The sequence below is a fragment of the Calonectris borealis genome, chromosome 6 (assembly GCF_964195595.1).
Source record: "Calonectris borealis chromosome 6, bCalBor7.hap1.2, whole genome shotgun sequence".
Taxonomy (NCBI): Eukaryota; Metazoa; Chordata; class Aves; order Procellariiformes; family Procellariidae; genus Calonectris; species Calonectris borealis.
The window spans coordinates 17051804-17122946 of record NC_134317.1 but is presented as its reverse complement, the minus strand read 5'-3'; the positions used below and the strand labels follow the sequence as shown (position 1 = coordinate 17122946).

The 71143-nt window shown below is 44.7% G+C and overlaps 3 protein-coding genes across 7 annotated transcripts in view; 1 reads left to right on the top strand and 2 right to left on the bottom strand.

The window, feature by feature from the left end:
- RPL37A (ribosomal protein L37a) overlaps positions 1 to 7295 on the bottom strand; it is a 10599-nt gene extending 3304 nt beyond the window's left edge. Inside the window, exons 1-4 of one of the 2 annotated variants that reach the window (XR_012674067.1) lie at positions 5744 to 7295; positions 4945 to 5073; positions 3633 to 3715; positions 2259 to 2396 (exon numbers count right to left, since the gene is read on the bottom strand). Coding sequence is in view for 1 of the 2 variants with exons in the window: in XM_075152944.1 (XP_075009045.1) it covers positions 2333 to 2396; positions 3633 to 3715; positions 4945 to 5073; positions 5744 to 5746 (279 nt within the window). In the remaining variant the exon portion in view is untranslated. Of the gene's footprint in view, positions 1 to 2103; positions 2397 to 3632; positions 3716 to 4944; positions 5074 to 5743 lie in introns of those variants that run through there. The other variant, XM_075152944.1, reaches the window with a different exon arrangement.
- A 3173-nt stretch (positions 7296 to 10468) lies between these two features.
- SMARCAL1 (SNF2 related chromatin remodeling annealing helicase 1) lies at positions 10469 to 49683 on the bottom strand. 4 transcript variants are annotated; one of them, XM_075152939.1, is made up of 17 exons: positions 49577 to 49683; positions 47649 to 48609; positions 46925 to 46975; positions 44020 to 44280; positions 42751 to 42801; positions 38700 to 38880; positions 37600 to 37750; positions 34631 to 34789; positions 32795 to 32860; positions 24720 to 24860; positions 18904 to 19122; positions 18035 to 18105; positions 15730 to 15832; positions 14336 to 14518; positions 13731 to 13831; positions 11180 to 11276; positions 10469 to 10794 (listed from the first exon to the last, which is right to left on the bottom strand). In XM_075152939.1, exons 2-17 carry the CDS (start codon positions 48517 to 48519, stop codon positions 10588 to 10590), a joined length of 2913 nt encoding a protein of 970 aa, XP_075009040.1. In that variant the 5' UTR covers positions 48520 to 48609; positions 49577 to 49683; the 3' UTR covers positions 10469 to 10587. The 4 variants fall into 4 exon arrangements, with proteins under 4 accessions (XP_075009040.1, XP_075009041.1, XP_075009043.1 ...); XM_075152940.1 differs by lacking the exon at positions 24720 to 24860; XM_075152942.1 differs by lacking the exon at positions 44020 to 44280.
- A 19386-nt stretch (positions 49684 to 69069) lies between these two features.
- The window catches only part of MARCHF4 (membrane associated ring-CH-type finger 4), a 107723-nt gene continuing 105649 nt past the window's right edge, over positions 69070 to 71143 (top strand). Inside the window, exon 1 of the mRNA XM_075152938.1 lies at positions 69070 to 69549. Within this exon, the coding sequence (XP_075009039.1) occupies positions 69070 to 69549 (480 nt within the window). The remainder of the gene's footprint in view (positions 69550 to 71143) is intronic.

Below are 71143 nucleotides of genomic sequence, written 5' to 3'. Positions count from 1 at the left end.
AAGTTGTCTTTATTATGATGCAGTTTTTAACAAGTGTCATTGCTCAGAAGCCTTCTCGGAAACACTCTCCCGACGTGATGCACAGATGCGTGGCCAGTATCTCCTAAGCTCACTCATCTCCATGGGAGCTGGCAACTGGAGCGGTTTCCCTCATCTGCTTCACCCCTTTTCCTGGAGGTCCAAGCAGGACATAAAGCTGTTTCTGGACACCCAGTCTGTACCAGCTCCCCAACCCTTCCTTCTCACTGAGGTTTCCCTAAAGGATGGCTCAGTTACCTGCAAAGCAGCTCCTGAACCACAGCACTTCATAAACCTACGTAGGGAGGTAAGCCAAAGTCAGTGCCCCTTAATAAACTCACCGAGGCAGGTCAGCAGCTATTTTTTAGGCAGCAAAGATATCCTCACAGTAGCACAAGCTATCCTCACGCACCATTCGCCTATCTTCAGTGGGAGCAGCAGCCAGCAGGAGAAGAGCTGGCTCCTTGAGCTGTTCCAGCTACCCACACACCAGTACGTAAGGGTGGTGCTCCCAAGGGAGCAGAAACGTCTTAACTGAAAAGCTAGTTCAGGGCAGCTTGGAGATGGCATCCCAAGAAAGCTGGTTAGCACGAGCCAGGACCAGCAAGAGCAGCGCCCAGGACTAAGCTGGGAGTTCTGCCAAGTACCTAGAGAAAGCTGCTGTGAGCGTATCATGTAAGAAAAGCAACAGCAAAAATGAGACAGAGTTGAGCTAAGAGTTTCTTGAACCCACAGGTTTCCTTCACAGCCGTGTTGTAACAAAAGACACATGTGCAGGCCATGATGGTGTTCATCTACACACACAAAAATGAGCCACTACTTCTAAGGAGAGTCACTCACTGCCACCTCCACTTCAAGCCTGTCACACAACTCTTTCACCCTGCACTACAGGCAGAACAAGGTGTGTCAACAGAGAACTGTGCAGTGATCTCTCTCGCAGAAAGCAGGTTGTCCGAGTCCCAGGGAATGACCCTCATCACTGTTGGGAGGTGACATGAAGGACATGCAGGTTGCTATGAATGACACTGAATACATGAATTTACTTTAGTAAGGGAATTTTAGAGCACTGAATTAAAAAAAAAAAGTTTAGGAAACAAGTTCAGGGACACTGCAGTCAAACTTCTGAGCCACAGGCTATTTGCAGCTTGGGAAAAGGTTCCTACTTAGGTCCACTTCTGAATCTAGTTTTCAAAGACGTCAGACGCGTTAACGACATTATTGACATAGCTCATGACCGCCCAAATCCATTCAGAGCTTAAATTGGAACAAGAGCAAGCAATCACTATGCTACCTGCTTACTATTTTTCCTCCAGCAGCTATCAAGGTTATTACCAAGACTTGTCTTTTCTGACCTGTACTCCTAAGGACAGGAAAGGTGCTGCAGTCACCAAAAAGCCCAGACAAAAACAAAACTCAAACCAAATCGAAACTCACCTGACAAACAGACCATAAAAACATGTTCTGGCATCTTAAGCTCGGTAGTCTAAAGAGATGGTTTGGAGGCAATTATTAACTCAAACAGCAGCTTTTCCTCCAAGACTGAATGTCCCAGTTGGCTCAACATGAAAATTTATTGTTGCAACAAGGTATGGATTAGGGCACTTGAACATACAGACACGGGAGCCTGCTATCGGACCAAGGAAGAGCGAGCCACGGAGCACGTTCAGGCAGACTAACCTCGAGATCTGCACACAACACCACGCTACAGGCTGTAGGAAGCAATCGTCTGTAGCTGGCGCTGGAAAATAAAGCAGCACCAGCCAGCAACAGAGGATGATAGCTGTTCTTTTACCATTCCAATCTCTGCCCCCAAGCCAGGCGTGATGCTTTTTTTCTCTCCATCTCGCAGCACACACCCTACTCCCCTGAGCCCTCCTCAAAGGCAAATGGGAAGAGGCGGAGTGATGTTTTGCCTGTTCTCTCCTCCCCCCTTACATCTGTCCATTCCTCCACTCATGGAGCTCTATGCTATTCCTCAAGGCACTGACATGAAGGACATATCAAGATGTGCCAGGCTTCTTCAAGCTATTTAAGCTTTCCTCAGATTCACCTCAGCGCATTCAAGCAACAAAGAATGCAATTAACTGGAAAGGAAAAGTGGTTTTTAATGGTTTTACCAGTAACAAGAGCCACTCAACTGCTGGATAGAACTACTAATGCCTCCATAGTTATAAATACAGTACAGCAAGACGGACAGGACTTTTTCCGGAAAGACGAACATGATTCCACTCCATTATCACCTTTTTATTGCTAAAAGGACAGATCTTGACAGTGGAAAAAAAGGATGTTTCACAAGGAGAACAGGATGTAGCTTCTACTGGTCCTTCAATTCCTTCAGTCTTCTGATAGCAGATTTGACTGTCACTGCAGAGGTGGTACTGGAAGAAGAAGCAGAGTCATCTGCACGTGGCAGTAGAACAACCCGCGCCAATGTTATTTTTTGGAGAAAGCACTAATCATTTCAAATAGTTATCACCTGATTGCATTGTCAACAAGGGTCCAATTCCTATTTGATTTTCATGCCAACAACACATAGGCCTTTGTCTACAGAAGCACACACAACTTCACAAGCTACATCTCAACCCAAATTATCCAGTCATGCATCGACTACATGCACAAGCGCGTGGGCTCAAATCCCTAGTGACTGTTATGCGTGGGACAACAGTGTCTTCTACCAGAATTGGGGGGAAGGAGAGTAAAGAAAGGGAGTAAGCAAGGGCACCATCACAATAAGGATTATAACGATTCAACGCTTTTCAAACAAAAACAAAACATGGAAATAATTTTCCTTGGAGTAAACTTGGTTTTGCCTATTTTATCTGTGTCTCTGAACTGAAAAGGCTAGGGCAGTAATCACAAAAAAATGCTGCTTAGGCTTTTAAAGAAGAGGTAAGAGTTCCCTTACACAATTAAAATTTGTATACAGTCAAAAGAATCAAAACCAGCAAAATCCCCAGCTCAGAGGCATAATTTATTAGAAGCTGTTGAAGCTCTTTATAGATTAGGTCAGAGGGACATCTGTCAGGTGTCATCCATACAGTTGACTCCACCCTGACGGCTGGATGAACTAGCCATCCTCTCTGCTCCTTTTCTTCCAAAATCACCAAAAACTGGCCCAAGTCCCTCATACAGGCAACAACTGTAGTTCACATCTCCAGTAAGAAATGCTACTACAGCCAAGGCACAAAAGAGACTACTTAAATAAAAATATTTGTTTCAGCATTTGCAGATGTTTCAATTCTTTATTTGAAGTTTGGGAAAAGATGCAGAGCTTGCATTTTTGAAGAATAAAACAACTGCTTTGATAAAGGCCAAAGAGATAAAGAAATTGTGGAGGAACCCACCAAAACCAGCAGCAGTAAAATGATGGATAAAATGTGATATTCTCAGAAGCTGCACAACTGATACTGGAAAAAATAGCAATCAAATCCAATTTGATCCATTCTAATAAAATTTTAACAATGCAGGCAAAAAAAACCCCACCTATCACTAACTGGAGACAGATCTACTTAATAGTTAGTACATTTAAAAAACCAAACCAAAACTAAAAAGCTGTATTTTATGCCCCAGTTATGTGAGCATAAATGCTGATAGGAGCTTCTTCATTTCCTTACTTGTAAGTCCAGGCACCACCAGCAACTGTCTTCATGCAGGAGCCACAGTGCCAGATACCCACAGCCTTCCTCTTCATTTTGGTCTGTAATAAAAGAAAAAGGGGAAAAAAAAAAAATGCATTCTCCATCAGCTGAAAAAGCCAAACAACAAACTTCAGGCGAGGACTTCAGCATCACACCACAGCACTACCCATAAGCCTAGTTAAGACAGGCAAGGATCAGGGAATGTTTATATTCAGATTCTTCAGAACAGGGAAAGTCCTTCTGAAATACTTTTTCATTCAGATATGAAGTGGGCCATTTCTAAGCGCATCATCAAAAATTCAGCTCTTTTCGAAAGAGAAAAATAGTAAGGAGCTACATTGGTCATAGTAACTGATATTCTCACCTGGTTTGATGACCAACGTAACACCGCTATTATTAGTGCTCCCTGGACATCCCAAGATTGCTCTAAACCGGACCCCCTCTGAATCGCATCTAAAGAGTGAGTGGTGGAGGCTGAGCTCCTTTCACCTGGGCAAGCCTCCATCACCTTGCAAAGCTGCCAATGGGTTTGTCTAGACCTATATTGGATTTAGGCAGCTTTGCAAATAGGGTTATCAACGTTCTCACCTCACATGAGAAAGACACTAAATATAAAAAAAACAGATGGAAATCTTTTAAAATTTCCAGCCACTTAAAGATACCTACTTTACAAATATCAATAAAAATTATCTGGGCAAAGCACAAGATGATGGGCCTCTCAAACTGTCAAAAACCAGATTTAAGAATGAATTTTGATTATGTACATGAGCAGATAAGATTACTTCTTATCAGAAATTCCTCCCCATCCAGAGTCACACAAATGTAAGTAAGCAACTGCAATCAAAAGTTTTTAGTGGGAAAAGCAAGCTCTCTTCCTCCTCGAGGTAAGTTGTGAAGTTACTGAAGGGGGAAAAAAAAAAAAGCCCAAGTCATGCCTTAATTAACAGGATAACAAGTGTGTTGTTTCAATTCTATCAGGTCTTTAATAATTTATTAGATACCTAAAACATATAGTATTGCAACATATCTCACTATTTTGTGTAATGAAACGTAATTTATGTTTGTCTTCATTTAACTACCACTAAACATGCACGTAAAATGTCTACTTACTCTTTTTATTTTAGAAGGGATTCTGACAGCAGCCTAAAGCTCACAATAAACTAATCACTGTCTTAAAACTAGTCGAGTTATCTCTTCAGCAGAAAAATTACCGAAGCATCAAATTGCATTTCTAGCATCAATAACAAAGTTATTTTTAAAGGCTTTTTAAGGGAAGGAGGTCTCTTACCTTGCCACAGAAGGAGCAGGTATACTTGGCATGCTGGCTAATTTCAATCTTCTTCACCATTTTCCTAAGGGACGCACCGTAACGGGTGCCATATTTACCCACAATCCCAACTTTCTTGGTGCGCTTAGCCTGTTGGGAGGCAAACCGGAATAACTTTACTGAGATCGCCACCTCCTCGGCAGCTCCCCTCTCCTGACAGGGCAGCAAAGCGCTCAGACTCAAAGGCGGCGCTGCAGCCGACCAGGGCCTCTCCCTGACGTAAACAGAGCATTAGGCATGGAACGGCGAGAGGCTCACGCCGCCGCAGCCTCCCAGCTTCTGCCGGGGCACTTCGGGCAGAGGATCGCAGTCGGGCAGCCACGCACGACCAAAGCCACGTCCTTCCTCAGGGCAGCCCGCTCTCACATGAAACGCTGCCGCCAGCAGAGCCGCCCACCAGGCACCGCCACCCCCTTACCCCGCAGGCCGCTGTGAACCCGGGCCCGGCCTCTTCCTGGGACGCCTATTCGGTCTTCCAGCGTCTCCCCACCACCCCGCCTCGGCCTGCCGTTCCCCGCCCTCGGGCCATCTCCCACGGCCCACCCCGGCGGCAGCGAGCCCCTCTCGCAGCCCAGCGCGGGGACGGGGCCCGCTCGGGGGCAGAGCCCACACAGGGCCCCGGCCAAGCCCACAGGCCCTACCGGTCCGTGCCCCGCCAGCAGCGGGCTCCGCACTGCCCCCCGCCGTGCCCCGCGGCCTCAGCGCGGCGGCCCCGGGGCGGATGGCGGCGGATGGGCCGCGGCGCCCCAGCCCCACTCACCATCTTGCCGCCCGGCGCCGACGCTGAGAGAGAAATCCCCGCTACGCAGGCGCACTATGAGCCGTGGCCGCCGGAAGTGAGGGGGAGAGACGACCGAGCGTGGGGCGGATGGGACTCGGAGCGGGTCTGTCTGCACCGTGGCGGTGCGTGGCTCTGTGATCGCGCTGTATATTCTGTACCTTCATCCCATGACAATAGGGTTATCTAAAGCCTAAAGCACACAAACCGGGACGCAGTTGCAGCTTGATGTTGGAAGATGCATCGCTGAGAAAATACCGTGTATCAGTGTGAAACCCAAGCGGTACATCAGCCCCAGCAGTGCCGGACGAGAGGTGTGGTGCGAGAGCTCAGATTCCTGGATTTCCACCCAAGGAGGTCACACCAGGAAAGGAGATTCACTCACCTCATTTTTACAGAGAACAAGTAGTAGGTAGATGTCAGAATTAAAAAAAGGAACAGCAAACCACACTGGAGATGCAGAAGGGGTAAAAAAACCAAACCAAACCAAACAAAAATTATATATATAAATCAATGGGGATGAATTCTAATCTTAAAACATACCAGCCCTAAACCCAGAGGTTTCAAGATAACTCGATCAGGTGCAACCATGGCATCTACCCGATTTCCTTGGGGTCATCCAGTGTTAAGACAGCCATCCATAAAAGCCGTGGAGGGGGACCACCAGCACCTAGGTGGCCGCCACCAGCACCAAAGGGAGGGAGGCCGGGACCCGGGAGGGCTCCTGCTCCACTCAGACCCGTGTGGGCGAGCGAAATGTGTACCAACGCCGCTGAGCTGCAACGCTCATAACAGGATTAACAACCCATTAACCTCCATTAAGAAATGTAATCCGGTTAGCCCAAGAGCTTTTTAATGCGCAGAGCCGGCTGCAGCTCATCCCCCCCGCGCCACAAGGGAGCCGGGGCTGCCCAGCCCACCTGGAGAAACTATCCCTGGGTTCTTTTTGCAGGTGCTTTTCCTCTCGAGACAGCCCCATACCCACCCCAGCTGCCTTGACCCTCCTCTTCATTTGCAGTCTATTTAATTAATAGGGAATTAACGACTAGAGCATACCCTGCCACCATGTTAGCCTTTCCCTGGCTGAGGTCTGTACTTTCAGAGATACTCATGGACAGACGTCACATCCCCCCTTAGCTCTTGCTTTGAGGGTTTGAACACTCACATTTTTAATTCCCTCTGTCGTGCCACGCTCCCTGTTCCCCGATCATCCCTGCAAGCTCTCCTCCCGTCCGAGCGGGTCCTCCTGGGAGCTGGCGGGCCAGAGCCCTGTTCCAGGTGAGGGGTCAGCAGGGCTTTAGGCAACGGTATTTGTATCCCCTCTGTTGAGTCAAAATCTCATTTGATACATCCTAGGAATATATCTGCCCTTTTCAGGTCCTCATCATAATGATGACTCACAGGATACATCTTTGATACCAACATATTAAAAGGAAAAAAAAGAAAAAAAAAAGAAAAAAAAAAAGAAAATCCAGTCTGTATCTGGACAGTTAAAGTTCGCTGTGACAGTACAGGCATGGTCATATCCTTCATCTACCAGTATTACAGACAGCTCTGCCAACAACCAAACCCAACCCCCCCAGATGACAGCCATTCCCAGCGCTGCCAAATAAGCGTACGTTTCCAAGTGACTGAGAAGATGAATGGATGCAGATAGGCCAGCACACTTCCTTGCCTTGACAGTCCACCACCTTGAACTCTTCTGCATGCCACAGGCTGGCCAGCTTCATGTACTGAAGACGCAGTTCAAACTGCTCCATTTTATAGTTCAGGTATTTTTATCTCTTGTTCTGGTTTGGCATCCTTCCTGAAAACGTGTTTTTCTCTAACATGGGTGAGAGCGGACACAGGTGTACAAGCAGGTAACCAGTCACAGAAGATGCTCCAAGGTCCAGTAAGATGGCTCCTTCCCTTTACTCTATAGAGCTTTAGATAATGCCAAAAAGTTAGTTATACGATCTTGGATGGGCAGGTGTAAGAGTCACCAAGAGCACTGCATGTTCCTGAGCCTGCCTGTGGGTCTGATTGGCAACCTGCACACTACCTTGTACAAATTCTCATCAGCAAGCCTTGGAGATCCTGTCTGAGCCTGCTGGCAGCTTCCCAACCACCTCCTCATCATATTAGTGACAGACTAATAGTGTAATTGGGCTAAGGCCTGCACAGTCTGTCCAATCCCTTGATGTAATGGCTAAAGGCTCTTTCCTGCAAGATTCTTCTCCCCTTTTTCATCTAGTAAGGATAAAGTGAATCTCAAGTGTACTTGAAGAGCCTTTGTAACCAGCTGAGACTTTATGGGCCCTAGCAAAGAAAGAGTACACCTAGTATTCCTCTAACAGAGCTGAGATTTATCAATATATGGGTAAGATAAACTGAGTTTATGAGAAGCAAAATTCTCCAAGGGTACTTTCAGCACATTTCAGAAAAATACTATTTTGAAGTAGCTGTAGCTTTCCAAGGAGGAAGAGAATTACTCCTATAGGAGATGACAATATGGGTATACAAGTAATGTCTTCCATATTTTTTTTCAGTAGGCAGACAGCAACATTTCCCACCCCTTACTCAGAACAACCCTCTCTGCAAGTAGAAAGATCACGTGTCCTAGAAACAGATTAAATACTCTGTGTTCAAGAAGACAGACATTTAAAGATGTCAAAAAGTGTGTATTTATCTCCTGGCCAGCTGTTGGAGCAAGAGAAATGATGTTTAGCTCTCTGTCTCAAATCCAGAGATAAAGCATTTCCTCCAGCTGGCCAGTCACACGATCCTCGGTCCTACTCCTCTTCACTTGCACGCACACCAAAGCGCCTTCTGCAGTCATGAATGAAAAGCAAGTCTCTACCCAGCACAATTGCATATACACAGCCTGTAGGGCATTTCCATGACGACACTTGCTGAAAATGGGATAATCAAACCCTTCAATGCAGGAAAAAACACGCCAGTTATTATCAGGTTGATCTTCTAGCACAAACTTTTTTGTCCTCGACCATGGAAGAGCAGGCTTTTTGTCAGTGTTTGGTATCTGCACAGAGCTGCGCAGTATGTTAGCTCCTGGCCTCCAGAAGCTAAACGTCAGCCTTGAGTTTTCTTTTCCCCCACCCTTCTCTACAGATTATGGCTGTAAAACAGCTAACTGGTACCTCTGTGAAATTATATCTTCTCCTATACTCCCTGGTCACACTTCCTTAACACTACCCCATTTCCAAGTACCTTCTAGTACTAAGACCAGAAACATGAAAGACATTCATTTGGGATCACGCTACACCACACTGGCAATAATACATAAAAATATGAAAACCAGCCAGAGATGCCTGAAAAGATCGGTTGTGGTAAACAGACCCATTTGCTTTTACATCAAGCCCACATCAAAAGTGGCCTCGAGAGTTTTTGCAGAGGCATCACCACCATGAAATGGAATCAGGCCATGCCTAAGGCACAGCAAATGCATCACAAGCTCCTGAAAGGAAACAAAGAGCAGTTTTGCTCAGGCGGCACGGAGGCTGGGAGTTCAGGTCTCCCAGTTCACAGGGCTGAGAGGATGATAAGAGACTCTCACAAATTGAAAACAGGCATTTTAATCACTGCATCAAGCAACAGTGCTGCTTTTGGCATTCTCAGTGTAACCTGCACAGAGTTGTAAGGGGAGCAAATAACAGGTCCTAGGGTACCAGCCTAAACGTGTTATGGAAGTAGTTGTTGATTCATCTATAAGCAAAGTATTATGGGAGTTTCCCTTTTGAAAGTTGATGCATTTTAGAAAGTGCAAAAGGAAGTGTCCCCAAAAAGACCTATCTTTCAGCCATTGTAAATATTTTAAAAAAACGCTAATATTTCCACTGCATCATGTATTTCTCAAGCTTAAGGTCCAAATGGGAGATTAAATTCTAAAATAGAAAAAGTACCAAAAGCTTGGGAACCACAACTTAAAACAACTTTTTATTTAAACAGCTCAGTCCAGAATCAGTTTCTTACAAAAAGAGAATAAAAGTCCACACATGTCCCCCTCTCCTCACTCATCTCAAGTCTTGAAGAAAATACACACACCCCCTTCCTGAGCAGCCAGACTTAATCCCTGGCAGTCAGCACAAGCTTCACCTTCTGCTGAGACAAGAAGCGTGTGCCATGGAGCAAGTCCTAAGATTTAGTAGATGAGGCCAGAGATCAGTGCTCAGGCAGTCACATGCCTAACAGGCAATACACATCTCTTTGCAGACAGTTACACTACTTAGTTTCAAGGTACTGACTGCTCTGCACAGACAACAATCTGGGGCTGTCCCTCTTCTCCCCCACCTCCACAAAACATCAAGACCTGTCTGGATCTTTTCTCCTCACTGCCAAACTGAATACCAGAAAGCCAGTTTGTGAGTGACCCAAGTAAGGGCCAAATTTTGCCAGTGAACTGACTCCTATAAATACAAACTAAAATTCTTGGAGATGGAAGACTGATTGTTAAAAGCACTCCGCAGCTGCTGAGAAGTTAGTTTTCACAACAGTTCTGCCTTGTGGACAGACAACCATTATCTGCTTTTTTAAACAAAAAACTGTGGAAGCTGATGTGCTGAAACAAAGCAGCATGCTACTTGCCCATGGCCACTCAGTCATCAGCCAAACCAGGACTGCAAAACCTGCAGGCTGCCAGGTGTGCGCTGCTCATCTGTCACGCTGTCCCATTGCCTTCTCATCCTTTGAGATGAAACACACTAGAGATACAGAAAACTTAGTCTTTTATTTTTGAAAACTCAAAAAATAATACTTGATTGCTTTTGTTTTCTCTTTTTTAATTAAAAAAAAAAATCTCTTAGCCACCTTCTCTTTTGCTGTCACCATTACACTTTTAAAATCTCCTCAACACGCCGCTTTTTGGGGGGACTCACTGAACATGTCTCTCCTCCTGTATCTTGCAAGGCACTGCCAGAGTCAAACTCACAGCATGCATCAGCTGCCTCCAAAAGCAAAACTTCATCAGTGACATCTTTGCTTTCAGAGAAGGTCCTCTGGAAAAGGTCGTAGATGGTCTTCTGCTTTGGATCTGGCTGAGAAATTAGAACAGACAGAATCTGCATACACACTGCCATATAAAAGCGAGCAACAGAGGGCACTCCCCCTGAGACAGTGCACGTGTGTATATCTTATATGATATATATAACATACATACATATATATACACATATATCTCAGAGACATATATAAGCTATGGAGACTATCATGTCTCCCTGCATGCAGCAGGTTTGGGAATTCTCTGTGGAGAGTCCAAGTCAAGGCTTGGATCCTGGGAGCAGTTGGAGAATCTGGTGTGTGGCATTAAAGGCAGAACAGGTGTAAGGTCAGCCTGCCAATCACCTGCCAATCTACATGTACACAAGCCAAAGCCCATTCAGCCTCTCCCAGGAACCATCAATATTCTTTCAGGTCAATTACCTTAGGGCAGTAATTAGTGGATTCAGCTGTTTTGGAGAAATTAGTTTCTGAAAGACCAGCTTCCCCCAGCACTTTGATTTTCTCTTGAATCATTGGCCTAGGAGAGATAAATAGATATGACTGAAAGGAAGAAAATATCATGCAAGGACACTGTGTCATTTACTACGTGTAGATGAAAAAAAGATACAACAGGGGTGTAAAGATGGCTTTTCTACCAAAGCTTCTTAGTTCCTTAACCTGTCCTGCTCGTGTTTATGACGACTGTGTGCTGTCTTGGGATATCAATCAATCCAATTTAAATAAGTATCAATCCAATTTAAGTAAGTAACAAGAAGAAGATTTCAGGCTATAAATATTTGAAGAATACACATATCCAATAGGGAAACTAGTTGACTGAGCAACACCAATAGTATGACGTCAGAACAAGAAGATGCAGCTAAAGGGCGTCCCAATAGCCCGTGTGTTCAGTCTCCAAGGCAAGCAATGGTAGTGCCCACCAACAGACACACTGGCATTTCTCGGGTATCTCCCAATGTACTGCAGGTGGAAAAATTCATCACTAGCCCAAGAGGCTGAGAGGTCCCAACCACACCTGCAGACCAGACGCTTTGAAAGAAGCAAAGGCCACAGCACAATTAATGCATTTGCCAAATAGCCTTGTCTTCTTGTTCTTTTTCTCGCCTTTAAAAAGGATAGCACTGTCCTTCTTTGAAGAGCCATATTTCCTTCCCATTAAGCATTAATGACTGCATGGACAGCATTTCACAAATAAGGGCAGAATTACTGTCATTAAGTTTCCATGAAACGTGGGCGATGCATCAGTTTCCAGATCCCTGCATTGTAGGGTTATAATTATTTGCCATCATGATATTCTAGGAACTGCACAAGTTCACTTAGTTCATTCATTCCTTTAAACAAGGTAATAAAGATGTCATTTTGGACTTTAAATGAACCAGCTGGTGGATAATTTCTTTTCATCATTTGCAGGTCACTTCCCTTGCAGCACTAAGGATTCCTCAGATCCTCCCTTTCCCCAGAATGTCAGATTCCCCAGCCCTAAGGACCAGTGTCCACTGATAGCTCTCACTGCAGCCAAAAATGCTCAGACCACAACTCTCTAGAGATGGGTCAGTAGAATTTCTTTAATCCATCTGAAGGGCTCACAGAAGAGCAAGAGGAAAGCAACAGTGCAGTCGTCCTCCACAGCTCCCTGTCCAAGCAGTCAGCAGCCAGTTTGCTCCTCAGACCTGATCCACAATACATTGAACCATCTCCAGTGTCTGTTGACTTTGCTTGAAAGTACTCAGCACTTTACAGTACTCCAGCACACAAATCATAGAATCGTAGAATCATTAAGGTTGGAAAAGACCTCTAAGATCATCGTGTCCAACCGTCAACCCAACACCACCATGCCCACTAAACCATGTCCCTAAGGGCCTCATCTACACGTCTTTGAAATACTTCCAGGGATGGTGACTCCACCACTTCCCTGGGCAGCCTGTTCCAAGGCCTGACCACTCTTTCAGGAAAGAAATTTCTCCTAATATCCAGCCTAAACCTCCCTTGGCGCAACTTGAGGCCATTTCCTCTCGTCCTATTGCTAGTTACTTGGCAGAAGAGACCAGCACCCACCTCGCTACAACCTCCTTTCAGGTAGTTGTAGAGCGCGATGAGGTCTCCCCTAAGCCTCCTCTTCTCCAGACTAAACAACCCCAGTTCCCTCAGCCGCTCCTCATAAGACTTGTGCTCCAGGCCCTTCACCAGCTTCGTTGCCCTCCTCTGGACACGCTCCAGCACCTCCATGTCCCTCTTGTAGTGAGGGGCCCAAAACTGAACACAGTATTCGAGGTGCTGCCTCACCAGTGCCGAGGACAGGGGCACGATCACCTCCCTGCTCCTGCTGGCCACACTATTTCTGATACAGGCCAGGATGCCATTGGCCTTCTTGGCCACCTGGGCACACTGCCGGCTCATGTTCAGCCGGCTGTCAACCTGCACCCCCAGGTCCTTTTCCTCTGGGCAGCTTTCCAGCCACTCTTCCCCAAGCCTGTAGCATTGCCTGGGGTTGTTGTGGCCGAAGTGCAGGACCTGGCACTTGGCCTTGTTGAACCTTACACAGTTGGCCTCGGCCCATCGATCCAGCCTGTCCAGGTCCCTCTGCAGAGCCTTCCTACCCCCCAGCAGATCAACACTCCCGGCCAACTTGGTGTCATCTGCAAACTTACTGAGGGAGAATGCTGTAGGCTGTATCTAATACAATTCCTCCTCCTTATACAGAGGCTGTATAGATGCATCAGCTCTCCCAGAATTTCTCTCAACAGCCTCTTCTTTGTCAGATAACTACTTTTATTCCTTCTGCTTGTCATCCACTTAGTTGTGTCCACTGTGGCCAGGCCATTTCACCAGCTCACAGCAGCCCTGATTTGCAGTTACTGCTCCTCCCCTCACAGGCTGTGGAAATCGGCACTAACATTAAGCACCTTACATCACATATGTGACAAACAGTGAAAACAGGTGGCAGGAAAACCAAAGTGTCTTTCTCACTTCCTACCATAAGTAGTCATCTGCTGTGCCTTCAGCCACCAGGTAGTGAACATTAACAGAGCTGGTCTGTCCAATTCGATGTGCCCGATCTTCTGCTTGGATCAAAACCTTTATGTAAAAACATGACAAAGAAAATAAAGTGAAAGCAGCAACATTTAAGAAATAGCATAAGCACCAGAGAACAGGGAGATCTCCTTTTTTGTGCTTAGTGACTATTTCTCATCTGGATCCTGTTAACACCTGCATTCTCAAACACAGACTAAGCCCAGAAGTAATCTGGTGCACTGCGTTCCCAAAAGGCACTGAGCATTTCTCAAAAGTAGAGGGTCAGCACTGATGATGGACCCTTTCAGGTCTTGGCTGGACAAGTTTTTGAGAGCTCTGTCAAGTTAAGGAACAGGAGCATGTTACCCTTTCATGCCATCTTCTCCAGCCAGCAAGCTGTGTAACCAGCCTCACTGGTTCAAGCCCAGGCTACCAGACAAGTAGCCATCAGAGAAAGAAAGAGAAAAAACCCTAGAGAAAGTCCCCTGCCCATTACATCTCCTCCCAAGCGCCAATGTTTCTGCTCTCCAGGGAGCATCCAACCCCTGTCCCCTCCAGCACGCATACCCCTGGATTCCAGAAGAGCTCTGCAAACACCACCAGGTCTGCAGCAGACAATGTCAGGCCCATGTTTGCAGCAGTGAGGGACAGGACGGCCACAACCTGCTTCTCTGAGGACTGGAACTTCTGACACAGAGACTGCCGCTCAGCTGAAGGTGTGGAGCCGTCAATGCGAATGTATTCAACATGCTGCGAAAAGGCAGAAGATACTTTTTAGAGGCCTTGTGTCCCCTTTCCCATATCCTCCTTCCATGTTTTAGTGGATTTTGTTTCCCTTCCCCATGGCAGAACCAGGAAAGTAAAGAGGCAACAGTTGCATTTTTAAGACCTTTCCTCATCTTTAATGCAGAGGCACTGTAGCTCAGCATACAATGTACCTCCCCTCTGTTCACAATGCATGACTTGCTCCTACGTCCATTGCTCTCCCACCAGTCCTGAGCAACAGGAAGAACAGCAACAAGCTGGCAACTCAGGTACAGTGGAAAGGCAACTCGCTTAATATGAAGCTGAACGCTGTCTGTGTGCTGATGTTACACCTGCTACAACCTCCCCAAGCCTTCCTCTGTTTGCAATGGGAGTTTGCAAAAACTCGCTTAGTATGAAGCTGAACGCTGTCTGTGTGCTGATGTTACACCTGCTACAACCTCCCCAAGCCTTCCTCTGTTTGCAATGGGAGGAGATGGGACCCTACACATCTCAGTTGCCCTGTGGTAGGCTCAGGAGAGGCATGACAAACTTGGGTAATGCAGGGCCATAACTCTTCAGCGTCCAACCTCCTTGCTCTACTGGAGGATACCACCACAGAGGCAGCAAAGTCACCACTGCCACTGTGGTTTATAGTTTGCAATATTAACTTAAACCATCCTTCACACTGCCCCAGCATGAACCAGAACTCTTTCAGGGCATCCATGGAAGTCTCTCACGAATAATTAGCCAAACACTTTTGAAGTCAGAGAGACGACTGGCAGGTCTATCAAGTCTCCCTACAGTATCCCAGTTCAAAAACATAAGAGCTCCACAGAGATAAAGGAAGGCAGCCATAGCTGGACTTGGGTTGTTACATTCTCTGTCCCTGAGGAAAGCCTGGAGGACAAAGCAGAGATGGCCACACAGGGTAACACTCTTCCAAGAACTCACAAGGCTCCAGGGCAGACGATGGAGATCAAAGAACATTAAATACAACAAAAGCCATTCAGCTAATACAAAGTGCATCCTGTGAGGCATTCACCCCAACAGCTCAGCTCCCTCGGTGAAGGGCACATTCAGAAGCACTGCAAGTAGAAATTATCTCTGCCACCAACTTTCATAAAGTATCTGACTGGCCATAACTCTGGGGAGCTCTTAAACAGCTTTGAAGCTCGAACAGTGATAAAGTTAAGACGACTCAGTCAATTACTTACTTTCTTCTCCAGCTCTGCAACTATTGCATCCAGCACTATCTTGTGATGAGCAAACACCAGGAATTTATCATTCCCACTTTCCAGTAGCTCCAGGATGTATTCTCTACATAGAAGAGGAAAAAAAAACAAAACTCTATAAATTATGTGCTAAGAAAATACAGGCTTTGCTCACAACAAATTTTAAAGATACAGCTCATCTATACACAGAAACTAGGAAATAGGCTAGCATAAAAAAGTTGCAGTAAAATGCATATAGCAAGTCAAGCCTCCTACAGATTAAAAAAGACATTGCAGGAAAATCCACTCATTTTTCTTCACCACAGCGGGACAGCTGCCTACATTTATACTTGTGTATCAATCAATTTATTGTATCCTACTTGAAACATGATATCCCAGACCAATCAACTGGAGGCCATCTATACTTATTTGACAATCTCGTTCACCCTTCGTATTTCTAACTTTTGCACAATCACAATACACTGAACTAATCTGTATACAATTATCCTTTCTATGTATACTCAGGATTGTTTTTATTTTAGAAGAAAAGGTCTCTAAAGGCATGCATCAAAGTATCCTAAAAGTAGCTTTTCTTGCAAGGGTTCACGCTGCCAATTTACTACAGCCTAACAATCTAAATACATCAGCTATCTCTAGGAATTATCCATATGCACATAGGCTAATGACCAATGAAAGGTAACAAGACTCCTTTTAAATGCAGTTAAACAGTGTTAATTAAATGAAAACATCTGGCTTTTGCCATGGACTAATAGCTGAACTACAGAACCCATTTCTGTGTAGTAACTTGTGATACAATCAGGTCAATTGGAGCCTGAAAAACACCTAAAAGCCTAAAATTTGTAACTAAGTATAGCAACAGCTATCAGAATAGATGATACAAATGTCATCTTTTCTTTGGAATAACAAAGTTGTTGCACAGATCAGGAATACCAAGTTCTTTGCTAAATACAACACAGCTTAGGTCAGCAGCAACTGTCAGAAAATACCAAGCGGGATTTCCAGTGCTACATTAAGATGTATCAGTGCTTTGCAGACAGCTCCCAGGGTTCTGTGATGTTCAGATCCCACTTTTGTGACAATATCATTTAACAAAGAAATCTGGGAGAGAAGTGGGATTGCTGGATTTTAAAGCAAAACAAATATCGAAGTGAACATTCAGTGTAGCAAGCAGATGCATATTGCATTTAACAAGTGGCTAGTCATTTCAATGGAAGCAATGGAAGACACTGTCATCAAGGGTAAGACATGGGAGGTGCTGATGATCATAGGACAGTACCATTAGCTAGACAGTACTGTACATTAGCAGCTTATAATAAGTGGTATTTTAAATGGTACTAAACCCCAGAAAAAAAATGGACTAGTTCCTACCACAGAGTCAAGTAAACAGCACTTGCATGGTTTTATATTCAGTTCACACTTGCAACTGAATATAAAAGGAAGAAAGTCTTCTAACTGTTCACTAACATAAAAGGAAGAAACTCTTCTGCAGAAATGAGCGCTGGGACTCTGAAGTGCAGTTCTGTGCCAAACAGGCAGATTCTGCAGCAAGGTCCGAGACTGTGAAATCACACAGTGCACATCGGCTGGTCCTTTCATTCAGAGGGCTGTGGAAAAGTAAACTGTTTTCATGTTATTAGCATACTACTTATGAAAAAGTCATGCTATATGACCTAAAGCAAGTCCTTTGCAGTCCCAGCAAAAGGCTAAGGATGAAAGGGCACGGAAAGTCACAGAAGGAAATTATTCCTAGGGAAGACAGAGTTAAAAGCACACCTATGAAAGAAAACTTTTGCAACTGAGGTCCCATGTGAGCTCTGTGGAAGAGCCAAGAACTTCAGCAGGGGCTGTGACATCCTTAGAGCATGCTACAACTAAAGCTCAGTCCATCTCATAAGCTTTTTGGCTCAGGGTTCCTCGGGCAGCAGGACTGCAGCATTTGTTTTCTCAAATTGTGTTGATACTTTTAGTTTCATTACTCCCCCCCTCCTTAAATTGAAAGGGAGTCCAGACCAGGGAACTGGATCCAAGTCCCAAACACCAAGTAATTTTAGATGGTTCAAATGACAGTTTAGATCCACATCTGGAATGAAATCAGAATACTTATTCAGCCTAGGAACTCTGAGAGAAGAAAATGTTTAATGCATTGTAATTAAAATAATTTTTTTCTAAGCTGGCTTGAGGCTATGCTTCATGTCCCTGCACTGTTATCTCTAAGGCACCATTTTCCTGTTCTCAGCGGAAAAACACATTTCACTAGGCAAGAATGAAGCGATGACGTGCAGCTTACATGACTGAATGGATTTTAGCTTCTGCCGTTCTGTTATAGAAGAGGAGAAGGGCTTCCTTCTCCTGTTGTTTCTGCAGAGAGAAAGATAAATAAATGTGAGTCTCAGAAATGCCTTTTCTCCGTCTTGCTTACAGATCTGGGATGTCTGAGGCTGCCAATAAACACTTTGGCAGGAAAAAATCAGCCTAAAAATATACAACAAAAGGGGAAGTCTCCTACTCGCCACTGGGCATGGCAGATACTCACACACTCCTATTTCTGACACCTCCCTTCCTACCTCCTACTCAACTCCTACAAGTTGGATGACAAGCATATCACAAAAACGTAGTTTTAGTTGAGAAAGCATTTCCCAACTAAAATGGCATGGAAAACCTCCTAAGTTCTTACAGAACTGTGTTAGCAACCTAGGAGCCTAGAACATGCATTTGCCATCCATACAAGAAAAACAAACAAAAAAGGCAAAAATACACCCTTCACATTTTTCTGCTGTGTTTATGACGCAGCTTCAACAAGGCTGTGTTTGTAGGGTGAATGGGATTACAAGGCAAGACAGAAGAGTAAGTATAGAGGCAGGAGGTACAAAAGACAATTAGAAAGGACTAACGAGAGAGGGAAAAAGAGAGAGGAAATGGTATTTCCCACAAAGGGACAAAGTAGACCACATAAATCAAACGGAAAAAAAGCTGAGCTGTTTTGATTGTGTTGTACATTCATTTAAAACTGTGCCTTCAACAGCCTTCCACTGCGCCTTCACATGAGGTGTGGCTCTGACCTTCCTTGGAACTTAGGGTACTGTTTTTCCACTGATGTTTTTAAATAAAGGTACCTGAAATACCAGTGGTTCATCATGAAAATAGTTTCTGACTTACACTTTTATATCCTTTGGCCATCATCTTTGCTTCAGCTGCCAAGACAGCTTTGGTCTTCGCACTAATGCCTTCAGGAGCCACCACAACCATTTTGCGTTGCTTTGCTGGAAGCTGGGAAAGCACATCTGACTTCAGACGTCGGATCATGATGGACTCTTCCAGCAAAATTTTCAGTTCAGTTAAGTTGGATGATCCAGAGTAATCCCAACCCCATGGCATCTGGGAAAGATCAAAGCAGTTATCAGCGTCAAACTTACAAGAGACTGACTCTTCTGGTCTGCAGGCAATCCAAGAGTAGAATAAACTTCCAGGGAAACTGGACAAAGCAAGAACTTAATGGTCAGTAGGAAGAGAGATTTGACAAAAATGGCAATAAGATAGAAGTGTACAAACTAATCCACCCAACACAAGAAGGTTACTGATAAACTTCCCTTCTTGCTATCTACAAGTGCTCCAGGAGGTGTAGGGAAGCGGACTACACAGAACAGTAGGGATCCCTACCACAGCACTGTGCTCTGGTATTCATTTTCACACAGCAGGATATTTCTGCTCTCCACTTGCAGCTTTGGGCAGGCAGACAGAACTCACTGCAGTTCTGTGCACAAAAATGTACCTCAGCTTTAAGCAGAGAGAGACACAAAAATCTTTTCCAACAGCATGAGGACAAATATGCTTAACCCAAATGCCTTCACAGATATATTACACTTGTCTGACATGCCTAGTAAATGCTAGGTCAAAATTGCCTGCCTTCCACTGTGACCTGTCTCTTGATCTGCTTCCTGACATACTCTCTTTCTGCCATTACCATGTTTGGCTTAGACTCAAGCAAACCATAAATAAATTGTGGCCCAAAATACATCACTCCAAGCATTCTCTCTTCAAAGCACTATCACTTCAAAGCCCCTCTGAACAAACCCTTCATTTACTCCTCCTTGAAGCACTTGCCTCTGAACCTGCCCTATCTTCCAAGATCCTGTGTGCACACAATATATATCTGTTCAATTAACCTCAGCTCATCACTTCTCCTAGTAGTAACCCACAGCCTATCATTTGTTCTCTGGGAAAGAACAACTAAGCTGACAAACAGTGGCATCAAAATTGGTACATTCCCCAAAAGAAACATCTTTAAACAACTTTCTTTTGGACAGGAGACCAATAAGGTTTTTATGCTGACTTAAAGGATAAAGAGAGACCTTTATTCTGAAGTTTCACAAATAAGTATATGAAATACAGCTACAGTTATACTGAAAACCAAGGTGTGTGGAGGAAGATCTTCCTCACAGCTCTAATTCCAAGTCTTACTGGCAGTGTCACCAAAAAAAGGCAAAAATACAGCCTCTGGTCTTGGAACAACAACGCAAAGTAACTCTCTACATATGTATACGTACACCCTCCTGAACTGCACATAACAGAGATGTGAGGAGCCTCAGCACCAACCCCTTTGATCTGCTGCTCCACTCTCATTGTGCCACATTAATTGCTAAAATAGATTTAACTTTTAAAATCTGTATTTCTTTTATTTTCCTTCCCCAAGAGAAACCTGCTGCAACACAGAACTGGAAGTAAAATACAAAAAAGCTCCAAAGTATTCACTGCACCCTCCATCCTCCTGTAGAATGCATGAGACAACATAAATCATACCAGCCATGAGGTTAGTCACATTACTGACTGTGTTAAGGGATGGTGCTTTGACAGAACAGGGATGACAGCATGCTATGAGACAGAAAGAGGAGGAATCAAACAGCTCATAGGCAATTAAGACCTCTCTGATGTCTGGAAGTGAGCATTCCTACTTTGTGTTGAGGCATAACAGGACAATCTGCAATTCTATTACTATGTTATACTGATATGAACAATTAACTGACTTCAGATTCTGGCACCTAAGTCCACCATTAAAACTCATTTGACTTAATCTACTCCTACACAATTATGGTACCATCTGATTATCTATAGCTGGTTCATTAAAGCAGGAAACAATTCAAAACCTAGACACAAAGCCAGTTTGGATTCTGTAGAGTTAAAACTTTGGCTCTGTCAACAGCACACTGGTATACAGCTAGAGGTAATAAGCCCACCTGGATCTAAGCCAAGCCCTCAAAAAGCCAACATGGGTATTACTGCTCTGCTTCCCTGAAACCAGGAGTGCAATGCAGATACATCCCTCAGGTCCATGAAAAGCCGGCTCAAGTCTAGCTGGGTTTATTAGCTTTAGGCATGCTGCATGAAAGCTGATAGTGCTGAGCCCCAGTCTTTGTGCCTCCCTTCTGCATTTCTTCAGGCTCTGTGGACCCAGCAGAGCAGATGTACAGAACCAAGAAGGACCCACCTGGTGCTGCACCCAGCCTCATAAGCCCTCTGCCCACACTGCTCAGTGCGCTGGTAGCTAAGTAGCAGGGATCCACACCGACCAGGCTGCTGAGCAAGACCTGGCTACGGGGCCTGGACACTCTCGTCAGGCTACCTCATTCTACTCATGCAGCCCATGTTTTTCCACTTTCCACTTCCATAACAAGCAAGTGATACATATGTTTTGTGTCCACATAGCACAACTCATTTCAGAAGAGTAACACCATCATAACTGAAAGAACAAGACACAAACAGAGCCAATATACTATCTACTGTCATATCAAAAAGCACATACAGCAGCATCCCTACAGTATGTTCAGATTACTATACTACTTTTATGGTGACTGTTGCTGGAACAATTTGCAAACAAGGAAACATGCTAGTTCTGAGCTGCACCTCACTAGTGATAAAAAAGATTATTATTTTTGGAATTATTAAAATATAGTTTAGTATATCCTATTGTGGAAAAGAAGAGAGAGAAAAAAAGAGGGACATTTATTTTGCCAAAATACACATCTGGCTTTGATCCATAACGTTCCAGAACAAATGCCTCCAACTGTGATTTTCTTACCAAAGTGTTACAGCAACTTACATGAGTCAGTAAACTTATTACAGTGTTTGTAGAAGCTGCCAAACTCTTACAAATTCAGAGCATGTGCTCAGATAGAAATTATTTAATATTTGCCAACATCACCCAGTTTGAAAAATGAATTCGCAGCATGTATTTTGGGAAACAGACTTGAGATATTTTGTAAATAAGCAGGTGACATTTCACTTGCTGCATTTTTAAGAGTACAGATGCTTTTAAGAGGAGGGAGGTTGAATTACAAAATGATAAACTTTTATTTTATATCTTTTCTAATCACATCTGTCAGATATTTGCAACTTTGTCATAAAATCTATGATCTTCAAACAGAAACTAGTCAGGTTTTAGTTTTAAATTGAACGGTTCAGGTTTGTCAATTTTTCTTTAATCTAATGCAATCAGATTTATTACTGATACCAAAACATTTTTAAATAGCACCTTTCATCCTGACAGATCTCCAAAAGCCTTGCAAAACCTCTCTGGTTCTGTGCAATTCCATCCCCACTCATAATGCTGCCACTTTCAGGACAGAAAGAAGAACCTATTTAAGTAATGACAGCAAAAGTACCACAACAGTTCTTCAGAGAGGATGTAACTCCTAACACAATCTCAGGTTAGAGCTGCAAAAAGGAACATGAGGGACATACTACAGTCATGAGGGAACAACCACAATCATCAAAACACCTTTTAATTTACTCATTGCTGAGTGGATCTATGGCAACCCAATATTCAGCAGTCCCATTTTTATCTCTAATACTATCCACATCTCTTCATTTCCAGCAGCCCCACTTCTTCTCTAAATAACCAAATTCTTTCTAGGTTCACTCTATCATTTCCTGACATTAACTGTAGCAAAATATCCCAGGCGAGCACTGAGAAGACCAGTAATGTTCAACTGTCTAGTAGAGGCGGGTCAAACAGAGAAACAAAATTGTACTAGAAACCCTGCAGAGGTTTTGAAGGGAAGCTGATACAGACTGTGACCTCCATGCTGAGTTTCATTGTAGGCTGAAAACTCATTTACACAGAATACACTGTTACAACCTTGATCGTCCAGAACAATTTTATTTCTTTTATCCAATTCAACATCTTACCTAAGGTCCATATGCCTCATAATTGAAGCAACAGCCAGTCATGCAGAACTTTACCCTCAAAGGGTTTATGAAACTCCAAACGTATTTAGACTCACACGTTGCAATTCAGCTTTCCTTTTTACTGCAGAAAACCAATGAGATTAAACTGCATCTCTTAATTTCCCTCTAGGAAGCATTCGGGACACTGCTCAGACAGGAATCTTTCAACAAAGATAATGAAGCTCAGCAGAAGATGTGTCCCTCTCCCTCCATATGATTCCTACTATGGATGGAGAAACAATAAGTTTATCCTCTGCCGGGAAAGCAGTGCTTTGCTAACATGAATGCTGTCATCTTCCAGAACTCAAGCTCTGTATCTGTGATTCTGCATGCTAAATGGCCTTACTTTAATCAATGACATCAGCATATGAGTACCAAAGCCAACGAATTGCTCATCTGTCTTGCACATTTGGACATACATAGAACAGCGCTGCACTAGCTATGAAAGTAAAAGCAGGCATTCAGATCTAGGAGAAAGGGGACTTGAGAACTTTATATGAACATACGGCATATGTTAGCTACCCCAAACAAAGAAAAGAAAACAAACCAAACACAAAAGCCCTACAAATAGCTATAACTATTTTTATGGCATACACTGTTGATTGTCAGTTCTTCCGTAAATATTTTTGAGTATTAAAATGGTCATTTGGTGTTTCCAACCACTCTGCTGAAAGTTATTGCCCAATCTTACAGAACATGAGGCACAAGAAGTGAAATGGATTACTTGAGAACAAAGCAGAGCAAGCAAGTTCACACGCTACAGGTCCACGCTCACACTGCCAAGCCATTCTGTGCCACATGCTAATTACTACATGCTTGTCCTGGAGGAACTGGAGGGCAAGCCAGATAGAGGGCTCTTGTCCCAAATTAGAACTCAGGGGAACTTTGGTTCCCCTTTTTGTGTCTATGCAACCAACACAGAAGATCCTAGAGCCTCCTTGTACAACAGGCAGCAGCAAGAGCTCTTCTCTTACCAGTGTGTATTCCAAAACACAGCAGCCCTAGAGATGGCAAATCCAAGCACAGCTGAGTTGCCCTAACATTGAGAGCAAGGCAGACACCTGCAATCATGGCTGCAAATGCTGGCTTCCGGCAAAGCCAAGATCCTGCAGTGGTTGGACTCAATGCCTCTGCTGAAACCACTGCTGAGCAGCTGGCAGAGATAAGAGAAGTTAATTTATTTTCAATATATGCTGAGGGCCACATCCATTTCCTGAATTAGAAGAGGGTGGAATACAAAGACAGACTATAAGTCTTCATTTTTTACTTACCTGGAGGTATAAAATCCAAAATCCCAAGTAACAGAGGCCTTACTTTGTTAAACAGTCACTAAAGCAGACTAGAAACTGTTTTTTGGGGGTTCTTTTAATCAATTAACCCAAACCTGCAGCTGCTTAAAGGCCCCATAGTTACTCTGCCCATTTAAAATACTCTGGGCACAAGTTCTTATTAGATTAGGCTAATTTTCCCAGCTATGGGCTTTTTTTTTTTTTTTTAGCTTTTTACTTCTGTGGCTTTCAGGGCAGATTTTGACAAGAAGCATTACTGCTTCCACGTCTCAGGCCCACCATTGCAGCACCTAGAGCGTCTCAGGTTGAGAGCTTTCAAAATGTTACCCTGGAATGAGACTTTCTCAAAAAAGGTGTAACATCAGACAGAAGGAAGGAAAGAAAAAGCCTCCACTTCAGTTGGAAAAAAAAAAATAATGCTGTTTGCAGAGTCCCAGTCTGCCACTTCCCCCACTGAAGTACCTTCCTGGCATCACAGTAGCGTAGCCCAAAGGAGTGGAACTGTGGGAAGAAGGCTGGTTGGACAGCCGCAATCTGCGTGTAGAGCTCCGCGGGCCGCGACATGGCAGGGGTTCCCGAAAGCAAGATCACTCTCCTGGCAGCCTGGGAAAGCAAAATGGAGCATTGTTATCGTACAGCTTACAATATAAGCAGAATCTGCTAAGACGTCATCCCCAGTCCTGAAAGAAAATCCCAGAGCCATTGTCTGAGCACCCTAAATGGAAGAGTACTTCACCTTCCACAGATACTTTCAGCCTCCACTGCCTGAAGACACTCAAGGACAGTGCTTAAACTTCTAGGAAGCAGGACAAACCATATTGTTTCTTATTCATCATCCACATACTGTAAGGGAAGCAGACATAAATTTTTACCAGTACTTTCTGAATTGGCATTTACCTACTAGACATGTTAGTATCTTATACCTGGCTGAACATTTCATTTGGCATCAGATATCACAGGAAAATGACACACCCTCTCGGATACATCCTCACCTCCAAAATAAATTCTCTTGTAATAAACATGCCACAGCAAGCCATAAACAGACTGTCTTCCTCACAAAAGCAGAAGAGATCCAGAGAAGTAGGATTTTTTTCTTACTTTTTGTTCATTTTTTTCCTTTTTAAATTCTACTAGCAAGGAGAGAAAGATGAAGCTGCCTGAAGCAGGACCAGAAGATGCCCACCTGACAGCCACAGTGAGTCTAAGCACAGTTGGCTGGATGCTAGAACATAAGTTAATAAATACAAATCATGTAAGATTGTAAAACATGTGTTGTAGGGGAGACAGGAAGGGGGTGGGGTGGGAAACCTGTATCTAAAGTAGGTGCTTCCAAAAAGTTGGAGGGAAAAAAAGCCTCCAATATGCATTTCTATCCTCATACCTCCATTATTATCTAATTCTATTATTAGATGAGAGCTATGATTTCTACTGCTGTAAATTCACATATAGTAGTTAAATTACAAATGCCTTGTAATTTCCTGCATGGTTTAATCCTGCAGATTCATTAAAATAACAAAGAGATTCTTGAGTGACATCTGTACCAACAGCTCATTCACATTTAAATGAAAAAGAAAATGAAATTCTTTTATCGTTTCACTGAGATCTACCAGTCACCCAAATCTATTCAGATGATTCATCCACTCACCAACCAAATCTGGTGGAAAAAGAGTTCATAGATCAGCTACCGGAAATTAATTTCAGGACTCTTTATCAGCTATTTATATAGAGGTTGTAATCAAGGTGGAACTTGCCTTCTTCCTCCATCCCTACTAAACAGATCAGAAGGAAATGTGATCACCACCAGGATCAGACAATTCCCATAAACATTTTAAAAAGCAGAATATTTATTGAACTAAATAAGAGAGGTCAAACCTTTGGACATGTTGGAAGGTGAGAGTTAGTTCGTACAAGACAGAGGTGCCTATGCTGCTCAAAAGAGGGAGGAGTCACAGAGGCCAAAGATACCAGATCCCATGAGGAAACAAAGTGATAAAGCAGAAATTAGGTCAGTTTTAAAATTAAGGTAACAGTAGAGGGCAACTGAGCAGAACCTAGACAATACCTGATGCCTTGCAGAAGCCTTTGAAGAATAAACTGACACCACCCTGAGAAATCTGCTGAAACACAAGACAAGCCAGTCCCACATGTGCAAGAAACCTCCAAATTAAACTTTTTCCTCCTGGACTAACAGAAGGCCACTGCTAGGAAAAAACCAACATGGAAGTCATGCAATTACAGACAGCTCATTTCAAGTAACTCTGGATCAAGCTAAAGCAAGAAAAGTTCACTCAAAACAGACCAGGGACATATTAAATGCAGCATAAACCCAACTGTCTTGAAAGGTTTTATGCCATTCTCAAGGCTCCTCCTCTTTGCAGGGCGCTCCCCAGGAGCTACATGAGATGAGATTGGAACACTAATTCCCCAGTAGTCAAAACAATTAGTCAGGCTCCTTCCCCAATCCCTAAATAGGTATCAAAAGAGAGAATGATGAAGTTACAGGTTATTTGAATTCTAAACTTGTCCAGCTGCTGCTTTGCTGCGCGCAACTTAATTTTGAATAAATAGGGTATCTAACCACTGTAAGCACTTACCAAGGGCTGTGATACATCTCCTATAATTAACCATTTCAAACAAATCGAGAAGTAAAAAACAACAATGCCAAAAAAAACCACCCCAAAAAACAACAAAAAGCCCAGAAGACACTAGCTCCACAAGAGCTGTGAAGAACTTGAAGAAATTAATTCCAGAAAATTGTATGGAACATAGGTGGTCTAACTTACTATCCCAAGGGTCCCTTTCCATTTTAAAATCCATGACAGAAGGAGCCCTAGAGAGAAAAGAAGGAAAAAAAAATATCCTAGGAAGACAAGTTTCTGAGTGTTGAAGGCTTACTTAAATTCTGGATGAAAGAAAAAGCTTTGATTCACATCTCTTTTTTTCTAGTGGCAACTCATTTTGAATAGATGCCAATAAAGATTTGCTCCTGCAGAGAAGTCTCTGCTGATTACTGCTTAATTCTTGTTTCCGGCTGAACCTTCTGTGCTGTCAAGAGCGAGAGCTTATCCTCTTTCTTTCGAGGTCTATAAGAATAATATGGAACAACAGCACAGAAGGTAAGATTGCAGTGACCAGCAAGGACTTTCTAGCAGAACCAGATCTGTAAACAATTGATACATATTTCCACATAGGAGAACTAACATTAGCTGCTCATTAGCATTTAGGCATGAAGTTTAATCTTCCCCAGAAGCGCTCCTCTCTCTCATGTGTCCTTGTGACTGTTCTTACAGCTACTTCTTGTGAGATTGCTTAAGGGAACTCTGACAATGACTTGACTAGTGGAGACCTGTTCTGTAGTCCTCGTTTACCAAGTAACGTAAGACAATCATGGTTTTGTAGCATTACACTTGCACACAAAATACACTAGCAAGAATTAATTCCACAGCTGTGACAACATTTACAAAAATCACTTTTGAAGGTCAAAGAATAATTTATGAAATGGTAACCCCCGACGGCACTTTACTTTAGAGGTCAAAACGCAGCACCCAACTGATTCGAAGGGGAGTAGGTGAGGAGGGGGGGGTTATGCCACAAAGAAATAATTGAACATGCAAAGAGCCTCATTAACATACAATGATTGTCTCTGTGTTCAACGAATTTCACAGCATGAGCTCTGCCATATGCTAACAGACTGACATACTTTTTTAAGTAAGTGTGGCTGGTTTTGGCTGTACAATTACTAGTGTCCCCAGTTTTTGCTTACTCTATCGTTTTGAACTGCTTATTATAAGAATACCTTAACCTGTGAAATGAAAAATCTGAGAGTGGCCATAATATAATAGAGATAATCAACTGATGAAATAGAAGATTTGATAAAGGGAAAGGGTTGCAGCTGTTTTGAGGAGTCTGTTTCTGTACTTGGGTAGGATAGATAGGGCTCTGCATTTCATAAGATGATCCTACCATGGTTATTCCAAAAAATATAAATGCCTTTCCCTATTCTTAAGTGACACCTAGACAGAGAATGTGTGTCAAATGGCGATGATCAGCTATGTCTGAAGCAAATTACACTACCTCCCTATTTTGAGAAGGAAGGAAAATTGGAAGGTAAGAGCAGATCTGAAGATGCAGCCTTGAGGGCCCACAGCTTCTCCAATTTCAAGACAAAATTCCCTCTCTCACAGCAGGTGACAACAAGCAAAGGCTTATTTATCCAATCCATATGGATTTGTAATGCCTAAAGGCATCTGCTATTTTTTTCCCACTGGAAAGGGAGATTTTTGTGTTCCCTCCTCACCTTCTACCTTCATCACTGACCTATTTCCCTCTATAATTTTTAAGCAACTCCGTATTAAAACAAGCAGAAAGAGTATTAGATTCCAGCCACACAATGTATTTGGACTTCCATAATAGAAACAAAGACCCTTAACCGTGCAAACATTGGGATGTGCATCATGCTATTAACCTGAACAGCAGCTCAATAGGAACAATCATGTCAGTAATATTACCTAAATGTTGTGGAACAAAGCCCAACAGGAATAAGACCATCTTATGCCACTGGAATATTTGATTAGATACTACTTTTTATTTCTCAGTTTCTAACCCAGTTCTTCACTAAAAACTTGCTGTCATGCTTCCAAAAAACTCATCCATGTTCCACTGGGATCCTCCCCAGTTTCCACTGCCTTGCAATACTCCATGCAATTAGAGAAGAACAAAGACCATACAGCACTGTGGCTGGTCGAAGGATGTAGTATCCTTTTCACTCCAGTCCCCAAGAGATCCCACCACAGATCAGCGAAAAACTTTCTGTTTTGTTGTTTCTTCTTCATCTACACTTCTGGGGCTTTGCTGTTTTACGGATATTGGTAGCATGTATACTCCCTCTCCTATGTTCAGGTCTCTGGGCCAGTCTAACCTTGGAAGGAAAAACAAAATCCTTACAAAAGGCATACCACCATGACACTTTCTGCCTCTGAGAGAGGCAGATGCAGGGCAGAGGCGAAGGGAACAACCAGTATTGTCAGTATGCCCAGGAGAACTTAGTCCCAATCATGAGACTAAAAAAAACAGCAAGGTGACAAGTAGGTCCTATTACCGATTGCCACAGCTCTGGATTAGGGTCAGGGACAAGCCAGGCCTGACAATGGTGACTCAGCCAAAGCCCAACAGTAGGAGCCTATTCTCACTTTGATGTGTGTGGCAACAAGACAAAAGGACCACTTTGAACACAGGAACTTCTAGCCCTTTTAAGTACCATAAGAGATGCTGAAGGTGTGGACAGATCTCACGCAGCTGCTGGCACAGACTGGCCAGTGTGAAAGCTGGCTGAGCTTGAAAGCAGGATTTTTGCCACATGCCAAAACATCAAAGGACTGTTTTCTACTACAGCTTTCAATCCATCTGCAGGTAAGCACACAGACTGTGTACAAACTCTGCCACCTGGTTCAGTGTAGGCGGATAAAGCATTCTCCCCGATGTACAAGTCTGCCCACCCACAAGTTTGCACATCCACTAGGAATGTGAAGGGAATAAGAAATCTAGCCTAAACATTTTGCTGCTGCTATTTCAGCTCACCCTATCTTACTGTGGGTGTAATTATAAGTTCCTCTCAAAGTTTTGTCCAGTAACAATAAATTGGTCACAACATGTCTATATACTTACTCTAAACTAATGACAACCTGGGGCAAGCTACCAGGTAGCAAGCATAGTCATTGCATAATCCAGCCATTATAAAAGTGCACTAAAAAGTCACTTCACACTGTCACAAGCAAAACTTTCCTAAATCTCTGTCAGGGTAGCAGCTAAGTATGTCACAAAAGACACTGAATACTACACACACTGAATACTGCACAGACACACAGAGTTTGTGGGTTTTTTTAATACTAAAAAAATGTCTAGAAGTTCCCAACTGACAAACTTAGGTCACATGTTTAACACATGGTTCTGCTTGACATTTCCATACCACACTTGCTCCGCAATATATATATGAGAGAGTAGGAAAAGATGAATTATTACTGAGTAGCTAAAAATATCACTTCATTTTAAAAGCTGGTCAATGTCAGATATTAAAACTAAAATGAGGCTTTAAATGCTGTAACCATGGGTTAAACATTTCAGAGGTGGAGATTCAGCTTGGCTGTCTAACAAGGCAGATTGGAAATTAATATCCAAGGTAAGTCATCTTTATTATGAATGCATTGATATAATCCGATTATTGTGCAGTTCTCTCTAAACACTCGCAACAATTTTTATATTTTACTTATTATTCAAATGGAGAAGTCACAGGAGCAGATTCTATTGAGAAAAAAAGAATCCATTAAGAACAGATGGAAGTGACAGAAACATTTCACGTTTAGAAACATTTTAACTTAAATCTGTCCAGTGTCATTATGGACTCATAAATCTTTGTAGCATGTAAGGACCAAGGATCACATTTCTTAGGTGTTTTTTCTTCTTCTTTTCTGTCTCCAAAAGTCAGACCAAAGCTAAGCCTTCATACTTTAGGATGTTGGGAACCTCATAGGAAATATAAGCAACTATGGCAATTTCAGAAAGTTTAAAGTAGTGTAATGCTAACAACAGTTAGAAATGGCAACGCTTAGAAGGTAGTCAAGGCATGAGTTGGCTCCAGGGGCTCTGGTTACAGCACTGGCATGGCTTCACACTGTGACCTTGAGATAGGGACTGAGGTACTAGAAGCAGTGTACTTATCAAGGGCTTGCCTATAGATACAGCTTTTTTTGGTCTCTTCTAAGAGCCCCAGTACTGCTCTAATCCTTTTAGCATAAAGAAGGCAAGAGCAAGAATATTATCCTCAGCAGCAAGTTTATCAATGCCTCTTATTCAATAATCTCAAAGTATCATGTAAAATACCAAAAATACTCCCTTTTTTACCCCATTGACTATTTACTATAAAGATGACACAGTATAGTTGTTAAATCCAGTATTCAAGTGATGAAAACTCCTCATATTTTGGCAGTTCTTTCAAATACGAAAGTATTGCTGTGATGTGCTGTGCCAGTAGTGAACACAGCATCACTCACTAGTAGTTGAAGACAAAGCTGCCAAAGGGACCAATTTTAGAGCAAAATGCCTGTGTTGGAAAGCAAGGAGGACAGAAGAGTGGCTATTACAGCAAATACTCGCTTCAGAAGTTATAGACAGCAAGCAGGAGAATCAAATTTACCTGAACATCTAACATGAAACATCTGGTACTGTATGCTGTTTGCAGGTGAGATAATGCATGATATGAACATGAAACTCTTAATGCTTTCAGAAGACTGAAATTCAGTTTCAGAAGCACCAGTTCTCAATTCTCCAAGACCAGTTATGTGACAGCATAAAACTGTAAATTCTGAATAAGTTCATACAGGCGATTAACCTCCGCTTAACAGCTACCATCTTTCACTCTCATATCTTGTAGCCTGCAAATAATTTTGACAAGCTGATCCTTACAAAGCTACAAGTAGGAAAGGATGAGACTGCTTTTCAAGCATTTTGCAATGAGGTAAATTTGTTATTTTCCACCATTTTCAGACATACACCCTGTTGTATTTCAAACTGCTTATAAAATTGGACCTCCTACTTAGTTTCCAAACATTAAAAGCCTGAAGTGATTTGAAAGGCAAGAGAAGACAAGAGTGAGGCCTTTAAAGAGAACAATGAAGTTATTCAGAGATAACCACCTTCAGCTTGCCATTAAGAATCTTGCATATAAAAGTTGGTTGCTATAAAGCCATCACAGAATAAATCATCTCTTTATACACACTTGCTGATAATTGCTGAATAGAAACTGCATTTACCTTGTTCTGATGTACAGACTCTGCAGTGTCTAGAAACTACTCGTAACTTTAATCTGCTAGAGGCTACCAGGGAGAGTTTGATTCTTTGACCCCAGGACAACAGGCAGATGTTAAAATTTACATTTCTCCTGCCATCGCATACTTGAATATTGCCTCCCTTCTGTGGGCCACTTGTCTTGCTAACCTCACATTCTGCCATTTCCTACTAGTTCTGTACATTTAACCAGCAGGAGTGCTCCTGAACCCCAGCCACACAAATATTGGAAGCTTGCAGTAACAGAGTAGAGCCCAAAACCAAAGCCAAGGAAGGGACCTAGGTAATGTCATTTTGATATACAGCAGCGGTTTGTGTGCCAAGAAGTAACTGATAATGATTATTTCCATTAAACAAGCTACATTGACACTACTATATTCTTTCTACTCTCCCTGAATCCATTCCGTAAGTTTTGACATTGCCTTTTTCCCATCACCATAAAACTCATCAGTGGCAGTACCACAATTAGATCAAGGGAGCTTCTGAAGTTCTTTTGTTAGGTCTTACCATCTAACATTTGTATGGAAACAAATGGCTAAGCCAAAGACAAATTTTGCTATTGGATCTACAACGTTACCTGGATTTCCACTTGCACAAAACCAGAATTCAGCTGCTGGCTCCTAAACCTGGTAAATGGAGCAACACTGCTTTGGGAGCCTGACCTTAGCTGCTGGAGGTTTGGCACCCAGCATACGCACCTTGAGTAGAGGCATGGCAGCTCGGCATCGTGCAGTTTTTATGTTCTTTAGGAAATGAGATTCATCCTGAAACAAAACAAGCATGAAAGTGAAGACAGTTCTGATCCATAGTCCAACTGCAGGCTACAGAACAAATTCCCAGTATTCTCAGCTATCAAATATTACAATCCTATCATCCCAGAGGATATTTGAAGCACTGGGATAGTCACTTCAAATTCTAAACGAAAAGACAGCATGGAGAGTAGCAGGCTTCCTACGTTCAAACCCGCACCTGCAAGTAAATGGAAAAGAAATCAAACCTTAAAGCCATGAATCTCAAACGACTGCAAACAAGTGAGCATAGGGGGCTGGAGAGGGAAGGAGAAAGAGGAACATTATTTCCACCACTCATACTCATTTGCCCCTATGTGTCCTTTAAATGCAGCAAACATAGGAGGCCTACACAGTGCCACTTCCCTAAATAAGGGGTTAATGAAAATGATAAGGAAAAAAAGAAATCTAATTAGGATCCAACTGTTCTGCTGATAGGGCTCACCAGGTGGATAATAGCCTCCTACTTGAGACATCACCCCCAAACAGGCTTCATTTCTACTGCTGTAGCAAGGCAGAACTTAGACACAAAAAGTAATCAGCGCCCTCCAAGGGTACATTCTCATCTTTCCACGTGTGGATGAGCAAGCAACCATGCATGCAAAGACAATACAACTGCTTAGCCTCTAAGGCACAGCCTTCTCCCTCCTGATTAACAAATAAGCTACATTAATGTTCCAAGCCATCAGAAGAAGATTGGAAGAAAAAGCAGGGACGCTCAGCACTCAGTAGTGTGCTCTCATCTGTAAAAACATATACAGGGTCCAAATTTGAACATATAAACACACAGAAAGAACACCTGCCAGCTCAGGGCTGGTAAAAGGTTCCAGGACAGTAGCCCTAGAGCCCAAGTCGCTTTACTCCAAGCACCAGCATACAAAAGTAACAATCTGCATTTCCACCCTGACAGAATGTCTTGACAGAGAGGGAGCAGGGGAAAAAAATAAAAATGAAAAAAATCAATTCCCCCATGAGTAGTTTGGTCTCCGAAGAACTCCATCTATTCCCACATTCCCATCTGATGCTGAGAAACAAAAGGATTATTATGTTCCAATTGTCATGATCTTACGGACAAGTGCATATGTGTGCTGAAAACTAGACTGAGAGCATCACTCATAGTAAGCTATGTAGACGCTTTTGGTCTCTATTGATCCAAGCCCGATTTGAAACACTAGATGTTTTGAATTTTTAGTAACTGAAATCTAGAAAGATGCCTTTTACCATGGCTCTGTAAAAGGTTAAAAAATGGATTTTGAAGTAATTTACAAAAGAAATTATACAAGTGATCGAAGAAGGCTGAATGCTAATTGTCAGTGGAACACAAGCAAAGGGAGATTTTTTGATGCTTTACCCATATACTTGAGAGGTTATCTGGTTTACCGGATAAACACTAACACCACCCTGAAGTCCAATCCGCTTAAAAAGATACAATTCCAAGACTATTGTATTGACACACCACATTAAACACCTTGCTCTCCAGCAGAGGACATGCCCAACCACAATGAAATCTGAGAAGCACCATAACCAGTAAAAGAGAAAACACAGCCTCAGGAATCAAAAAGGAATTAAACTCTACTAGTTATCTCAAAAGGTTTCAGAGGAACCTCCTGCTTCTACTCATGAAGAGAGCTGTGATCACAGCCACAATTACAAGATAGTCTTAAATAAGGCCCACTTCACACTGCTGTACAACACAAAGATTACCCCATTTGCAGCGTAACTTCAAAATTTTGGTGGACCACTTACAATAATAACTACTTGGAAAGTGCTCTTAAGTTGCTTGTCCATCTTGCTGAGGAGGTCAAAGCTGATGATGTTGATCAAGCTTGCTGTTAGGTTGTCTTTGCCAGTCACTATGACATTGGTGCTACCTGGACTCAAGGATGGAAGCCACCTGTGAAATGCCTGGAGGAAGAGGAAAGCAATTAATTGCATTCTTATGTCCTTTGTTGGGATCCCAATGCACTTCACAGAGCATCCTCATGAATGCTCAGAACGTGGAGCCACCCCACCCGCCATTAGACATCAGCTGGGAGCACAGTAAGGGTAAGCAGCCTTCCCAAGGCAAAAACTCTAGTAATGGGAAGATCAAGAACAGAACTCAGGCTATAAGGCCAAATCTAACTTGCACAGCTAGGAAGGCTCAAACATGCTCTCTTCTTGCATCTTACTGAAAAAAAAAAACTAATCTGTAGTAAAAATGTGTATAACTTCCTGACAATGTTACCTGCTATGCTCAGAGCCAGAGAATGCAGTGACCAGTACTGACAGGGAAATTTAGTTTTCCCACTCAACAGGAACCCTCAGGCTGTGAAACACAGACTTCTAAGCAGTAAACATCTCTCAGTATAGCAATGTTTACTCTACAATAAGGATGAAGTACAACTCATCCAGATCAACAAAAAACTCTTCCACTACCTCTCCTTCTTAAAAAGTCTACAAAAAAAAAACCGAACTAAACAAACAAAATGAAAAGATCAAGTTGACAACACACCAGCTGCTCTATGACAGCAGCTGAAATACATGTGGTGATAGTCATTCAAATCAACCTCTTGAAATCCTCCACACACCAGAGCAAGATATCCTCCCCCAAACCCATCTGTTAGCTACTGAGCACCCACCATTTCCCTTGTAATTGTGTCCCTAGTGACACCAACCTCTCCGCAACATTTGAGTTCTGCTGATGTTGCTCTGCAGAGAACTGGCTGGGGCTTTAGCAATCAGGATCTGGTCTCTACAGAAATGTATCCAAGGAGTGGTGATGGGAAATGGCATCTCTGCCTCCAGGCTCTTCACTTGTGGAAATTCCCCAAGTCTCATTACTCTCCTCTGTTCAGCAACCACATGCAGCAGCCAAAGGAGTTAAATGTGAGCTTCCCACATTTCTCAGTATGTGCAAAACTAACAATTAACTATCCTTCACCACTTATGGTAAGCACCACAACCAAAATGGGCCAACATGCAGGCAAGGTTAGATCCCAACCAAAAAATATGTGGCTCACGCTAATTCAAAACTTAGACAATGGTGGCAGCAGTGGGAAAGTATCTAGAAGCTCCTAGCTGTACTGCCCTCTCCTTTTATAAAGGACACGTGACTAATTCACACCATAAAAGTGATCCTGTATTTCTCACTTGATGCTGACCTTTGTCCACAAGAAGTGCTTTGAAACTGCCCTGACCATTATTTATATAAGTTTCAATGCTGAACTCAAATGCACATGGCTGCAGTACTTCTCACACAAAAGAACCTCACATCTTCCTGCTAGCTTCCTATGGCACCTTGAATATAAAGGCATTCAGTGGCCGGAACCCAGAAAGCCAAAATAAAATGCTGACAACTCTGAGATGAAGACAATTTCTGGCAATTCAGCTCCAGAGACATCACAAAAGCTTCTACCATTACAGTAAAACACATCTGTGCAAGAATGAACTGAGTAGATTACAGACCATAATAAAGTCCACCTTCTTCCACTTTCTGTGACACAGTTTTCTTAGACCTGCATCCTTCACATACCCACAAAGCAACACAGATCTTTCTAAAGCAAATATCCTAACAAAACATCTCCCACAACAGCCTCCTGGAGAGTCGGTAGTAGGGGAAGAAAGGAAATCAGGCACTCAAAGGGGGAAAAAAAAAAAAAAAAGTACTCATATTGCTTAAATCTCTTGAAGCAGGAGGTAGGAGTTCAGCTGCAGGTGCCCTGTACTTCAGGAAACCAGGCCCCAAATTGTTCCCGCTAGATATCCCACAGAAGCCATGGATTCAGGTTAGGTGTTGACCCAGAGGTCTACAGGCCTTTGAAATATCAAACATTATGAGCATCGCTCCCTTGTTGAGCAAACAATTTTCTTTTCTTGTCACCCAACATTTTGTTGCACTACTGGACGTGAAAACACAAGCCAAGCTGCTCTAACAACCTGTTACAGCACAAAACCAGCAAATTCCAACCAATACACTTCTCATCAATGCAATATTCCAGGGAAAGTTAAACTCCCACTCTCTCCTGCTCAGGCATGAAATCACTGACCTAAAACCTCTGGCTCACTTTTTTCTCCCACAGTGAACATTTCACTAGCCTATGGCAACCCAACAGCCTCAGTGTACAAGTCATGACAATGATTTATTTCAAGATACATTTCCCGACCATGCAAGCTTTCTTGAGCTTCTGATCAACATTAATAAAGGACTCAGAGGAGTCAGCAGCATGCAGTGGACAGGCCAAAAGACATATTATGACAGACACTTAATGATGATAATGGGCGTCTTGAACCAAGCGGAGAATCCCAGCATCTGGGCTTCTATTCCAGCCAAGGGACTGGCAAATACTGCTACGAAGGGCTTGAATACAACAGACAATTGCTTGAATGCAACTATTGTCTTTGACACTGATGAGTAAAACACCCCCTTGGAACCAGCTGATTTGCAGGAACAAAGTTAACAGAGGGTCAGAGGAGATATTTTCTTTAGATCTCCCTCTTTCCAACAGATCAGCTGGACCACAAAAAGAAAATCAGCCAATAAAAGAAAATCAGCATATATCATACAGTCAATGCCAAGCAATTTCCCCCGCTCAACTTTCTAAATGAGTACAAATTTTAGTTTCTTCCCCTTAATATACATTTTTTTTTAATTTTAACTTGTACAGAGTGCCACACAGCATAACCATCACACATGCCCTCTACTGGCCACCTGCACATGCTCAAGCTCACAGTACCTCTGCCCATGTAAACCTCACGGAAGAAGGGGTCACCACCAGCAAGGGCCATTCCTTTCGGTAATATGCAGCAATGCAGATTGCCTGGATGGTCTTGCCCAAGCCCATGTCATCCGCAAGAAGTAAACGTCCATTTCTTAAAATGGCAAAACTGGGGAAAAAAGAGAGGGGGAAATAAGTAAGAGTCAAGAAATGGGTTATTATCTGTCCTGGCAGCCAAGAAGAGCACAACTCATCATCAAGCCTATAATTTGGATCACCTGGAAGCGATCTGGGTTCTTCAGTAAACCTGGATCTTCTCCCTTGGTCTTAACACAAGTAAGCAGATCTCACAAATCTCTTAAAGCTTGGAAGCTCTTGAATAGAGTGGTTCAGCCCAGTCCTTAGAGACTTTGATTTCATATGAGGAATAGTCTTAAGACCTTACAATTATTTAAAGCACATTCTTTCCATGATATTACTCACATTCTGTCCCAGAGTTCATCCTGGCTGAGCTAAGAAAATACTATTAATAACAATGCCACTTTAACACCAGTAAGTACAGACTTTCCTGGATTGCATCTTGAAGTCAACAACTAATGACCATATACGATGGGGGCAGGGACATTTAAAAGTTTATCTCTACATATGAGTCATTTTAAATCTTTCAGGGCCTAGGTCCCATTTCCTGGCACTTTCCCATGTGTAGTTAATATTTAAAAAACAACAACAACAAAAGAGATGCACCTGGGGGAAAATAAAATTATGACCTTACAAAATAAAAAAAACATATGACAATTAGGCACATACTGAATCACAAGAGGGAGATCAGAGATGTCTCATTCGAACAGTTTTATGAGACTAGCAAAATGCTACTTTCCTCCTGACTCATGATGAAGAATTCTAGCTAAAAAAAAAAAAACAACAAACAAAAAAACCCAAACAACAAAACAAACCATACCATACCAAACGACCAAGAGCCCAGAGTGCCAGAGCGTAACAGCCCAAGACTCTGGAGAAACGTGGAGCCCTCCATGGAAGAGAACACAGCCTCGGCACCAATATAAAGTACACAATTCTAGGCAAGAACTAGCTTTTAACAGCATGCAAAAAGGACATACTTCACACCTTCCCGCTGAAAGGGCATGAGGCTCGTCACAATTTTGGAGTCCACTACTGAAAGGTCAGCATCAGGAACGTCTGTCTGTGATGTAGATCTCTGTATTTGAGCAGCAAAGGTTTGTATTACTGCCTCAGGCAGTGGCTCCACTTCTACTGACACAAGGCTCTGTAACACTTCCACTGCAAAGAACAGAGCAGTTTATTATCAGAAGGGGCAACATACACACAACTTACACTATGGATGTCAGGGCACAACCCCCACCAACAATATTATTTCCTATCCTGAAACAGCTCAAGAAAGCACTGCATCACGCACAGGTGTTGGCCTGGCCTCCTCCCTGAAGTCTATTTCAGAACCACATGATGAAGCACATCTCCTCCCCTCGTATTTAGACTTGGTTATAAAAAACTGAAAGTCTGATGCTACCATTCAGAGATGATTGCTACTAATACAGCTGGAGCTGGATTATTCACACTGAGGGCAGCTTAGGGCATACTTTACTCAGAAATAAAAGTACGGATGTGAACAAAAGAGCTCCTGAAGCCTAGAAGGCAGAGGCATCTTTATCTTGACCTTGGCATTCTGCATTAAACACCTCTGAGGTCTCCACCATCCCTGAGTGATCAGGAGTGACCTGAGACACAGTTACCTAAAGAAGATCATACATCTTCAGCTTTGAAAACTCTCTTCTCCTCCTGTTCCCCAAATTCACACAGGTTTGGCTCTGTCTCCACTTTATCACCTCATTTACCATGTTTCGATAACAAAACAGGAATCACCTCAAGACTCAGAGAAACTGCTCTTGTACCACCATCAGCGGTGCTCTGACAAACATCCTTCAGGGACATGGTACCAACAGCAACTCCCTGCTCAGCTGGTGTCCACTACTGTTCTCCTGGACAGAAGTAGTTTGTGGGCCAGAACCAGCCCACAGGCAGCCACTTGAGTCCCTCACCACTACTGTTGTTTCACCCATTAGCCCTCTCAACTTTACCTGCAGCTTAAAACCGTCCCAGTCAAACTAAAGGGATGCCCAGCCTCAGGGCCTTCATCTTTTCAACCCATGCATCACAACAAGCAAAGCGTCAGGGCAATTTTCCTCCTAGACAACCTTATTTCAGCCCCCTCCAGTAGCCTCTCTATCCCATCCCAAAAAGCTAAAAGTATTTCTAAACAGTAAGTTTCTATGAAAACAAATACCAGTTTAAAATATGCAGTGAGCTAGGACCAGGAAAACTTGCTTAGTAATCAATCTTTGACCACTGACTGAGAAACAAAAGACACTGCCACACTAGGAACACAATGCATGTGCACAGATCCTTTATTGCAGGAAGCATCTTTTTTTTATTTAGTGGTTGGTTTGTATATGAAGTCAGGAAGACATAAAACAACTCTGCTTGCAAAAATAACCAGAGCTATGCAAACTGAAATAAGAACTCACTATAGCAGCAGTAAATGCACCTCCAGAATTCAGTTAGGTATTTTCATTTCAGTTATCTCCAAGAGGAAAGCAGCAGAATAGACCCCTGCCATATGAAGGGAGAAAGCAATTCCAAGAAATACACATATGAAAAGATTTCCATTTGTGGTTGGGCAATGACCAAACTTTTTAAAGTCTCCAGTTTAATTTATACTTCTTCAATAGCAGGAACTCTCTCCACCCAAAGTATACCGCACAAGCTTGTTATTACACTCACAGACTGAGCTATGTGTTAGCATAATTGCTACAATTTGCTCACTGATAATTCTGTTGCTATTGTTCTGTACATGAGCTGGGAGAGTGATTAAGATATATCTGCCACCAGCATGATTCATCCAACAGACATTTTTTACTGAAGTGACCTTTATATAAAGATGACTGAGCAACTAGGCAAAGAGACATTAACCTCTACAAACAGTTCCCAGCTAAGAGATATCTCTGCTGGAAATGGCAACCAGCCTTTTAAAATTATTTTTTTTTTTTTTATTTTGACATAGGTAAATGCACAAAGCGAATGCTATTCCTCAAAGAGGCACGTGCTTGAAGCCTCAAATGCCCTCACAAATTACACCCTGCAAGAACATTTAAGGAGAATTTTTTTTTTTTTGGCTTCCCTTAAATCTGTGGGATTCTGAATACTTCATGCAATGTACACAACTGCCAGCCAGCACGGTCGAGAGAGTGACAGACTGGGAGATGATGTGTTTGCTCAGACTGCTTACCACATGCTACAGGATCAGGCCCTTTGCATGTACAAAAGGCCCTTTTAGCAAATTGAGAGAGATCATCAGCTCTCATTGAAATCAGGGGCTGTCAACATCCCAATCCTGGAGTTTCATAACAGTCTCCCCCAAGACCACTCCCTTGTTTTCATGATCTGGCACTCCTATAAGGCCCCACAACGTGGCTTTTAGCCCTACAACCATTACTAATGTTATTAAGACACGCATCATAGGAGCATGCAGATACTCAATTATTAAATGTGCTTCAGTATCCCATGGAAGCAGGAGCCTATGCTGGAGAAAAACTACTCTGAACAACAGCATTTCAGGTCTGAAACACTCAGTCACGCTTTCTAAGGACGTGTGTAGAGCACCTTGCTTATTACCTTTCTGAAGCTCACCCCAATCAAATTCCACAGCCACATACTCTCACACGAGTACCAAGGCCAACACAACAGGCTGACTGGGATGAAAAATAATAATTATAATACTTAGGACTTGCGTAATGCTATTAAACTCAAAGCACTTTATAAACTTAACTAAACATAAAAAACTAAGACGCAGATGTGCTAGGAACATGCTGCTGAGACTGGATTATTCTGCAAAATGGCATCCATTTTTTTAAAGAAAAAACAAAACACAACAAACTACAGTTCTACATTTCAGTTCGGTGAGTCACAGTTTCACCAGCATTACACAGATGCATAAAGGTAGGAGTCTACTGGTCAACTTCTACCAAGAAATGAACATTGTAGCGACACTATGTGCTTAGATTCCACTTGCAAGGGAAAATACGATGCTCTTAAAAACATTTTTTTGCTAAGCTTTCTTTTAAGCATCCATCAATCAGCACCGAAGCATTTTAGTAGAGTACAAAATTCTGCTTCAAGAAGAATGCTTCTGCTTCAAGCAGATCTGCACACTTCTGCAAGAGAAACAAGCAGTTCTTCTTGCTTGCCTCACAATCAACTCAGCTACGGAAGCAACCTGAATTCTAACCTGCCTCATACATAAATTAAAAACTTAACAGTTGTGTGCTGCCTGCAAAGCCATTATTACTAGCAGTAACATATGAGGCTGAACAAAATCAGCTAGGCAGTCACCACCCAGACTGTAACTGTGGATGAACTGGTTGTTACAGAAATCCTAACTTGATTGACTTGGTTGACTTGAAAACCTAGCGCTCTGACCTTAAAACCAAAATTTGCTGGGTGGGAAATGAAATAGCACAACACTCTGCACACTACTTAAAGAATTGGAAGTAAAACAGCCTGATACATGTTTGTTTTCTAAGCAAGGGGTGGCTGTGCCAGTTTACAAATTGATATATACACAAAAGGGAGCAAGGCAGTTTGGCACTGAGGACAAGAGGAGCACAGTTAAAAAGAGTCAGTAAGACAGAATTTCTGTAAGGACAGGAAGGCCTGGCAGCCACCATGCCAACCTCTTCAAATTTGGCGAGTGGGAACAGAGGAACAGAGGAATCCATTCTCCTGCAACTCCTTAGTTCAAGCAGAGCTGCTGTACGTTATAAGCAACAAAAATAACTTTGTGATAGTAAATACATCCATGTGCTCTAAGAAATGGTACAGGAATTCAGTGCAGAATCTGACAAAACAGAGCCACTCTCCCAATGGACCTCTGAAGGACTGCCATGAAAAACACACATTTATAAAATTTTGAGTCTGGGGAAACAGTGTAGATGTCTGACAAAACAGGAAGATACCTGCTTCATGGTTCATTAGCAACTTATCTCCCCAGAATGAAAAGGCTTAGCCCAAGAAATGAAATTAGAATTCATTTGCCTCCCAGAAAATAACTCTAGCCAGGAAAACGCAGCTACTCACTTAGTTTGGGATAGTCCTCCAGCAGGAAATTCCACTTTCTGGTGTTCATATCTGCAATAGTTACAACAAACACTGTCATAAGTCTCTTTTTTAGAAGACTGATTTCTCTGTCCGTAAGAACATGGCTATCCATCCATATGCTCTGCATTTCAGAACTGCTTTGAAAGAATTCTTACCTTGCTCAGCAATCAATTCTCCTCTATTTGCTTTCACATTAAGCAAACAGTTTGAAGAAGACTTAAAAGTACGAGCACACATCTAGCAGTGGTGGCATCACCGGAGCAAGCCAAGGTCAGCTCCCCTAATGAACCACTGTAATGAACGCACCTGCTCAAGGATTTCAGCAACCACTTTCTCTTCACTGCAAGAAGGGATGAAGAATGTGCATGAAGGTTCCTATTTGTTAACCAACAAACTCTGACTTCAGTCACTAACATAATCACTTTCAGTTGTACCTCTGTACTCTACAGATGATGTGCTCAGGATGGTACAGAGGAAATTCCCCAATTCATCAATTCCCAAAATGTAACATGAATGCCAGACTTGTCTGGCAGGTTTATCCCTGGGTAGCATCTGCCTACAACTTCCAGGGAAGGTCAGAGTGAATTCAGAGTCAGAGGAAGAAATAATGAGCCCGGTGGAGCCCTGCCCACAGAACAAAAGCTCCAGGACTTGTCCCCCATGCTGTCACTGACCTGCTGTGACACTGCGCAGGTCACCTCATCACTTTGTGCCTCACTTCCCACATTACAAGTGGGAAAAACTGGTATTTACCATTGAAATCTGAATGCCAACATAAAAAGTGCTCCACAGTTCCACTTGCCTCAAAAATATCAGTAAAAGGGCTGGTAAACTCAAGCTGCTGAGGCAGTTGCAGCCATTATACACCACAGTAAAGCAGGAGAAATATGAGAATGTCCAACTGCATCTGATAATAAAGACAAGGACTTATGCATGGCCTCCGTACTGCTGGCAAATTATCAGTGCATCCCATCTCAACAGTAAATGTAATCATGCTGAGTCCTGAGATATTACCTTGGCTAACAGGCCCAGAAGAGGTCACGTTCTGGCATGGAGTAAAGAGCAGGACACAGATACAGCACTATACCAGAACTACATGAGCTCTCAAAATCTTCACCAAAGTCCATCCTCTTATGCTATTTCAGAGGGACGTACTCTCACAATTTCTCTCCTCTGAAGCATTCAAAGCACTTCAAGGGCAGCCCCAAAAACATCATTAGAACAAAGAAGAAATAACCAGAGACTCACCATAATTTCTGGAACCCATCTGTTTGAACGCTCCTATCACTTCTGCACAATACCCAATATCAACCTCAAACCGCAAGCGAGAGATGAGCACGCACTTCCCTTTGACAAGGGCTGACGGTTTCTTCCAGTTCTTACACATCTTCAAGAGGGATTTCACATCAATCCTACTGTCAACGAAATGAGGGCCTGATGCCAAGCCAACTGCATTTTCTCCTTCCAGTGGTGCCAGAATTACTGACGAAAGTTGATTCGCTGCTTCCACTAGGGAGAAAAGCATGAGATACAGAGAAAAGAATTAATAACAAAGTACACAGATAAACTAAAGATGCACAGGGTGCTTCAGGAAGAGAAGGGACAAGAGGATGACAAACAAACCATGCAGCTTCAAGTTTAAAAGGAATGATGATTCCCTGCTTTCACTCACAGGGACAAAGAATAGAGACAGTGATGGAGGAGCACGTTGGTGGGACTTTCCACAAAGAATACAGCAGGGGCAGAGGGAACATGTGACAGTAGGTGAACAAGGGCCTGTCCAGCATTGTCACTATACTTCCTCTCTGTCAGCAATCCCAAAATGTGGCTCACTAGGCCAGGGCAGGCAATCTGCAGAACCACATTCAGCAGTAAATTGCACACAGTCATGCAGCTTTTTCACTTACAAAATTGCAGGGACAGGGGCATGGTGATCAATAGTATGAAAAGATGGGAAGGTACTTCTGCAAATAGCAAAGGAGAAAGATCTAAAAATACCTGCCTCCTGCCTCATGTCAATGTCTGATATGCAATCTCATCTAAGAGGAATGCTGTATACTCACAATACTGTAGGAAGGATATCAGGAAGGAATCTAGTCCAAACCCCTAAATCTCCTTTGTTACAATTTAAGTACATCACCCTTTATTCTATTATGTCTTACAGTTAGACTTGTACTTGCCCCCAGCCATCTGCACTCCTATCTTACTAATCACCAGCAACTACTTCTGTCATGATGCCAGGGCATGGGGAGAGAAGGGACACAGCATTTTACAGCGGTTAGCCTGAGACCACAGCTATCCACACTAACAAACGTTCCACTTTTCCCTGTGTCTCTCTGCCAATCTATACCCATATGTTGTCTTTATTATTATAGCTGAACTGTGATGGTTAAGAAACAAGAACCATTTTTTCTTGTATTTTTACAGCACCAGAATAATAAACCTTGTCCCCAAGGCTCCAACTCATAGGTACTACAGTATTCACTAGCATCTCCAGAGTCCATTAGACTCACGAGCAGGGGACCACTAAGCACATTCTGCTTCCTTGTATTTGTAAAGAGAGGCAACCCCTATCCAGCAGCTGTTTAGAGTAAGCGCAGGTGAATCTAGTCCTTTCAGGGTTAAGCTGCTTCTTTTTAAGTAGTCCAGCTTACTGATATGAGACAACTTAAACAAATTTAAGTTCAGCGGTTAAGATTTAAAAAGGGAAAAAGAAATAAATTCAGACACTGTCTTCCTAACCAGTTACTAAGCCATTTGGATTTCATCTGCCTTTATTTTAAAAAAAGTGACTTCCAGAGCAAACCCAAGCATTAGAGGTTTCCACTCCAAAGAAGAAGTTTAAGAGCAGCAAGTAAAAGTAATTTTTAAAGTAGAGGACTAGGAAACCACCAATTTAGACTTTCTCCTCCCAATGCACCAAGCAAAAGAGTTTAGATGCTACTGTTTTAGCATTGCATAGTTAGAGCTCATCTTTACAAATAATACTGAAAGAAATTGAAAAAAAACCACCACACTTTACTCTTTTATTTCAATATGTTTCTAGGCTTGACTGCATGTTTAATATATGGGACAAAGAAAAAAATGTAACACAAGACAACATTATTCAGAAGAACAAAATTAACAGTGGGAAGTTTTAAAATAATTGTTTTTACACTTACAAGACTTCAAACTAAGGCCCTTTAAAATCATTTCCCTCTTCTCAGGGTATTTTTTCCCCTGCTATTGTTGTCCAGTGTTGATCACATATTGCCTTCCCTTGTCAACAGGAACTTTCGACTCATATATTTGATAGCTTTAAGGAAAAAAGCCTGATTTCTAAAAACCATCCTCTTCATTTGCAAGCTCCTTGGTGCAGAGACTCTGCTCTCATCTGTACTTGATACACTTCAAGCAGACCAGCAGCATTTAAATTATAAATGTGTGGCAACCCACATGGGAAGCTAAAATACCGGCACTCAACTGTGGGTTTTTCAAAGTGCTCAACACAGGCCTAGTTCTGTTCCCACTGAAATCAATAGTGATTTATCACTCGCTTCAATACAATGTGCCTTTGAAAAGCTTACCTGAAGTGTCTGCTTCTATCATCTCTCAATCTTCCCAGAACAAAATGACAGGAGAGGAAAAAAAGATAAAGCCATCCTTGTTACGCCAAAAAAAGGCAAATCCATTTTCAGTCTCACTCAAAGCCCTAAGAATTACCCTTTTTCCTTTTCTACCACACAGAATTAAGAGGAAAATACATTAAAAAAAAAAAAAGCTGTTTAAAAAGAAAATACATGAACGGACCTAGAAATTAAGCATTAGCCAGTGGAGCACACTCAGTTCTCAATACAGACTCATATGATGTACCTGCACAGCAGATATTTTTCCTATGATCAGGCTCATTGGTTGCTGAAAAATTCAGCAATGGCAGAAGAAGTTAAACCTATGCTTGGCATTTAGATTACGTGAAAAATTATATTATTTCTAGTCAACTACAAAGTGTCAGAAAAATATTATAAGCTAGATGCCTAAAAGATGGATGTTATGCTTGAGTAGCACTACTTTTATTACTCCAGACAATAACAAAGCTAAATGGTAATTATGGAAGGCAGAGGAAGGGGGTCAAGATTTGAATTCTTTTGTATCATTCAACAACCCATTTACTTACTGAAACTACTGTAATCTTCCAGGCTGAAATTCCATTTTTTCATAGCAGGATCTAAAATAGGGCAGAATATGAATCATTTGGGGTAGAAAAAAGTGAAGTGTTCATGCAAGGTAAGAGAGAATTCAATCTACTCGTGCAAACTTTTCGACACACATCTGAAAAACAGTATGCCCAAGTTTACAGCTACATTACCCCAAAAAAGCCATAGGGCACATCAATACTAAGACAAGAAGAATGCAGCAGCCATTCACAGGGAGCAGCAATACATGGGGGGGAAAACAAAAGTAGAATACAACAAATAAAGGCAGGGTGAAAAGATCAGATGCAAGCCAAAAGGTGGAGACTCCACTGCTCTCAGTAACCCAGTTAACAGAATCAGCTCATCAACTTTGAACTACAGCTGAAGTGACCCATTTTCCCATACCAATTTATGAATAACATCTCTTCCTTCACTCCCAAAAGACTCTGACCAGCTGCTGTCACTAAACTTCTCAAAGCACTGTTGATAAAGCAGGGCTTCTCATTGCTTAGCTAAATCCAAGCTCAAGCTATTTATGCCCAGAATTTCTTTCCAATTTCAGCTGTCTTTATTCTTCCAATCCCCCATTAATACCACATATTCCACCCCAGCACTGCTAAGAGCACATAGCAACTACAGTTCCATCAGACACTGAAACTTCCATCCAATGTAAAATAGAGATAACAGCAAACAATCAATTCTTACCATAGCTTTTGCTTGGTATCTTCTTAAACACAGCTAGGAGTTCAGCATTATACCCTATTTCAACCTGGAATCGGTCTTCCCCATATTTCACACATTTTCCTTTTGTAACACTATTTGGTTTCTTGCAAGAGGCAGCTTCACAGGTAGAGCCTGCACCAGCAGAGCTGGTCAGCTTCTGCATCCTACTACTGGCCTGAGAGGCACCACCTCCCCCTTCTCTTTCTGTTGGTCTGCTTGTGTTTATCAGCATTTCTGAATCACTCGGGGTGGCACTGCTTGGTGGTAAAACATATTTGATGGCAGATTTGTTCTGACTTTGTAAATCTTTACTACCGTCAGGGTGCCCGTTATCAATTAATCTAGGATGCGATGGTTCTGCTGGGTTTTTGAAAGGTGGGTAACATTCGGGCTGCTGGAATGCACCAAGATTAATTAAAGCTTGTTGTCCGTGTTCCTGACCACTAGCATCCAAATAATGTTTATGGGAATAACTCAGAGAATCTGGGATCGTTGTAGGGAACTGCTTAATGCCACTTGCTTGTTCCGAGTCCTCTGAACAATTCTTTTGTTGCTCTCCATGTGAACCAGCCATCTGTTGGTTTGCAGTGTAATGATTATAATTTTTCTGAAGATAGCTCTTCTGCTCCGCAGGACTGTTTGGATTCTGTTGGTGCTGGCTAATGAACCTGACATGATTGTTTCCTTCCTTCAAGTTTCCCCTGTTGCCTGGACTCTGTTCTTTCACCTGAGGTCCAGCAATCCCCACCTGCCCACCTCTCTGGGCTGCTAGCCTCTCTGCTCTCCTAGCCAAAGCCTTCTGGCGGTTCTCTTCAATTCTTCTCTTTTGTTCCTCTGTAAGGCCTGATGACATCTTCAACAATTCAAACAATAAATCTGAATCAAAACTGCATTGGGAATTAATCACAGAAACACCTGCTTCTTTACAGGAACGGAAGCCAGCCTACGGGGGGGGGGGGGGGGGGAAGGCAAAAAGAGACAGGAAGTTTCAACTCTGTTCCTCCCAAAAATGCTTATTGTGTTGATAACTCAGTATTATTAGTGACTGAGAATTAGTGTAACTGATCCTACATAAAAACCTAGTAGTACAGCAAAGCTGTCAGACCAATGCTGAGCCATTATCAGCAAGCAGATGCTGACAGTTACTGCTAGGGCTTTGCATGCTAGTCCCACACAGATAAAACATATCCCCTATTCCACTACAGTTCTGAGCACTCTTCTCTGCAAATCCCAGCAGAACTCATAAAATAGCCAAGCAGAGGGACACCCTGCACTGCAGAGCCAGCCCTGCAAAAGCAAATGCAGGCAAAGCAATACAGCTCTGCAGAGTCTTTTGTGGAAGCACTTCATATTTCTGGTACCCAACAGCAAAGACGGGACGACACCCCATCCCTCCTGATCACCTTCTAATTCTTGGGTATCTCACATCATGTAGCAGATACATATTTGACCACAAAGGGCAGAGTCAGCTCCTGCCTTGAGAAAGGCCCACTCGCAGGTCAAAGAGGACCTGGCTCCCACCACATCTCCCAGAAGTGGCCTCAGTCCATCTACTCCCTGTCTCATGCCCCGGGGCTGCCCGCCTCATCCAGCACTCAGAGACCTACTTTCCCCACCACCCTGTAAGAAGTGAGGCTCACTCCTTGCCCCGCTCCTCTCCCAGGCACCAGGCCTCCCTGTCCCAAACTCCACTGATGTCCCGGCCCCCACCCCGCAGGCTGGGGTCCCCCGCCGTCCTCAAGGACCACCCGCCACCCGATAGGGGCCCAGCACTACCGCACCCCACTGAGGCCCCGGGGGCCACACCGCAGGCCGTGGTCCCTCCCCGCTCCCCGGGGGCTCCACTACAGCCCGCCCTGGGCTTAGCCCGGGCCCAGCCGCTTCCCCTCCCCACAGGCCCGCACACCCACCGGCTGGCAAAGGCCAGGTTCGCCGCCACAGGGCGCGCAGCGGGGCAGACTACAACTCCCAGCAGACCCCGCTCTGCCGCCCGACGGCACCAAACGGCCGGCAGTGCGCAGCATGCCGGGAAGTAAACCTCGGCGCGCGGGTCGCTCGGCACGCTGGGAAGTGTAGTCTTCCCCTCACGGCGCCATCTTAGGGGGTCGCCATCTGCGGGGTCTCGCCGCTGGACGCCGGCCCCGCCAGCCTCTCGCAGGGGTTTGGCTCAGGCCCACATGCGGGGTGCGGGCCCCTGCTGCCGGCCACGCGCTGAGACTTTGCCCGAGACAGCGTCCATTGCTGCATGGCTGGGTCAGGGCTCCCTCACCGGCTGCCTCTGGTGTGTAGGGACTGGCATGCCAAGGCGTGTGGCTTTTAAATGAGTGGCTGTGAGTGGGGAATAAAAAACTGGAGGTAATGCATCAGAAAGGGTGAAAACACTGTTGTCAGCAGTGAGGAGAAAATCCGCCCCAGGGTGTTAACAGTAGTGGCTGGCATTGGTTCAAGGGCACTGTCTGTAATCTTTGCAAAGTTGTGGAGATGAGGGCATGTCCCTGGCGACTGGATGAGGGCAAATGTCAGAGCTATCTACAAGAAGGGCCCAAAAGAAGACCCAGGAAACTACAGGTCCATTAGTCTTACTCCCGTCCCTGGGAAAGTAATAGAATGAGTCTTCCTAGAAATTATCACAAACCAAATGAAGCTTGTGGTTGGGAAAAGCCAGCATGGATTTACCAAAGGCAAATCACGCCAGACTAACCTGATCACCACCTACAACAAAATAACATTTTCTGTCGAAGTGGGGAGAGCAATGGATGTTGTTTACCCGGACTTCAATAAAGCGTTCGGCCCTGTTTCCCACAGCCTCTTCCTGGATGAACTGGCCAGATACAGACTGGAGGGGTGGTCTGTGAGATGGGTAGAAATTGGCTCACGGGCACTTGCGGAAGGCGGTGATCAATGGGTTTTACTCAGACTGGCAGCCTGCCACAAGTGGGGTCCCTCAGGGATCGATACTGGGCCCCACACTGTTCAACAAGTTGCACCAGAAGAGGTTTCATCTTGATATAAGAAAGAAACTTTTTGCGGTGAGAACAACCTCCCCAGGGACACGGTGGGGTCCCCATCGCTGAAGGTTTTCAAGATGCGATTGGACAGGGTGCTAGATAATCTCATCTGGGCTCCCTTTCCCACAAAAGGTTGGACCAGATGATCTTTCGAGGTCCCTTCCAGCCTGGGCTGTTCTATGATTCTGTGAACACCTTCATAATAAGGTAGTTACTCATATTTGCATCAAACTTCTGAATAAAAGTGTCTCCCAGGGTTTGAATTATACATGGGGCTTGATTATACACATCAAGCTGCCCTTCCTGGACAGTCATGATCCCCATGTGCGAGACCAGAGCCGTACCTGGGGAGACAGCAGAGAAAAGGCCCTGGGGAGCACCATAACCCCCTCCCATCTCTGACTTTCACTACCCTGCCCAGTGGCAGGTCTGGATTCGCCATCCCTGCCCCCAGGTGCTATTTTCTCCCACCTGACAGACCCTTTGGCTGGGGACACTGAAGCCAGCTGGCTCTTTCACAGTTTATTCATTCTTCTCTCTGCTGGTTAATTAGAAAAGGTTATCCTTAAATTGCTTCCTGATTAAGCAGCAGTGACTACCATTAGTCAGGAGCTCGTCAGCCAGAGAAAAACAAGGCAGGCAGCAAGAACGAGGTGCGACTCGACACACGGCACAACCCTGGGAGTGCTGTTACTCACCTGGGAATCGCACACGCACAGGCGTAAGCACGCCACGTGCACACAGGTGCTCGCAAACACACCACTTCTAAAGAGAACCACAGGGCTGAGGAGAGGCGTGGCTCCAGGGTTTTGTTCCAGCTTCTCTTAAGAAAAAGAGTAAAAGTTGAACCTTTTCCCACATTCCAGGTCCCCTCACTGCAGAGTGGGTTTGCTAGGAAAGGATGCTCAGCCCCGTGGTCTCCGTTCAGATCCTCTGCCGTTGCCCTTTCTTCCCCTGCAAGCCAGCAGGCTCCAGCTGGCTACTCAGCAGAAAGAGAAAGGAATGGATGAGAGACCTTTTTTTTCTCCTTCTTGTCACACTTTTAACTGCCCAAAGCTAAACCAGATCCCAATGTCACATACGGGAGAGAGAGAGAGAACATGCAGAGCATAACCCTGCAACTGTTTCCAGCCACCTTCTCCCCCCAGCAGCTATCCAGTTCCAGGTCTCTGGTGATGGCTCCTCATGCTTTGGGAGATCTGGGGAAAAAAAATAAACTTGGGAAAAGTGGTGAAAAGCCCCTGTTGGGGACTGTCCCCAACTCGTGAAAATGATGAGAGCAGAGCATCGTTTGCAGAGAGCTCTTGGGTTGCACGGTCAGGCAGACACACAGACAGACGTTAAAGCATTTGCTCCATATGGCACAACTTCAGCAAGGCACAAGGAGCAGCCCAGCCATGCAGAGAACAGACCTACAAAACGAGAGGCCATTTGTGAGCAGTTTGCTGGTAGCACTCCAGGTGTCCTTTCAGTCAGAACATGCTTCCAGCAGTGGCTTGGACTCAGCCTCCACATACTGGGTCAGGGATCAGGGATGCAGTACGAAAATCCTGGGGGGACTGGGAGGGTTAGCACACCCCAGTTCTGCTGCGGAGGAAATGGTTCACCCAATTCCAAAGAAACGCTCCCATCGGTGAAAAAATGTAAGGAAATGGGGTTCTCAGTGCTGTTCTTACCAGGATCTTTCCGTTACTTGGATTGTGCTCTAAACGTCCTCTCATGGGCTGGGCTGGCTGGTCCTGACTGCTGGCTCCCAAATGAGGACGGAACTGCCTGCATTGTACATTTTGTGTAAGCAGCAGCTAATATCCAAAATACGAGTGACCCAAGACCTCAGAGCTATTCTGGAATCTCGTGGATTGTCCTCTGAGGGGTTTTGAGCTGCTCCTAGGAGGTCCTACTGCTGTTATATTGAATGTATTCACCCCACTCCACTGCCTTGCCAACACACCTTGGTGGTTCTCCACATGGACGGAGCTGGCCACCTTCATCCTGGATGTGTGGCCGTGGCCAGCCTGCACTCTCTGCTGGGGCTGAATTGCATGCAGAGCTGCTGTGTGTAGCAAGGCCATCCAGCAGACAACTGGAAATCAGCCCAGGCTAACGGCCCTCAGATGCCCCAGCTTCTTGGAGGGTTTTGGTAGCCCACACTGAACTCAGAGACACCATTACCAGTGGCCAAATGTGCCAGTTTTTGACCAGCTGTGGAGAACTTGTAGTTGCACCTTCTAAAATAAATCAATCCAATGCTCATGAGCCTTATCAGTTCCTTCCCTGCTAAGACCAGTCAAGTGGCTGGACTGGGGACATGCAGGTCAGCTCTTCAGAGAAGGTCTTGGGGCAGGAGAGTCAGAGAAAGGCCCCTGGATTGGCAGAGCTGCTTCTGGTTGGAGAAACTCTTTCTTGTGGGCTGCTAGAGTCTGACCTGAATACTTTTTACAGCACCTGTCCTCTGTAGGCTGCGGGGCTGTGCTTCCTCTGCTGTGGTTTGGGGTCCTCAGCGGGTTCTAAGCTTCCTAATGGGGAACCAGAGCCCTGGGCTTGGAGGGCCAGGGGGTGCTTGGGTTTGGGGGATGCTGACCCTGCATCTTGCTGTACCAGTTCTCCCTGGATTTCTTTTCTTAGACAGCTGTTAATCCCCTCTGCTTTCCCTCTGCCATCAAGGCACATCAAGGACTGTGGCCTGCTGGCCCATTTGACAGCCCAGCTACTACCGCAAGTTGACTCTGAATCAGGCCCTTTCCCCGAGCATCTTTGTAGCACCAAAGACAGAATTCGGAGTTTGCTGAATCCAGTTGCCCTTGAAACTCTGATGAAAGAGGACCTGCAGAGGCTTTTCGGTGAGCTTTTCTAGCATGAGAAGGTTGCTCCCCTCCTCTGACTGCCAGCTCAGTGAAGACCACTTCTTTTTCCCTGCTCTTTGGCCACCCGGTGCAAGGAAAATTGGTCACCTTCCACTCTTTTGAAGCAGCCTCTTTTATCTACATAGCTTGTTCTTCCCTGGCACGCTGAAGCCTTCCTGCTCTTGTTTATAGTACAACCCCTCCAACAGATTGCAGGGTCTCTTTTCTGCCTTCTGTCCTTCTTGGCTGGATTCCTCTCCACAGCTCCAGTCCAGAGGACTGCACAGCACAGCACATGGCCTCCGCTTCGCTGCCAGGCCACTGCCACGCTCACAGGGCTGCTGCAAAGCTGAGCCGACTCTTGATCTTTTATGCGATGCAGCCCAGGTGTGGGGGGCAGTTCATTGGCACCCAGAACAAAGATTTGAAAGAGACAAAAAACGCCATATCCTACCTTGAGATGCAAACAGTGTTTCCAAAGCTTCTGTGTCGCCAGCATTTAACAACATGAGCTGTGATCCAGCTGGGGTGAGGGCACTAGCAATGTGGACTCTTCAATGTCTTATAATAAACTTAAGATCAGGGCAGAGCGCATTCCTCTCCTCTACACAACTGGGTTTTTTTGTCCAGATCCTGAACAGAACTTTATCTTGGTGAAACACGGTTGAACTGGCAGAAGAGTGCGAAGTTAGAAGGAGAGGCTTGTGTGCACCCACAGAGAATTTAACTGCATAAGCTTTATTTCCTTAGGAAACCAGGATAAACAAACCAAAGTTGCATTCCCAGTTTTATTCTGGGATTAATATTAAATTACTGGCCTGGTTTTCAAGCTCAGAATAAGCAGCTAAACCTATGGCGGTAGTATTGATGTGAAGCAGTCTTTTGAGATCCTGTTTGTTAAAGCTAGCCACCGTTCTCTGCCCTTTTTCTTCCTGGTCCATGAGAGATCCTGAGATAGGGAGAAATCCTTTAAGCAGGAGCATCAGAGGTCATTGATGTTAAATAATTAACCACCAATGTAATATTAATGGTCCTTTGCCCTTGCACGGGAGCAGCATCTCTCCTTGCAGGATCTCAAAGCATACTCCAGGCCAAGAGGAGTTGGCGAAGCAGCTCTGGACTTCTGTGGGATGCAAAGTCTGATGCCAAGGGGGCTTCCAAGAGACAGACCCAGGGTTGTGGCACGCTCAAGACTTTCCTAAAAGCCCTGAGCTTACAGTGGGTTCTGATACAACTGTTTGCCATCCTCTGCTGTGACTTAGACGGGAGCAGCATAAGACCACTGCTTTAATTAGGAATGTGGACTCAGCACAGGACTCTCTTCTGCCTCAGTCTTCACTCAACCAATGATGCAGGAAGGTTGCTCTCATCTTAGAAACCTCCGTGAATGTAGTGCATGGAAAGTGAGCCGGAATCTGGCCTTGGCAAACAGCACACTTAAGCACATGCTTAACTGAAGTGTGTGCTTGAGCTTGTTAAGCCTCCTCCTTCAACAGAGATGATTTTCCTTTATGTTGGGAGTCTCATCTGCTACAGAAGGGGGGAGTCACAAGGTGATTTGTTTGTTATATTTTGTATAGCAGCCTGATCTAGAAAACACTTGCTGTCAGCTGCAAGTTTGCTACCAGCTTGTCTCAGTGACTTCCACTGGGCTCCTTGGGATAGCAATTATTCCACAACAGGGAGTGCTCTTGAAGTGTCAGGGCAGCATGCTCCCTGCTGCAGTCTGCCTGAGCGGTGCTATACATTTCTCATTATAAATAACAAGGGTCATAGGCAATGGGAATGCACGTGCCTTTATTTTGGGGGGGTATTTCCCCATTTTGATCACAGTAAAAATTGAGATAGCCAGATCCTGAGAAACAGCTACAAAGGTTCTGTTTAAAAGAATGTGACTACAGAAAGCAGATGCTCATCAAGTTAAATAAGGAATTTAATTAGCCTGCATTTTATCTTGTTTCCAGCAATATGATGACAAATCGCATCTTAATAAAATAACATTAGGGAGCAGCACAATTCCAGTGCTTCAGGAAATGAGAAGCAGTATAAGTTATAGGCCCGTTCCCACCGAAGAAGTCATTCTCATTCAGAAATCTGACATGATGTTAAGATGGATAATGTTTTAGCAAAATGGTCCTCTGGCATTTAGAAAGATTTACAGGCACTTTTGGCTTTAAAAGGCTTAATATAGGGTGGTGGGGGAGAAGGAAGTGGCATGAATAGCTCAAGGGACTGGTAGTGCAATTAATATTTTTTTATTCCTATGGTGGCACAGGTGTGCAGCGTTCTTTACAGGTGAATAAAAAGAGTTGTCCTTTCCCCAGTGGGGCTATAACTAAACATAGACATTATACATTGTACAACAAGCAGCAGGTTTAGTGTTTGTCATGTACTCAAATATGTCCAAATTCAATTACAAACTCGCATTTGATCTAGGAAATCAGTTTTGTGTAACATCGTGAGGACAGGTCTTGCCTCACCTTGAGAAAGGTTCATGAAGAATCCACAGAAAGTTCCCTCGTGTCATGGTTTGAGGGCTGCAAAAGTTTGTCTAAGCTGTAATTTCTGAGACTTGAGAAACTAGCGTTCTTTGCAATATTTCTGTCCAGTAAAAAGGATTACAAAACACAAGAGTTACAACAATAAAAGATGATGAGATTTAGCTTCATTATACAAGAATAAAGGAATCACTCATCCCCTTCAGCATGATTGTCCATTGAATCCTTTCTTTTGTCTGTACCAGGGAGCAGATCCATGTTTTAGGTGATAGATCATGGGATTATCGCATAGCTGTCCACTATAAAATGCACAGTTTGATCCTGGGTGATATCTTGAGGCAATATATTTCTCTTGCTGATCATATGTTGTAACAACAGTTATTCCTGGTGGTCTATTTGACATTTTCCATCTTTCAGATTCAGTGGTTGCTCCATAGCTCTTGTATTACGAAAAGAGAAAAGTGCAAGAGTTGTCTTGTTGGATCTCTTGTCATGCAAGGGTGCACACATACACAGATAGTACACACATTGAGTTTATACATGTATACATATTTGTGCGTATACAAATATATATATTTGCTGATAGAGTAATTTTCTGGATTCATGATTTAATGTATTAATCTGAGATTATGCTGCTATTGCTGAGGACAGAAATGCTTCAGACGTCATTGATGAATTGGGAGTCTTCTGCCAGTAACTTCTTGGCCTGCATTTAGTTTAGGCTGTTCACTGGTGTATGTGAAATGAGTTTATGATTCTTGATCCAGGTCCTAGAAAACAGATGTCTATGCTACAAAACCCACCTTTGCTATTTAGACCCTCACTAACACCATCTAGGGAGATGGTGATGAAGTTCTGCTTGTTGCTGTGGGGCAGCCTTGAATCAAAAGACAGTGCAGAAGTATGGGCTGGGAGTGGGTCTCCTCTTTTAACAGGCAACAAATTCCTTTTAAAATTATCTTGCAGGAGCTATATTTAAGACTGAGTGTGGAAGGGCATGGTTTTCCCTTCTCTCTATTGGTGAAAAAAATTTTGAAATGTATTGACCTGGAAAATCCAAGCTCAGAAGCAGCAGCTGGGTTTTCAGCAAGTCCCTTGTTTCTTTCCCTGTTGTTCATCTGGATTCACTGTAACACAGAGAAATCAAACATTGTCTCCGAGGTCAAGTAAAGTTTGGAAATGGCCACCATTTCCATACAACTTTGCCAGGATGGGTGGTGCCGCCCCATGTTCTGAGAGCGCTGCTTGCTGGATGTGAAGGGCTCACGTCTGTAAGCAGTGGTGGGGATGACGTTTCTCATTTGCAGAGCTGTTGGCAGAATTGAACCCTAAGCCCTCCTGGAGCAAATTGCGAAGCAATGCACATATCACATCAAGATGCTGACTGTGACTGCATCACGGCACAATATCACGCTGACAGAATTTGAGGCTAAAAGCACTGGCAGTCATGTCTAGCGATGTCTAATACATCATATGGTTGTAAAGTGACAACTGAGTCCTGGAGGGCAAAGACTAACCCCCGTATGCCCTGCAAATATTTTCCAGTCCACAGACAAGTTAAAGACCAGGTCTTGAAAATCATTTGATGCAGCACCTGAACTTGATCTCTTAACAGCAGAACAGGTAGTTCCCTCTGAATTTGCACATGCTGTCTGGTTTTATTCATGGACATGACACCATGTGGTATTAATGTCCCCTGTGGATGCAACCAACTTTTTTTACAGATTTTCCAGACTTTCATTAATTACTTAATTGGCGCACAGTAGCGTAAGAAATGAAGTGTGTTCCTATAGAGCAGTCATAGTTCAGACAGGCACCAAGCTATTTGCAAGCAGAATTAAAAACAAATGGGAGAAACATTTTCAGTTGTCCCTGCTTCATCCCTGATTTCAGCAACAAAGCTGATGTATTGCCCGGTACTGATCCCACTACCTGGGATTTGTCCAGGTTGAGAACTTATTAGTGCTTATTTGAGGGAAGAGGGAGAGAGAGAGAACACAGCTTGTATAAATCAGATTAAAGTATTGACAACCCCTAAGCAATGCTCGTTCCAGGAACAAGCTCACTATGTGATAACACCACTGCTATAAAAGAAGTGCATTTTGAATGCATGCCACTTTGCAGATACCTGGTGGGTCACGAGTCCTTCAGGCTTAGTTCGCAGAAGACAAAACAGGATTGCTGGAAAAGTTAAATACTCTAGATGGAGATTATCCGAATGATTTAATAGTGAGAGACTTAACAACCGCTGGACCTTGCTTTGCCTGTAGTTGATGGTTCAGAACCATCTTGCGTCAGAGTAGAGTAGAAATTGTTACAGCTGATACAAACTAAATGAAAAAATCAGGGTCTTGACCAGGCCTAGTGAGCAAAGAACTCCACTGTGTGCCGTGATTAGCCTTGGCTTGCACATTCAGTAGGAAGGGCATGGTTAAATGCCAACCTAGAAGAACAAACTCCTGTATCTCCTCTCAGTGTGGTTGCTGGACATCAGGACCATGAAATATTAATAGTCAGAGTGTGTTAAGAGTCCCCCTCTCTGCCTGATCCACAGACGATGTGCATCTGTCTCTGCTTTCAGCCACAGAGCTCAGCTCAAGCTGCGGACGCTGGTGCTTTTCACTTGGGAGCCCTCGATGCACCCTACAGCAGGGCAGCTTTGCCACCGGTGTTGAGTCTGGGCTTGGCAGATGGCTCCAGCTTCCTGACTGTCACCCTGGCATCTTGCATCAGCACTAAAAACCCCTGCGTTATTTTTATTTGATACATTAGTCTCTTTTTTGCCACAAAGCAGAACATGAGCAAAGGGTTGGAGGCAATGTGAGATGACCGGAGGAGGGATGGACAGCAGGGTAGTAGGAAGGAAAGGGGAGAGCTACAGTTGCAAGCGGAGAGATCTTCAGTGGCTCTACCAGTATCCCCTCGCCTTTCCCCATCCCTCTTTCTCACACACACACACACACACACACACACACACACACACAGAGGGAGTTGCGCAGTGGCAGATGGGGAAAGAAAATAGATAAATAAAAGTGTCAGTAGGATGGATTGGTTTGCACTTGGTCTCCTCTCATCTCTCTGCATATGTCTGCTGGTATGTAAAGATCACACAACTAAGGGACTTAGCACTGACCCGGAAAATTTATACTACTGAACATAAAAATGAATCAAAAAGAAAAATGTAGGAAAGGGGTGGTCAGGGAAGAGAACAAAAGGAGATTAATTTTTTTCCTGTGTACATCAGGATTTTGTTGGGACAGCAATTTCGTGGGAGCACAAATTGCCAGTGCCACCGCGGGAGCAGCTCTGCCTCAGAGAAAAGAGACCGGGTGGGCAGTTTCTTATGCTGAGTTCCCTCATGTTTTTGATCCTTATCTGTCTAAATGAGGGCTCCCAAAGGGCATCAGAGCTGGACAGGGGTGAGCTCAGCAGCAGGGTCCCAACACAGGGTGGCTTCAGACAGAAGAGATACCATCTGCCTCTGCAAGCTCTCCTGATATCACACACCCAAAACACATCAGGGAGGGCAAGAGAAGTATATATCTCAGGGTACTCTGGGCCAGTTCTCCCATGATTTTCCAATTTTCCAGAAGGAAAGTCTTCCCCTCTGTGTAGCGCCACCATGTAACTGAAAAAGCAGTATCCCAAGGAAGAGATTGTTGGTCTGCCCGCTCTGCCTTTTGCCTGGATGACCAAGACTCCAGCCATGGGCTTCATTTAGCATATGTCAGCAGCAGCTGCTCATCATCATAATGTACATAAGCACAGTCATTCCTGCAGTCCTGCCAGCTTGTGATCTTCCTCTGGGTCTCATCAGACGCAGGCCCATTCCCAGAGTTACCATGGGTACGGGAACACCATGCCCTGCAGGTGGCAAAAGCTGGTCATGCACTGGGCTAAGCCCACCTTGTCCCATGCACCCTGCGGTGCAGGGAGCCTGGGCAGAGACCCACAACATGGCCACTGTGCTGGGCTAGGGTGATGGTTGGGAGCAGGGGAAACAACAGCCACCAGCTCCTCCGGTGGGGTCATGGCAAGCTTGAATGCCCATCCCTGCTCCTCCAGGGATAGGTGGGGAGGATCTGGGGCACCATGCTGCCAGCTCTCTTGGCCTCCAGAACCACAGGCAGGTTCAAGGGTGGGATGAGGTTCAAATTTGGCCTATGTCTTATGTGTGGAAACCTTCCTTTTTAGAACATGCTAGAAACTTTTTTCCTAAGGCACTATCTATCCTCCAGGGCATCCTTTCCTCCTTCTCATTGGTAGTTTCTACACAAATGCAGGATCTTTGGTCCTTAGTCACTCTACCGTTCCTGCTGTTTATTGCCTTCAACAGGCGTAATTCTCTGCTCGGGAGACCTTTGCGAGTTGCTGTGGAGGAGCCGTGGGCTGTTGTCATCCCGTTTCCAGGGGGCAATAAACAGCAGCAGTCAAACTTCCATGGAACAAAGATTGTGTGATTATTCAGTTGTAAAGAGAGGGAAGAAAAACAGATATATATTGCATGTGTGCTTATTTGCCCATCACACAAGGGTGTGCAAATTGCTCTCAGAAGAGAGTCTTGCCATGAGATAAAATAGGTCCCCACGTAGCACTTTGCTGCTGACTCAAATGAGGGAATTCTCCTGCCTGTGCCTTGGTTTCCCTATGCAAATCAAAGGGCTTGTAGCTCTTCCCACGTGCTTTCAGGGTCAGGAGTTTATTCATGCCCTTACAGGATGAGTTTGGGGGTGATGCAGGGAGGGAAGTATTTCCTGGGATTAACGGCGTGTGTTTTCCCCCTCTTATTGAATGAGAGCAAGCGTTTGGCTGGGAGGAAGATCCAGAGGAAGATCCAGGAAGATCCAGTCTTAAGATGAAAAGGGCTGGTATTAGAACCAACCCAACACCACAGTCACCTGCATCTGACCTGAGTGTTAAAAGACCATCATCAGAGAGAGCTAAAGCCTGTTAGGAAGGAAAAGCCCCTTCAACAGCAGGGAATTGCTGCCTACATGCAGACACTGGTTCAGAAGCAAGTGCTCTTGAGGGTTTGCTTTTGGGGGCTGTGAGACTTCAGTCTAGTGGGACCAAGTCATTAAGAGCTGCATGACCCCAAGGACCAGAGGGGATTTACAGCTCATCGGCAGCGAGGGTTCAGCCCACTGGGAAACACAGGCGCTCAGCACCTTCATGGAGGTGTTTGGCACCTGGCAGCATCCGTCCCTAAAATGCTCCCCCTGCCATAAAATGTAATTACAAAACCTTTTAACTACATAAACTTCTAAATCAATTAATTATCTTGGCAAGAAAATGTATATGGTTTTGAAATCTCTCTTTAATTAACATAAAGTCCGTTAGGAAGCGGTAAATCTAGGCCATCACTTGGACGTAACAGTCTCTTACTTCACGGGCTCCTGAGGCCCTGGGAGAGTGAAAGCTCCCTTTCTAATGCTGCGTCTGGGCCACATGCAAGGCCAGGACGTCCCTTTCAGAACAAGACTTCCATTCTGATGTACTGTTGACCTCCTTAGAAGTGCAAGGGTCAAAAATCAACTCCTGTTTCCGCTGGTGTAAATCCATTAACTTTTCCCACTCAGTGTTCTTCCACTTTTCTTTGCTTTCATCGCCAGCGGCACTCCATTTCCGACAGCCCTGCCTTTAAATCCACACTTATCCTCTTATATCTGTCTTATCTCTTCCTGATGGAGCCCTCAGTTCTTTCATCGACAGACACTGTGCTTGTCCATCACCAGACACTGCGCTTGCCCTTTGTGCAAAGGTATGGGGAGAAGTCACCAAGGAAAGTGATACCTTCCAGTGAAATCTTCATGCACTTATTAGTGACAGTTGTGAGCTTTCCTGTATTTCTGTTGTGCCTTGGAGCATATTCAGGGCAAGGGAGAGAGGCAACGCAGTACCTTAACAGGCTGTGGTTAGACCACTGTTTTGTACGTGACATTTCCAGGCAGATCTGGAAACCTACTGACTGCTCCTGATGTGAAAATGATGCGGAGCTGGTGCATGTGGTGGGTGCTTCTTCAGCACAGGGAGAAACACAGGAGATGTCCTCCTACAATGTTCTTCACTGTGTGCCTTTCTCTGATCTCCAGTGTTTCCTCCCTTCTCAAGACCCACTATACGCAATTAGAGTCACTTAGGAGTTATACCTAAAATGGTCTTCTCCTCATGTCTGGACCTTGGCATCTGCCAACATGGAAACTCATCTACTACTGATGAAACTAAGAAGATTATCTGGCTTGTAAGTGACTTCACTGCCTGCGTTATATTTATGTATTTATTTGCCTGCTGATCCAGAAACAAGCTGCTGTAGCCGAGGAAGTTATCTTAGGGCAGCCTAAGATGTTAAATCCTAAGATACGGATTTGTAAGAATTTGGGGAAACAGTCTCAAATGTTCAAGATGTTTATTGTACTGAAGCAGAGTTGTAGCTCAAAAGGGATCTCAGGTCAGCACAGGATTCACAGGATTCATCTCCTGGACATCCTGGCATGGTGTCACCACACATGACCCCTTTGTGCCCTGAATGGGCCCATTGAGTCTTCCCATACAAAGTTGCTCCTGTTTTCTTAAGCTGAGTATGGCAGTGTTGTGCCACAATATAATCATGATGGTCTTAAGGCGAATATCCTCAGTGTTACTGTGTCTGATCATGAATCCTGGTAGCTAAGCAAATGCCTGATGACATGCTAGATCCTCTCAGTTCACCTTGATTTGGAGAGCATGGCGTATGTCCCAAGATCAGCCCCTAATGGGCTTGTTTAACAACATTGTTTTCTCTCTAAATCCCATGTCAGACAAGTGAGAGCTAGTTCTAGGACTGTTGCATGTCACTAAAATAACATACATCCAAAAATGCAATTAGAGACTTGGAACAAATTTGACTTGACTCAGGAGAGTAGTGGAAATATCCAAGGAACCTGTGGTTATACACTTTCTCTTTATTTTTTTAATGTCTCAATTCCAGGTCCTTTTAGGTTTGGGGTTTCATGACAATTACTACATTCCTGGGTAGTTAAAACCACTCAGCATTTGGCTAAATGCCTTCTGAAGATATCCTGAAATGCACCATCTATTGCAGCTGCTCTATTCAAGTCACAGTTCTGACTAGTCACCCAAGAGGACAAGGAATTCCTTTTGTAGGAGTTAGTGTAGGACTTGTTACCAGGAAAGCTCTATGTTTGGGATTGTTTAGTCCTGAAGAAAAGTGCTGTGGCTTTGCAAGTTTGAATTTGAAATCCAGATCCTAAAGGAGGAAAGGTGGGGGCTGTCCTCATCAGCAATTGTGTTGTCTCTCTCACATACTCCTGCACATTGACTGGCCTCAAGACTGCTTGTAGAGAAAGCTCACTAAGACAGAGACCTGGATTTCTTCCTAAACCCAAGGAAAAGATGTGCACTTGTACTTCTTTGCTTGGGCTCCTGTTGTAGGACATGCTTGATACTTCAAAAAAGAACAATTCCTTCTCTTCCCCTAGCAGAGAACAAGCTGCCATGGAAGTAGAAAAATTTGCTCTGTATCAACTCAGAGGCAGACCATGATCCTCGCAGGAAGAGAGCGAGTGGAAGTTCAGTCCCTGCTTGGGGAGAAAGCAATAGCACAGGGACTCCCTGTGTGCAGGGTACCATGATTTTTGCTCCAGCCCAAGGCAGCAGATATACCAAGGCACAACACTCCAGGCATTATTTCTGATCTCCTTTGAGAAGATCATTCCAATCAATACATGGATTATTTCTGGGTGCTTGGAGGATGCATAAACCCCACCTGCTGAGCCTGGCTTCCCAGCAGCAGCATCCTTTGCATTGGCACATTTGCAACTGTCCAGAAAGAAAGAAAGACCAAAGAAAATGTGACAGAGCTCCCCCCAGCCCCCGGCTTTGTCTGCCCACAAGCGTCGTCAACTGAGTTGTGGTAATTACATCACTTGAGATTTATTTAATATCTCCATCCGGGAAGAAGAACCAGGAAGTCTGGCTGTGACAAGCAATCAGAGGGTACTCAGCTGATCAGCAACTCCCCATCACTGAGAGAGCAGCAGGAACCTTCGATGGATTGGATTTAAGTAATGGTTTGCCAGAGGGATGGGGCCCACGCCACGGCAATCAAAGCTCCTCTGCACCATTAAGGATCTGTAAGTGGAGCAGGAGGCGCAGTGCAGCTATTGACCGAGTAGGTGGGCATGAAAATGGGTTTAGGTAACTGTTTACTTCCTGAGAGATGGAAAACACAAAGGGATGTTTCTCTGGCAGCTTTCTGGCTCTCTGATCCCGGCTGTCCACATCAGCATTGATATTTTCTGTTTCTCACATACTCATGCACAATGACTGGTGTGCTGTGTTCAAGCTGTTCAGCTGCAGTCCACGCAGAGCTTTCCTGCTTGCATTTACCCTCTTACCATCTCTGCCATTTTTTAAATTTCTGACCTAACAACATTTAAAAAAAAAAGATTTCTGGTATGATTTTGTATCAGACCACCACATAGGCAGATCAAGTATCCCTGCAGCTGCAGCCACCCTCTTTCTTCCTTCCTCCACCCCCTCTGCACTGAGCGAATGCTTGTACAGAGAGGTGAAGAGGAGGCACATAAATAGCAATACTTTTTTCCTCCTTGTTGAGGTGGTAGCTAAGGGCCAATGGGCCCACACTCTGCTCTAGAAGACCAGAGTTAGAATATCTGCCATGAGACCAACCTGCAGCCTGATACCTGAAGCCATCCTGATGCAGGATCTGTAACAAACAGGCATGCAGGTCTGCGCTGAGATGCCTGGGCATCTCCCCTTCTGATTTCCCAGTCAGTAGCTCAGATGTAACCAATCAAGAGGAACGAGTTCTCCACTCTCAGCTGATGGATCCATGTTTTTTTCTTCCTCTTTCTGTACCTGAGGAGGGCAGGGGTAGAGCTGATGCTTCCTGTATGTTTTCTCCCTATGTTGACTTCATGACTATTAATGGACTGAAAAGACACAGCGTCAAAACTCCCAGAGACAGGCCCTTCTGCAAAAGGAGAAGGTGTTGCCCATCATTTGCTGCATGTTGCTTCCTGTGGAGCAAAGTTAGGAAGGCTGCATTGGCCGCCTGACAGCCCCCTGCTCTCACTGGGATCTCACCAAAGTGTCTTGGGCCAGCTCTTCCCAGTGCGAGCATTTTAAGCAAGGCACCTTGATCCGTACCAAGGGACCTGAATGCAGCATCCAAGTGTGAAAACATTGGCCGCCATCCCATTTACCAAAAGAGGAATAATAGTACCCACTCACCTCTGGGAAGCATATGGAGCACCTCCGATTTATTATTTGTTTTATTTATTTTGTCACATTTATCAGCCATTCAACTCTCTGGGCACACAGCCCATACATTAAAACCCAGAGTATAATAAAAAGATCTCCTCTACCCTGAGCATATCCTTTCTGTAAAACCAGGCATGGGCAGGAGGGTAGGATGAAAGATGCTTTACACAAGCAAAGGACGACAACGATACATTTTTCTCCAATTCTGTTATTGATGGAACCATTCTAAAAATGTTGGCGACACCAAGACAAGAAGATGAGGGCAATAAAAAGCAGAGGGGGTGGAAAGCCATCCTGGAGCATGGGCACAGAGACTCAGCCTCTAGCCAGCCTGTCTCATGCTCAGGAAGTCCCTAAAATGCTCTTTCCATTATTATTTCTCTAATGACCACATTAGACACATGTGAAATTCTGAGAAGCCTTAAATATGTTGTAGAGAGCCACACTGGCAAATCTGCCCAGCTTTTCTGAGAAATGGCAGGCTGCGGTGATGAATGTTTTAGCTTTAGAGCATCCCAATGTGTAATTTATTTGCTGGAAATTAATTGCATGTGCTGGTTTCATTTTCCTGTAGTGAATAATCAGTTTTGCTCCCTTCTTAATTAGGTAACAACATAGATTCCTCTGCTGATCATGGCACAGTGGTTTATGCATGTCACCTCTTACTCTAAGGGGGACAATTTCAAATCATTGTCTAGGGCCCAGCACAACTTTTGAGTGACATTAGATTGTCTATCAGCTGTAACTCCTGGGTCACTGCCAATGAAGACCTCATGCACAAGACCAGCTGGAGAACCCAGCCTGGGCATTGGTGCATGCTATATCCTACTGAAGCAGGAGTTTGAGGAAACCCTATGGAGAAACCAAATTAAGGAGCCTGAATTTTCAATGGTGTTAACATGATGTCGGACCCAGGCCCAGCTCTATGTCACCAAAAAGTGTGTCCCATCTGGCGGGTGTTCGCTGATCCCTGAGCTGAGACATTGCACTGACATTAGCCAGTTTGCATAGACTAGAAGCCTTCAGATCATCTGTGTCATTAATACTTTTGGTGCACATCAAACCCAGCACCCAGCTGTTCCAGCTGGGCTGGCAAAGACAAAGTGCCAGTGGAGACCTAACTTTCCCCTTGTATTCAGAAGCTGGATGGGGCTGCATGGACACACATAGCAGGACAATGCGGAGAAAGCCGCCTCTGCATCTGTTTGCAGAGAAAAGCTAATGGACTCCAGCAGCTGCTACTTAAAATTTTCAAATAGGCTGAAGAGAGTAAAAACTATCAGCTTGGGCTGCCATCGGTTACTTTCAGCAGATCTCTAATTAAGTGATAGTGTTCAGTCATATTTACCCGTCCTTGGGCTACAAGGAACCCATATTTCTACTGAAATATATACCACTGAAACAAAACTAATCTATCAGCGAGCAAACGCTGCTGGAGTGAAATGAAAAAATATTGATTATCATAGCTATTAAACCATGAAATCCTTTGCAACTAATTAATCTGCTTGGGAAAAGTTTGTTTGTGGGATTTCGGCTTCCTGCTGGGAACCTGTAAAGCTGGGACCATTGCCCGAGAAATCACCGAACACTCACTCGCTGCCACCTGCCCCTGAAAGTTTCCTTATTTCGCAGGTCCCCGCAACGGCCGGTGGGAGGTGAAAACCAGCCGGGAAACGCGCCGGGGCGCGGAGGTTTCGCGTTCAGCAGCCTACGGAGCCTCGCTGCCTTCCGGCTCCTCCGGGGCGGCGGAGCCGCCTCCCGCAGTGCCCGCGCTCGGCAGGGCCGGCTGCGGGGCTCCCCGGGCCCGCCCGGCGGCGGGGGGCGCCGGCCCGGGGGCGCGCAGCGCAGCGCGGAGCAGCGCGGAGCCGCGCGGAGCCGCCGCGCCCCCGCCCGCGCCCGCGCCCGGCGGAGCTGTCCGCGGCTCGTGGTGCTGAAGCCGCAGCGGCCGCCCAGCCCCTTCCCCCGCCCCTCCTCCCTTCCTCCCCGGCGTGGGCTCTTGCAGGCAGCCGGCAGCCCGGGGCATCAAAGCCTGGGGAGGGCCCCATTTCTCCCTTTGATTCTTCCCCCCACCCCACCCCGCCTTTTTGCTTCTTTTTATTTTTTTTCCTTTTTTTTTTTTTTTTTTTTAAAGCCGGGGGAGGGAGGAGAGCGCGGCCACGTTACACCCCTCCCTTCCTGCAAATCCCCGCTTGCACTGCAAACAATCTGCCTTCCCCATTGCATCCAAGGGAGATAGCAACAGCAACATCATCACGGCAAGCCGGATGGCAGAGCGGAGAGGAGGCTGCTGCTGAGGGAGAAAGGCACACACGCACACACCAGCTCGATGTTGCCAAAGCGGTAGGAGCCGCACGAAAAAAAAGCCATGCTGCCCCGTGTGTCTGGCGCATTGTGCTCCATCCGAGCCTTTTAGGAGGAAGAAGAGAATTATCTGCTCCGATTTTTTTTCCTGCCAGCGAGAGTGCGACAGACTTGCGATGGTTGAATGTCAATGCCTGTGAGAGAGAACAACAGTCAGAGGAGGAGGAGGACAGAAGGGGAGGAAAATGAAGGTGGGGACGGTGGTGGAGAGAAAGAAGGAGCCTCGTCCAATGCATCAAAAGGAGGTCCCTGCAATTGCTGATAGAGCCCTGGCCGCCTCGCCATCCACAATGGTCTGTACAAGCTGCCAATGCGTTTGATGACGTTCCTGTTTTGTGAAAGGAGGAGAGGAAACGTGACCATGTAAGATCCACGTTTCCCCGGTCAATTACATGCGAAGAATAGATCCGATTTCGACGGGTTTTTTTGGTCCAGGATGGTAACAGCTTAGGGAATAATACAGCTGCCTTCCCTCACCAGTTTCGCTCTGATTTTTTTGGTGTGGTCCAGACAGCTGCTGGAATAGAGAAGGTCAGAATATATAAATATATATAAAAATATATATGATATATTATATATATATTATATATATAAAAATATATTTATCTCAGTACATCTGGGATTAAGCTCATTGAATGCTAATTATTTCTTTCAGGACTTTTAATATTTACAATGAAATCTTTTAAAGGCAACGGTAAAATCTGAAGCCACCTGGGAGTACAGTGTTGGAAACGTAGGGTGTTTTCCCACAAACAATGTGAAGGTCTTTTTTGTCAAAGAGGCAATTTTGATAATAACAACAGCTACCAATTTTGCATTTTGATAGCCAGACCGGCTGCTATTTTGTCTGGGTGCACACCGGATCTCGTGTGATCGGGTTTTATTTTTTAATTGAAAAAAAAATTATTAAAAAATAGAAGAAAAAGGAAAATTACTTGAGATGCCAAATACTGTCGAGAGAACCATATTCTCCCTCCTCCCCACACCCACCAGAGACGTGGACCCTGCTTTTTTACAGGCTTAGGAGTTGCGAGAGCCGATTAGGGGCTTTCTCCCGAGCCCGCCGCCCGCGCCCCCGGACCCTCGGGCGTGGGAGATTTATTTCCTCCTCCCGCTGATTTCTAAACAAACTTGCGGAGGGAGGGTAAGACTCCCCCAGGAGCGCAGAGTCGGGGTTTTTTTGTGGGTTTTGTTTTGTTTTTTTTTTTTAATTCTTATCCTCGGCGGATTTCAGCGGGCTGCCGGGGATTCCACCCCCGCGCCCTCCGGCTCTGCTTTTGCCGTTTCCCCGCCGGCCAGCGCAGCCCTCCCCAAGCACTGAGGCCGCAGCGGAGCCCCCCCGGCCGCGGGGCGCCCGGCTCCTGCCCTTTTCTTTCCCACCCCGTCCCCGCCTGCCAAGGAAAGGCACATGTTAATACCACCCGGCGCGGTCATTTTCTGCTACTGCTGCTGCGGGCTCCTCCGTCCGAGACAGATGTTGCGAAACCAAGGCCTCCTCAAGTGCCGCTGCCGCATGCTCTTCAATGACCTGAAGGTCTTCCTGCTGCGGAGACCCCCCGCGCCGCCGCCGCCCTCCCCGCCGCCGCCGCTCCCCATGCCCGGCGGCGCAGAGGCGGCGGCGGGCGGCCCGGCGGGGGCCGCACCGCCCGGGGGGCGCGGGCCCGGCTGGCGGGCGGCGGCGGCGAGCGGCGGCGGCGGCGGAGCGGGCAGCCCGGCCGCCGAGGAGTGGGGCAGCCCCGCCGGGGAGCCGCCCGCCTCCCTGCCCAGCAGCACCTCCTCGGATGACTTCGGCAAGGGCAAGGCCGAGGACCGCTACTCGCTGGGCAGCAGCGTCGACAGCGGCATCCGCACCCCGCTCTGCAGGATCTGCTTCCAGGGGCCCGAGCAGGTGAGCCCGCGGAGGGCGGTGGGTGCCGGGGCGGGGGACAGCGACGGGCCGCGGCTGGGAGCCCGGCTGGCCCGATGGCAGCGATGCTCCAGCCTGCGGGAACCGGGGCCTCTGCTCGCGGGGGTCTCCCCGCTGCCTGGAACAGGACCCCAAGCCCAGAGGGGCTCTGCCCTCTGCCCAGGCCCTGGGCTCCAGGATTTTGCGCCTTGGCGGTGTTTCCCCGGGAAATGTGAGGAGGAGGCCTGCTCCGTCCCTCTCTGCTGCCCGGCAGCCTTGCCGCGGGCACCCATGCCCAGCCTCAGAGCCGTGCAGCTATGGCATGTCAGGGACTCGCGGACTCCTTCATGGAGCAGAGCGCATCTCGGCATGAGGGGCTTTTTGTCACTTCATGGGTACCCAGCTGCGATGATCGCAGAAGTGATGCAAAGGATATGTTTAATGTGCTGTTTGCTTTTAAAAATACAACTTCAGTCTGTATAAACACGTGGCAGGAGGCAGCCCCACCTCAGCAGTCGTTCCCAGGGGATGGCTAGTAGGAGCTCTGCAGGATTGCCATTGCTCCCACGCTCCCAGTTGCACTAGCTGGAGTGGGAAAACTGCTGGTTACGATTGTATCTGCTGAAGCTGCAGCCTTTAGATGCTCCTTGGTAGTGACTGAGGTTGGACCAGTGAAGTTTCCCTCCATTACACAGGAGAATGAAACAAATGCAACCTCACTAGAACATAAGGTGCCACCCTGGGGCATTATTCTTCCTATTTAGTGACAATTAAAAGCAGTTCACATATTTTCAGGCTGGCAACTTCCTTACAGTAATATACACAGCAACATTTGTACCTAACATGACACAGCTGCAGGTGTCAAGGAAGGCTGCAGACCTCTGCTTGTGGGATCAAGCCCAGATATGCAGATAATGTTTATTAATCAGGATAGTCCCATTACCTGTGCTAACAGTGGATCCTTGCACAAGGATAGGTTGTGAGGTTCAACTTCGCTGATACCCATTTCCATTTTAGGCACAGATCCTGGCACGAAAGGTGATACGTTGAAATCTTGTGCAAAACAGGTTTTGCCCCATGTCTTCTTTCCCCTTCATGGACCTGTGTGCTCTGCTAAGGAAAGCCAGTGCTCATCTGAGAGTGGCCATGCTCTGACACACGTCCTGCCTGTCCCAAGGATAGTGCCCACATCTCTAATGCAGTGATCGTGCCTTCCCTTGTGTCTGTCCAAGGATGGTGGTGATGGGGGCAGGGAGGAGGGGAATAGGCTCCCATTCTTCTTTGGAAGAAGCAGGGCTTGCCACCAACTCATCCGACTATCCACAGCCCTGCTGCATATACCAAGGGTCCCATAGACCAGAGCTCGGTGCTCAATGGACTGTAGCCTTCTCTAATGGTTTATGCAGCTGACTGATAGCTGTGAGACACAATTTTCACCATAGGCTTTTAGATGGGGGTGGGGGAAATAATTCTTTTTTGGAGATGCTTTATGCTTTCCTCATTTGACTGTCTCCTCCCCGTCTCTTCTAAAAGTTGGAAGCCATGCAACTCCCTGCCTGGGAATTTGCATTATTCCACATTTCTAGTACTCTTCCCT

Coding starts and splice junctions, on each gene's coding strand:
- SMARCAL1 (XM_075152939.1), bottom strand. CDS start 48,519: ATGTCATCAGGCCTTACAGAGGAACAAAAGAGAAGAATTGAAGAGAAC. Junction 38,881..42,750: donor GGAGGACTATCCCAAACTAA/GTGAGTAGCTGC, acceptor TGTTCTTTGCAG/TGGAAGTGTTACAGAGCCTT. Junction 19,123..24,719: donor GCTACTGTGATGCCAGGAAG/GTACTTCAGTGG, acceptor GATCTTTCCCAG/ATGCCATGGGGTTGGGATTA.